Here is a 72,089-nt window from a genome sequence, read left to right as displayed (position 1 = left end):
TATTAGCTTTCAAAGAAATTGATTTTTTAAATCATCTCCATAAATGTTTTTCCTAGGCTCTTTGTGTTTTGTTTTTATAATTCTGTTGCTTCAACTTTCTTACTCTTTTGATTTCTTCATCTAGCTTCTTGGATTAAATGCTAGCTGATTGTAGTAAATATATTTAAGACTATTCAGAACTTCTAAGTATTGCTTTAGCTATACCTCACAAATTTATTTTTCATATTTTAGTTTGTTGATAAAGCCATTACAGTTTATGATTTTCCTTGTGAAGTCTTTTTTAACCTAGTCATTATTTAAGCATTTGGGTTTTTTTTTTTTCAGATTTTCTAACCTGTAGGATTTTAATTACTAGTTGTAATAGTTCATTTCTAATTAAACTGCACTGTAATCAGATAATATGGTTTGAATAACTATGACTCTTTGTGACTGAGAGTGTACAGTTGATTTTATAAATATTTAAAATGTTGCATGCATGCTTTAGGAGAATGTCTATTCTCTGTTGTATCCTCTTTTGAGTGCAGGGATATGTAAACTCACAATTATGTCATACGTGTTACTCAAATTCTCTATATATTCTCCGAATGTGCAGTTTCTGAGAGAGGTGTTAAATTTTGCCACTATGCTTCTCTGAGCTTTTCACTTTTATTTTGTAATTCTGAGTTGTCGTAGTTGCTGGCTTTTGGTGTTTTATGGTTTAAGTCTATATTATTAGGCACATACAAATTTATAATTTCTATAGCCTTTTCATGAATTATATATTATAGCTTATTTGGTTTATTCACATTAATGCTTCAACTTCATATTCGACTTTGACAGATACTGTTGCACTAGCGTTTTTTTTTTTTTGTTTTTTTTTTTTTGGTTCATATATGCTTAGTCTATTTCTTTTTTTCCCTTTTTATATTTTCTGTTTTAGGTTGTGTGTGTAGCAGTGTCTCCTGTAAGCAGCATATAACTGATTTTTTTATATCCACACTGATAATTTATTTTTTTTTTATTTATGATAGTCACAGAGAGAGAGAGAGGCAGAGACACAGGCAGAGAGAGAAGCAGGCTCCATGCACCGGGAACCCGATGTGGGATTCGATCCCAGGTCTCCAGGACCGCGCCCTGGGCCAAAGGCAGGCGCCAAGCCACTTCGCCACCCAGGGATCCCCACACTGATAATTTCTGATGTTTATTAAAGCGATTTAATCTATTACATTTATTGTCATTATAGTGTATTTCGAGTTATACTGACAAACCGTATTTTGTGTTTCTTTTTCATTGAAGATTCCTCCTGGTTCTTTTTTTCTTCTTTCCTAAGTTTTGTTAGATTCATAAATCATATTTTTGTATCCTCTGTGTCAATTTTTATTTATATTAGAATTTCTCAGCTATTATGTCTTTGACCACTTTGTTCCAATATTCCTCTATTATCTTTTACAAGAATCCATTAAAATTTTCTGAAACAATGATTCTCAAAGAACACTCGATACGAACAACCTTTTCACTTTTTCTCTTTGTACTGCATCCTGGGTAAAATTCTCAGTTCTTTTTTCCAGTTTATTAATTCCTTAACCTTGGTCATTCTAGAGTTTATTCTTTTACTTTCCTATTTTTTCTTTTCTCCACACCTATATGTTTTCTGGGATTACTAATCAGATCTTTTTCCTATTCATACAATTTTATATTTTTTCAGTAAAGATCATTTCAGGGGCATGTGAGTAGCTCAGTCAGTTGAGTATACAATTCTTGATTTTGGCTCAGGTCATGAGATGGAGCCCCCACATGGGGCTCCTCACTGGGCGGGGAGTCTGCTTGAGATACCTTCTCTTCTTCTCTCCTTCCCTGCTCTCTCTTGCTCATGTGCTCTCTCTTAATTAAATGAAAATCTTTAAAAAGTTCATTTCATTCATTTTCCCCTCTGATTTTGGTACCAAGAAGTAGGTCTTACTGTGACAAATACCTAAAAATGCCAAAGCAGCTTTAGAACTGGGTAAGGGGGAAGGCTGTAGAAGTTTGGAGGGCCACACTGGGAAAAGCCCCATTGCTGTGAAGGAACTATTGGTAGAAATAATAGATGTTGAAGGCGATTCTGGTAAGAGTTCAGAAATAAAATCAAGAGCTTCAGGGATAGACTGTATCTTTTAGAGAATACATAACTAATCAGAAACAGATTGTTCAAAACATGGATGTTGAAGATCTTTCTGTGAGATCTCAGATGGAAATAAGGAACGTGTTATTGGAAACCATAAACAAGGAGAACCTTGTCATGAAATGGCAGAAACTTGGCTTAACGAGTGTTCTAGTATTTTGTGGAAGTTTGAACTTGGAAGCAATAAAATCAGAGATTTATCTGAGTAGATTGCTCAGGAAAGTTTTAAAGGAGCTTGTTTCTTCCTGACTGCTTATACTAAAATGCAAGAAGAGAGAAATGAGTTGATGAAGGTATTAAGCAAAAAGAAGTCAGGACTCAAAGATGTGGAAAATTCTCAAGTTTCCTAATTTCTCAGTTTGTCATTTCTGCTCTAGCACTTGTGCTCATGCTCTTGCTATCCCTAGACAGTTCCCTTCTTGTCCTCTTCCCATCCATGTCCGACCTATAGAGTCAGCTTCCCAACAAAGTCTGTCTTGATTTGTTCAGTCATGTTGGCATTTTCTCTTGTGAATTTCTGTAACCTTATAATCATTTTCCTGTGATTTTTGTGACATGTAGTCTTTAAGGCACGTTTCATTTTGTAATTTTACATTTTCTGAAATTGAAATTTCAATTTTACTCTCTTGTCTGTGTGTATATCTATATCTTTTTCAGCAATTCTCTGTTTACCCATCAAATGCTTTTTATGGATAACACATATGTAATCCACGGGTTCTAGAATATGAGGAAATAGAAAATGTGACTGCTGAATGGTTCTCAGGTGGTTCTACATGGCACGTACAAGAGCAGGGCTAGAGCAGTGGGAAATTTAAGCAAACCAGTGGAGCCTTGCTCTGGTCACTCCACAGCCTTGAACAAGCAGCTCAACTCTTTTTTTATACTTTTTGCTTTATTACTTCATTTTTGGATCTGAGCAAAAAGTTTTGTGAACCCAAAAATATTGGTATAAATGTGTAGTATGTTTTAGCTTTGTCTCTCTTAGGAGAACACAGGCTTCTGCTCCCAAAGAGACTGGCACAGTTATGTCTAGATAATTGGGTCAGCTTATTCTTGATTGGTTTGTGTGCAAACATGCAGACTACATCCATAGTCATCACTCCTCTTAATCTTTCAAACATCTCTGTGCCAATCTCCTAAATGTTAGTTCCCTTCTAACATTTTCTTTAAAAAATGGTGCCTCAGGCCTCCCAGAATGAACACAAATTTTATAGCATTAATGGTTCTTTGCAGACAGCAACTTTTAGATTTCTTTCCAAAGCACATTAATGGGTGTTAAGAAAATCTGTAAATGGCTATAATTTAAGAAGAAAGTATTATCCTTAAGAGAAGATTAGAATTTGGAGGGAAAAACAACCACAATTTTTATCTAGAAACTTTTTATCTTCTCCCTCTGCCCCTTCTCCTGCATGCTCTCAATCAATCAATCAATCAATCATTCAATAAAATCTTTATTTCAAAAGAGGAAATGGGCTCACACAATTGTGGAGTCTGGCAAGTCTCAAATCTATAGGGCAAGCTTGCAGGCTAGAAATTCAGGTAAGAATTGATGTTATAGTCTTGAGCCCAAATTGCACAGGCAAATGAGACATTCAGGCAAGGTTTCTATGGCACAGTCTTGAGGCTGAATTCCTTCTTCTATTGGAAACTGGTCTTTGCTCTTAAGGCCTTCAACTGTTTGGATGATGCCCCCCACCGACACACACACACTACGGAATGTAATCTGCTTTACTCAAAGCCTACTAATTTAAATCTTATTCACATCTAATATATTCACAGTAACGTCTACACTAGTTCTTGACCAAACTATTGGGCACCATAGCATAACCACAATAACACATAAAATTAACCATCACGGTGTGTCATTGTCTATTAGGCTCTGTTTTCTACCTCTTTTCCTCACTCAGCTCTACTTCATTTCACCTTACTCCACCAAATAAAATGCAATATGATTTCAGCTTTGTAAGGGTCTCCAATCTGCTACAGACCTAAAACCTCTGAACTAATCAGGAGTTCAAAGAGCTCTCTAGATGACACAGCCACAAAGACCAAATTCCCAACAGCTTTGTGTATCAGAGGTTTTCCTGCATGGTAGGTTTGGTGGAAGAGACAATGAGTGAAAAAAGCAAATGTCTATGAGGCAGGCTGATCTCAAAATGTTAATACACATTTGCCACTGAATTCACATCATGGATGGTGTATCATTTGTGTCATTATTGCTCGAAGTAAATTTTCTTGAAGTCTTTAAACCTGTACCCTGATACATATGTCAAGACTGATGGAGAGTCGCTAGGTAAGGGTGGATCTGAGCTGCTCTTTCATTCTGTATTTGGAATCTCAGCAGTCATCTCCTGGATTTTTTTTAGAGCAGAACTGATACAGCATCAGGGGCATTTCAAACTCTCGAAATGACATTTGAAAGCATTCAAATGAATGCAAGTAGCTGCATAAAGTAAGCACTAAAACGTGAGATTAACTATTGCTATGCTTCATGAGCCCTTTCACGTTTTTCTTCTAGCACCGTGGTAATAATAAAACTTAATCGTAGCAGCCTTGGCAGTTTAAAAACAGCACATATGTATTTCCACATTTGATTCTTCCTCCAAATAGCACCATGGACAAATATTGTTCGACAGATATGAAACTGGGGGCTCAGAATTCAGATTTCACTTGCGGAAAACAAATAGCAAATACTGGGTCAGAAGTAGATCACAGCTTTATCCACTATATCATCTCGTCTGTTAAACATTCTCAATTGCTGTTCTGGGAAATAAAAATCATTATGTTTCCAAAGTAAATTATGAACCAACAGCTCCGAACGACTTGTGTTAGAGGTAACAGTTCTTACACAAGAAAAAAAAAAGCAACTATTTGTGGCATTACCATGAAAGTCTCTTACTGTGAACTGTCAGAGAAAAAAATTAAATTTACAAGACTCTCATTGATTTAAAATGTAACATAAAAAAACTAGAAGAAAAAAGAAATGGTGTTTTGTGTTATGATAATGAAGTAATTTTCTTTTGTGTCTGGTAATTGCATTGGAAAACATTTTTAAAAAATAAGTACAACTCACACTTAACTACATCTTTGAAGAAGTAGAGGAAGGAGGATATTCATTCAGAGGATCAGCTTGACCTTTGCTTCTTTCACAGAGATCAAAAGACTTACTCTTATTTGGGAGGGAAAAGCAGAATTCCATTAGGACTGAGATGAAGGATGCTGGGAGCAGAGTAGCTGCCTTCTCAGTGCTTCCTAATTGGGTATCCTATCTCCAGAAGATACTCTTAATGGATTCTTCAAAATCTTAATTCCAGTAATTAAGCCATTTAGACATTGGAAGGATGTTAAACAGAGTCCAGTAAGAGCAACAGGATTCAAAGTCACTGCAAATGACTAGAGTGGCAAAGAGATAAATGGATTGGAAAACAGGAAACTTTTTTCCTGGCCCTCTAAAGTTAATCTGCAGTGCCTCAAATGAGTTCATTTATCATTCATGGGCCAGATAATAGGTCTCAGAAATCTCAGAACTGGTTCTCTCTATATAAATCCATCCTTTGTTTTAGAAACAAATCCTAATTTTTCCCATTCTGTCCTCATCAGCATGCTGACTTCCAAGCCCAGCCCAACTCAGAATTTGTGGACTTCAGTGTAGTTAGGGGCCCGAATAATATGACAAAATGTTCTTAGTTTTACTAAAATCAAACTCATCACACATATTACAGTAAGTTCTGAAGTTGGTTATGTTGTTTTTTTTTCTTTAAGCACAACCACAACAAAAGTGATAAAGCCCCAACTGTATTTTCTTTCCAATGACAATGAACAATGAAATGTTCTCTGTTTCTGAGAGGATCATATGTTCTATAGAAAGTAATTTAATAAAAAAAGAACATCATTTAAGAAGGCACATCTTAGAGCAGTACAGACATTTAAAATTTGGGCCACGTATTTATGTTTTAAACTGCAGTTCTTACTCATTCTCTATCTTTTGCCATTTGCTTATCTCATTGGACAAGCATATTCTCAATAGCCGGTATCTCTTTCTCCATATATGGAACACTAATCACATACAGTTGAAAATCAGGAGGAAAATTAGCATTCTGTAAACACCAGTCACTTTCTTTCATGGTGCTTCACTTTATTTACTATAGAGATTTTATCGATATTGCCTGGAGTGACTTGCTCTTTTGTTGAGTTTATGGTTGATTTGTATCTCAACAGACTGTAAGTTCCATGAAAGCAGAGCCATTTTCTGTCACGTGTTCTTCTAGAGCCTGAGCCCCAAAGAGGTGTGCTTGGCACATAGTTTTGTTTTGTTTTTGTTGTTTTAGAGAGAGAGAGAAAGCTTATGCATGGGGGTGGGGCGGGGGGGGGCAGAGAGAGGGAGAAAGAAAATCCACGCTCAGCATGGAGCCAATATGGGGCTCCATCTCATGACCCTGAGATTATGACCTGAGCCAAAATCAAGAGTAGGACACTTAACCAATTGACACTTAGCCCACCTGGCTGCCCCAAGGTATTCATGTATTTTAATAAACTCCAGGCACAGGACTAGACACATTGTGGACATTACCTCATTTAATTCTCAGAGTGATCTTGAAATGTAAATATATTAGCCCTTTTTCACAATGAGGAACCAAGGCTTAAAGGAATTAAGTAACTTCTGAAAAATCAAACAATTAGGAATTTAGGTGTGCTGTGTGTTCTGTTTGGGGACCATGTTACAAGAAATGTTCCCAAAGTAGGCCATGGCTATAAACAAGATGATTATGGGGACTAAACAAAGTGGCCTTAAGTAACAACAGCATCAGACCATAAAAAAATTATTCCCTTTAAAACTTCTTTGTAATTAACTTTATTACATCAAGGACAAAGTCTCAAACTGGTGCCAGTTTGTATGTATTGCTCCCGCAGTAATTGCTACTCTCTTCTTCTCTCTCTCTGTCTCCTTATTTCACTTAAGGGCAGGGAAGAATATAAACCCAGACTTTGTTTGCAGTGTAGAAATCTTCTACAACTTACTTAAGGCAATTAGTTCTGGTTTCTGATTTGCACTAGTAACAGAGTTCCATCATCAATAAAATTTTAGATAAAAGCCTTAAATTTACTTAAGGAAAGTATTAATTAGATAAGAGTACAGGTGGGCAGCCCTGGTGGCTCAGTGGTTTAGCGCCGGCTTTGGCCCAGGTTGTGGTCCTGAAGACACAGGATCAAGTCCCACATTGGGCTCCCTGCATGGAGCCTGCTTCTCCCTCTGCCTGTGTCTCTGCCTCTCTCTCTCTCATAAATAAATAAATAAATAAATAAATCTTTAAAATTCAAACAGGGATTTTGTAATTTCTCCAGAGAGGCAACTTTCACATACCCTCTGTTGAATCGGTCTGGAATGTTCTTCTCATTTGCCACTCTCTTCTTTAGCTGGCTAGGAATTAACATTTAATACAATGCTTGCCCTAATCTTTTTATAGCCACTAACTGCGGCTCCCTGGAAGCTTCCACATTTTGTTTCTGATAAACCACATGTTAGACATTTGCCCAAACAAAACATAAAGAAAGTGTTTGAACTCAGCCTGTGCTATTTTTGCATACTTTTACTTTATAGACAAGTGCTACAATAAAGACAACGTGTAAGTTTAGGGAGATAGAGCATGTAAGACCCCCAGACTTATTGGCCTGTGTACAGAACAAAATGTTTAATCCTTCAGAATATCTATCTGGAGGAAGAATCATTCCTGAAATGTTATAGTTTCAGTTGTGTGCTGAGTGTGAAGCAGGCCCCTAGTGGCTGTAGCCATCTGGCTTTTGGAGAATCAACTGGACCTGAGAAACCGCAGAACTCTTTTCTTTAACTTGTTTTTTTTTTAATTTTTTTATTATTATTTATTTACGATCGTCACAGAGAGAGAGAGAGAGAGAGAGAGAGAGAGGCAGAGACAGGCAGAGGGAGAAGCAGGCTCCATGCACCCGGAGCCCGACGTGGGATTCGATCCCGGGTCTCCAGAATCGCGCCCTGAGCCAAAGACAGGCGCCAAACCGCTGCGCCACCCAGGGTTCCCCTTTAACTTGGTTTTTAGTGGTAAAAGCCTGAGGCTGGATTGTTCAAATCTCCTTAGATTCTCAACATTCCAGAGTCCCCTTATTGTAAATTCCCTCTTGGGACTTAAGCAATCATAAGTGGGTGTCTGTTACATATATACGAAAGAATCCAACTTTAAAACTGAAATTTTAAAACTTTTAAGGACATTAAACTGGTCACTAATATATTAGGCATCTGTATGTCTTAGTACATTTTTTTTCACTATAAAAAACTCATCTACTCGTTTCAAGAGCTAACAGGTAGGGTTAACTGCCTCTAAAAAGTATCAGTAAAGAAAAACACTCTTATTCAGTGAATTTATCAGTGTAATGGGACATATAAAACATGCACATACATAGCATTTCAGATTTCATTTTACCTTCACCAAAATTATGTTCTCATTAAAATGACCTAAATCTTTTGAATTAAAAGAACAGGAGTTTCTTAAAATATTCAATATTCTTCTGATATTAGTAATATATATATATATAATATATATAATAATTAGTAATATATATTAGTAATATATTACTATTAGTAATAGATAACATATAAAATATATATTAATAATATATATATATATATATATATATATATATATATATATATATATATATATAATGTTAACTCTAGGATTTTCAGCAGTAACATATTAGCCAGATTTTCAGGAATTTGTACTGGGAAGTCACAATAGCTGTTTTACTTCTTTTTGTAATGTATATCTTGAGAAATTTAGTACCTCTATACTTCCTGAAATTCTTCTCTATTACAATTATCCTTCCAACATACCACACACTTTCCTATGGCTTCATGTTTTTTTGATGCTATCTCTCCCCTCAAGTAAGTTTGCAAGGAAAACTTCTATTTATCTTGCAGAACCTGATTTAAATACCACCACCTCTGACAAGCATTCCCTATTTACTTTCTATCTCTACCTCTTGGAGTAGAAGCAATTTTTTACTTTCCGTTTATCTTTCATCATATCACTCTGTAAAACCATCTAGTATTTTTATGATCTGCTCTATTAGTAATTTCAGGTCTGTCATCCAAAGTTATCTAGAAGTCCCTTTATGGCAAAAAACAGGTCTTCTTCATAATTGTGTCTTTCTAGCACACTAGACAATTTCTGATTGTTTAGTACACGTTTGTTGTTGTAAACAAAGAAATTTCAGCTCAGAAAAATGTGATGAAAATTTCAGGTGATCCTAGAGTAATGGTTTTGAGAATTATTAAAAGGTTCTTAAGTACAATATTAAGGCTTTTTGTGGTTTAGATGTATTTTTTTTCCATTTATGATTCTATTAAAGTTTTAAAAGTGTTTCAAAGTAGTTTTATCAATTTCTATTCCAAGCAACAGTGTATGAGAGTTCCAGTTGTTCCATATCTTACCAACACTGAGGGTTTTCAGATTATATTTATATATTTATATACACACACACACATTGCTTTTTAAACTATTTTGTTTTCTTTTTTTTCTTATCTTACAAACAGTAACAGTAGGAAATACTACTAGAAATAATCTTTTTCATGTGTGTATTCTATTTCATTATTAGCTCAGTACTATCACAAAAGCTACGAGAGAAGAATTAAGAAATCAGACAAGTTTCAACGTTATTGGTTGTTACATTCTGGTAAAAAATGTTATTAATCTAAATATATTTCTGAGACCATATACTTTATAGAAAAGTACTCATATATCACACACAACATGTTACTACCCTAAAGGAAAACTGATATAATCCTTATATAACATTTGTATATCATATCCAAATTAGGGTTTTACTTTCTTCCATTCTGATGTTGTCGGTTACTGATATAATTAACCATAGTAGTTCATCCTCAACAGGTAATACTGATTTCCTTTCCTGATTGCCCAAAAGCTCGGACATGAGGCAGAGGCCAAACACTGTTTTTTATAATAAGGTAGGGCAGTTTCACAGCCCCATGAAAAGGACTGTACCAGGAACTCTAATAATGCCTCAAGAAATGGACTCAAAATATAGCACAAAAGCAGCAGCTTTTATTTTTTAAGATTTAATTTATTTATTCATGAGAGACACACATAGAGAGGCAGAGACATAGGCAGAAGAAGAAGCAGGCTCCCTGTGGGGAACCCCATGTGGGGCCCGGTCCAGGACTCTGGGATCACTCCCTGAGTCAAATGCAGATGCTCAACCACTGAACCACCCAGGCATCCCATGGAGCAGCAGTTTGAAACACACCGAGGACAAACATTATATGTTCTCATTCATTTGAGGAATATAAATAATAGTGAAAGGGAATAGAAGGGAAGGGAGAAGAAATGAGTAGGAAATATCAAAAAGGGAGACAGAACATGGAAGACTCCTAACTCTGGGAAATGAACTAGCGGTGGTGGAACGGCAGGAGGGTGGAGGGTGGGGGTAAATGGGTGGCAGGCACTGAGGGGGGCATTGACGGGATGAGCACTGGGTGTTATTATGTATGTTGGCAAATTGAACACCAATAAAAAATATATTTATTATTATAAAAAAAAAGAAAAAAATGAAACACACGGAGGAGATTGATTTCCTGATATCGCAACTTGTGCTGGGGGTGTAGGGATCTTCAGGAGCCTTCTCCAAGAACAAAAGAAATGATGGATGCAACGGCACTCCCCTACCCCTCAGCCTGTATATCTGGACAACTGCAGGATTCAGCATGAGTACTCTCCATTTAGCTTGCTAACACTCCATGCCTTACCCCAGTATTCTCCTGTGGACCTGTCCACTTCAACAAACCCTCAGCAGGAGTCAATCCAAAGCTGTGTCACAAGAGTGGCAGTGTGCAGGCAGCCCTAACAGGGACCAGCACCACTTCATAATGACTCCTGCCCTGGGGAGAGGGAAAGAAACCACACATACCAGTTTGACTGCAGCCGCAGCAGTGGGCTAGGGCCAGACATCTGTTCTGACTATAGGCTCCACCAACCAACCAAAGCTTCACAGGGCACAATGTAGGGAGCCTGCCCTGTAGTTCAGTGAGACTGAAGCTCTGGAAAACTGCTGGTCTGAGTAAACTCAAGCCCAAGGTGGGCCCCAGACTGACCTCTTAACAACACAGAGACCAAGCCCTAGCCACAACAGGCAAAGAGAACCATTGCAGACTACTGGACTAAAGACAAACACGAGTGAGCCTCAATAGTAGGGCACAGACAACCCACATAGGAGACACTTGAGAAGCATCAAGTTCTGGGGAACAGGGGACATTGCATTGCAAGGCACAACAGGACCTCTTTTTCAAAAGGTCACTATCGTTAAGGGCAGGATATGTAGCTGACATTCCAAGAACACAGAATCAGACACAGAGAATTAGACAAAATAAGGAGATAGAGGAATATGTCCCAAATAAAAGAACAGTACAGTATCAAAACAAGAGAGCTAAATGAAATGCAGATAATATGCCTGATAGAGAATTTAAAGAAATAGTCATAGAGATACTCACTAAATTTGAGTAAAGAGTGGAAAACCTCAATGGGACACTCAACAAGGAGATAGAGAACATAAAAAAGAACCAGTCAGAGATGAAGAACTCAGTAACTGAAATTAAAAACACACTGGATAGAAGAGAGGAAGCAGAACTCAAGGAGGCAGAAGAATGAGGTCAGTGACCTGGAAGGCAGAGCTACAGTAAGCAATCGAGCTGAATAAGTAGGAGAAAAAAATAATAATAATAAATGAAAATAGATTTAGGGAACTCAACAACAACATCAAGCATAGTAACATTTGCATACTAGGAATCCCAGAAGAAAGAGAAGAGGGGGTTGAAAATGTATTTGAAGATATAGTAGCTGAACGCTTCCCAAATCTGAAGAAGGAAACAGAAATCCAGATTTAAGAGGTACAGAGAGCCCCCAACAAAATCAACCCATGGAGGTCCACACCAGACACACAGCAATTAAAAACAGCAAAAAGTAGTGGGAAAAAGAATTTTAAAAGCAGCAAGAGAAAAGAAAATAGTCACAAACAAGGGAAACCCCATAACACTATAAGCTGATTTTATTTATTTTTTGTAATATGTTCTTATTCTTTATTGCAATAAAGATAAACCATGTATTCAAACAAAAATGTAGTAAAAGGCCTATCCAAAATGAAATTCTCCTATAGTTAAAATTCTTTTTTTATAATAAATTTATTTTTTATTGGTGTTCAATTTGCCAACATACAGAAAAACACCCAGTGCTCATCCCGTCAAGTGCCCCCCTCAGTGCCCGTCACCCATTCACCCCCACCCCCCGCCCTCCTCCCCTTCCACCACCCCTACTTCGTTTCCCAGAGTTAGGAGTCTTTATGCTCTGTCTCCCTTTCTGATATATCCCCCACATTTCTTCTCCCTTCCCTTATATTCCCTTTCACTATTATTTATATTCCCCAAATGAATGAGACCATATAATGTTTGTCCTTCTCCAATTGACTTACTGCACTCAGCATAATACCCTCCAGTTCCATCCACGTTGAAGCAAATGGTGGGTATTTGTCATTTCTAATGGCTGACTAATATGCCATTGTATACATAAACCACATCTTTATCCATTCATCTTTCGATGGACACCTAGGCTCCTTCCACAGTTTGGCTATTGTGGACATTGCTGCTATAAACATCAGTGTGAAGGTGTCCTGGCGTTTCATTATAAGCTGATTTTAGCAAAAATTTTGTGGGCCAGAAGGGAGTGACATGATATATATAAAGTGCTGAAAAAAACATCTGCAACCACGAATATTCTAACCAACAAGGCTATCATTCAGAATAAAAGGAGAGAATTAGTTTCCCAAACCAAAGTTAAGGGAATTCATCACACCTAAACTAACTTTACAAGGAATGTTAGAGGGGAGGCTTTGAGTGAAAAAGAAAGACCATAAGCAGGAGTAAGAAGAATAAGAAGCAAAAAGCAGTGAGTCTACAAAAACTAGTCAAGGGATTCATGAATTAAAAAGATGTAAAGTATGTCACCATACACATAAAATGTTTTGGAGAGAGTAAAAATTAAGTGCTTTTAGAATGGATTCAAACTTAAGGGGACCATCAACTTAAAATAGGCTGCTTTATGCATAAGATGTTATGCGTAAACCTGATGGTAACCACAAATCAAAAACTGGCAACACATATGCAAAAAAGAAAGAGAAATGAATCCAAGTAATCCACTAAAGAAATCAGCAAACTGTGAGAAATAAGAGGTATGTTCTCTAATGTCCCTACTTTGTTGAAGGTTTTTATCATGAGTGTATGTTGTACTCTGTCGAACACATTACATCTACTGAAATTAGTGTTATTATTATTTTTTAAAGATTTTTATTTATTTATTCATGAGAGACACAGAGAGAAAGAGAGAGGCAGAGAGATAGGCAGCGGGAGAAGCGGGCTCCATGTAGGGAGCCCAACATGGGACTTGATCCCGGGTCTTCAGGACCACGCCCTAGACTGAAGGCGGCGCTGAACCGCTGAGCACCTGGGCTGCCCTATTATTATTTTTTAAAGATTATTTATTTATTTATTCATGAGAGACACACGCACACAGATAGAGGCAGAGGCACAGGCAGAGGAAGATGCGGGCTCTATGCAAGGAGCCTGACATGGGACTTGACCCCAGGTCTCCAGGATCATGCCCTGGGCTGAAGGCAGCGCTAAACTGCTGAGCCACCCAGGCTGCCCTCTACTGAAATTTTTACATGGGTTTCATCCTTTCTTTTATTGATGTGATGTATGATATTGATTGATATGTGAATATTAAACCACCAGCCTCCCTGGAATAATATCTTACTTGATTATGGTGAATGATTTTTTAATGTACTGTTGGATTCTGTTTGCTAATATTTTGTTAAGGATTTTTGCATCTATATTCATCAGAAACAATGAATTGCCTGTAGTTCTCTTTCTTTTTCTTTCTCTTTCTTTCTTTTCTTTCTTTCTTTCTTTCTTTCTTTCTTTCTTTCTTTCTTTCTTCTTTCTTTCTTTCTTTCTTTTTTTCTTTTTGGTAGTGTCTTCATCTGGTTTTGGTAGTAGGGTAATACTGGCCTCATAAAATGAACTTGGAAGCTTTTCTTCCTCTCTTTTTTGGAACAGTTTGAGAAGAACAGGTATTAACTCTTTAAATGTTTGATAGAATTTGCCTGTGAAGCCATCTGGCCCTGGGCTTTGATTCAAATGCAGACCTTTTCCCAAAGTCCTTGCTCTTAACCTGTATCATATACCTAGACAAGAAGATGCTGTGGATAGCAGATATAAATGTTGTGAGACAGAAGAATATTCAAGCTTCACCCTTCGCATTCATATCTTCATCCAAGTCCATTATACTTAAATGAAAAGGCCCCATTTCAGATTTGTGAGGATCTTCTGGGGCTTCTTTTACCTATCAGTAAAATTTTCCTACAATGGTGGAGGTTTTTTTTTTGTTTTTGTTTTTTTTATTCAAAAGAAGTTAGAAATGGAAATGATAGAGAATAGTTTTCCCTCTCTGTCTAGACAAATGCATTTCTCTTAACAGCTCTCTTGAATCTTGGTGAAGATAGAGACTCTAGAGCGAGTAAAACTGCTACTCTTCCCAACACCTGCTCTCACTGTATGAGGACTAGGGATAATCAGAGAAGTAGATCTTAATGTGCATCATATGCTTCACTAGACTGGCATTGTTCCAGACAAATAAATTACTTGACTACAGAAGGTGCAGTTATAATGGAATTTCAACTAAGCAATAACAACGATAATGGCAAAAAATAACAATATTAATAACTATGGATTTGTGGGCTTTCTAAATTGTTCAGAAATGTGAGGTCCACAACTGATGTGTCTGCTGTCCAATGCTTGATTTGTGGTATAGATCAAAAACTTTTCCTTGGGTGGCTCAGTTGGTTAAGCATCTGCCTTTGGCTCAGGTCATGATCCCAAGACCGTGGGATGGAGCCCATCAGGCTCTCTGCTCAGTGGGGAACCTATTTCTCAGTCTCCCTGCTTACCACTCCACCAATTTGTGCGCTGTCTCTGTGTCAAATAAGTAAATAAAATCTTTTAAAAACATTTTCCTGGGGGATCCCTGGGTGGTTTTTTTTTTGTACAAAATTTTCAGTTTTATTATAAAAATGCCCACACAACAAAGATTGTCATAAGTCATTTCTTGGCTCTACTTGCATTCAGCACTTGCTCTTGAGCAGCTTTCTTTGCTTTTCCCATCTCGACAAGTTCCTTATATCGCTTCATGCAGTCCTTCTTTGTCCTGCCAGGCACTGCTTCTGCTATTTTTTCCCACCTTTCAGGTGTATTTACTGGGTACGTTTTTAAATCCTGTTCCAAAAGCTTCTGTTCTTCTGTTGTCCAAGGGGTGAAATCTGTGCATGGGCCTTCAAATCGTTCTGAAGGTGTTGCATTGTTGGCTTGAGGCACCACTCCATGCTCTTTTTTAAATTTATCAAAAGCCCTTTTGTTTATGTCATCTTTTTGAAGAGGGTCAAGTTTTTGAAGACTCTTTGCTTTGCCAATAACATCTTTGGCAGTTCTCTTGACTCCAGAAGAAGAGTGTATAGTCTTATCATTAGCGATAACTTCCCATCTTGAATTTGTTCCAGCAAGGAAGAGGTTCACAGCTTTAATTAGTAATTGCAAATCATCTTCTGACCAGTTTTTACTGCCATTTCCACTTCCACCAGTTCATTTCTCTGCATTCTTGGATGCTTGTCGCATTCGAGCCTCACCTTCCTCTTTCTCTTTTCTAATCTGCTCATTTATTTCTTCTGTTTTTTCCAGAGCAGCCTTTCTTACTTCCTTTGTAGATGATGTGAGTGTTTCATTCAAACACTGTAAACTTAGGCACTTAGCGCCTGCCTTCTGCCCAGGGCATGATCCTGGAGACCTGGGATGGAGTCCCATGTCGGGCTCCCTGCATGGAGCCTGCTTCTCCCTCTGCCTGTGTCTCTGCTTCTCTCTCTCTCTCTCTCTCTCTCTCTCTCTCTCTCTCTCTCTATCTCTCATGAATAAATAAATAAATCTTAAAAAAAACTTTTCCTCGAAAAATCATGTGAAATTTACATACAGGGAAATTCACAGAACACAATTTTTTTATTGTCCATTTGGTCAGGGACTAATTGCCATATTAAAATCACCCTCTGTCAGCTATTTTTTTTTCTAATGTATATTGATTGGTTTCTTATTTAATCAGACTTACACATTTTATTTCCATTGAATATGGAATTCTAATTCCTTACTATTTAACCTTAACTCAAATCTTACCCTCTCTTTTAATAAATTAGGACATACCAATCTTGTAAAATATTATTTCTAATTATCGGTTAGTACATTCCACTCTCTTCTTTCATCTGACAGGTGAGACACACAATCACTCAATCTTCATGCAAAGATATATGACGATGTAATACAGTTTTACAGAATACTGTGTATGTTATTTCTATTACATAATTCATTTTAGTGTTTCCATCCATCAAAATATAGCGTTCATCTGAAACTTCTCTAATAATTCTTTTGCCTCTTATGTACAGAGATAGATAAATGAAGTGACTGTCTTACAACATGTAATAGGTTGACTTATTTGTTTGTATGTGGGGATTTATACAGTGATTTGTCTCCAAAGAGGAAGTGAAATAATTTTTTTAAATGGAAAACATAAACATTTTAATGTGAAGACTACAGGGAAGGCTTTAATGAAGGAGAAGGCTGACATATTTTCCTGATAATGACAACACAGACATTGTTAAATTTCTTTGCGAGGACAATGAGAAAAAAGTTAGGAGGGTGCTTTTATAAAGTCATTGTTATTATTACTCAAGTCAATGAGCTGTTAAGTACAAGCTTAATTATGACCTATGTTCATCATCTTGATACTTAATAACGCACCAGATGCACTTTCCCTGCTTTGTCAATTGCCTGATCTGGGATCCCTGGGTGCCCAGCGGTTTAGCGCCTGCCTTTGGCCCAGGGATCCTGGAGACCCGGGATCGAATCCCACGTCGGGCTCCAGGTGCATGGAGCCTGCTTCTCCCTCTGCCTGTGTCTCTGCCTCTCTCTCTCTCCCTCTCTCTCTCTCTCTCTGTGACTATCATGAATAAAAAAAAAATTGGCTGATCTATCAGTTGACTGAGCATTCCCTGCCAAATGTGACTGTCTTCCATCTCCAGAGGAGATAGCTGGTTTACCCACATCTAGACTTCATCGTTTTCTTCCCAAAATATTTGTTCCCTGAGACAGGTTCCATCGGAAATTAGGTCGGAAATTAGGTCGGAAATTTGTTGTTTACTCACCACATCTTAGGTCAGAAGAAACAAATGAAACAATATCTCATCTTGATAAATGATTGAGATACGGTCATATGACATACTAATTTTAAAAGTGTGTTAATCCCACCTAAATATAGATGACGAATTAATTTAAACGTGGGCTAACCGGCCTGCTCTGCACTGCATCCAGGTGATGCCTTTGCTCTCAAGTTAACCTGATTGCGCAGAGGTGCCCTTGTTCCCTGACTTCATCCCCAAACCATCAGGATTATTTCAGTTTACCTTCTCCTTTTCCCAGAACATCCTGTTTGGAGTCATGCAAAGGGAGTGTTTGCTGCAAAGAAGCCTAATTCATAGTTAACATTGTCCTTATCATGGACATACTACGTAGGGGAATGCCTCTGCTGGAGGTCACCCACCAGGACCCACAAACCTGTGGCCCACACCCAGGCTGGCTGGGCTCCAGACAGGTTGATTTGGCTCCTTCCAGACCCAAGCCCAGGGCGCTGGGCGGTCGTGGTTCACCCAGGGTGGGGGCAAAGTGCCCAGGGTAGCAGCACTTCTTATTTTTGGTGGAAACTGCCCCTCGCTCTGGCTTTCAGGACCTGGGGGTGTGCGCACTCATCGCGACAGTCCCTGTCTTAAGTGAGGCACTCCGCGCCCCCCCCACCCCCAATCACCTCTGCGCGCCCCCCTGCAGCCCTTGCAGCGCCCAGCGCACCCCAATGGCGGCCACTGAGCTTCCTGCAAGCTCCCAGTTGCCTCCGTCGCCGCCTGGGAATCTGGGGCCCCAGGGGACTGCGAGCCCTGGTGTCCGTGGGACACAGGGAGGACGCAGCCGCTGTGCCTGCCCCACCCGCCACCCCTGGGAGCGGGGAGGCCCGGAGAGGCGGGGCGCGGCCAGCAGCTGGCCTGGGGCAGGAGCAGCGCCGCCCACAGCCCAGGCCTGGAGCCCAGCGGAGGGGGAGCGGCGGGGGCAGAGCTCTCCTCCGCGGGGGAGGGCCCCCAGCGGGGGGCACAGCAGCACCAGGCAGCTGCCCGGAGGCCGCGGGGTCCTGGAGCGGGGGTGGGGGGGGCAGCTGCAGCGGGAACAGGCCTCCGTGGAAGCGTGGCTGGTGATCACCGGGACTTCACCTTCTCTTACTTTGTTAGGAAAGCCACCAGGTAAGGAGGGGACCCCCGGAGGACGCGCCAGGCGCTGAGTGGCCTGGGGCTCAGCTCGCCCCCTTCCTGAACCTCCCCCCTTCCTTCACCCTTAAAGGAGCTCTGTTCCCAGGCCCTTTGCTTTCCAAGGAGGGCTTTGGTCCCGCTGGGCCATAGAGATCTCTACTCCATGGCAGGTACAGCCCAGACGCCAGGCGTGGGGTTCGATGCAACTTTCTCACAAAGTTAGATGCAACAGTGCACAGGCTGGACCCCCTCCCTCGCCCCGCCCCCCACCCCCTGCCCTGGCATCCCCAGGGCAAGATTGTTCAGACACCCCGCTCAGAGGCCTCCCCCCGCTCTAGCCTCCGGGGCCCCCTAAATCTTAGCGCCCCTCAAACCATGTTGGAGCCCTTCCCTGCAGCTCCTCCGGGAGCACCATTTCCAGCCTGGTCGCAGCGGCTCCGCTCCACCCCAGGCCCCTCGCCGGCCCTCAGGGGGGGCGGGGAAGCCGGCGGGGGAGAGCGCGGGGAGCCCTAAGGCAGCACCATGCCGGAGTCCTCCCGGAGTGAGTGGGGTCGCCTCCGCCCCCGCAGTCCCTCCCGGGCTCCGCGCTTCCTTCCACTCTCTGGCTGCGCCCAGGGCGGCGCTGGGGAGGGCGGCGGCGGCGGAGGGCAGGTGCCCTTTGGGGACCAAACAAGGTACTTCCCGAGCATCCCCCCTCCCACTTCCCTTGGGGGCGCGGGGCTGGGTGCGGGGTAGGGGCGTCGGGGTCAGCCGGGGGCGGGGGTGCTCCCCTGGAAGCGGACTGATAGGGTTCTCTGCCTTCATTCTCTTCGTGTAGTCCTACTTAGGGACCTCAGAAGCGGCTCTTGTTTTTCTGTTTGTTTGTTTTTTCACAAAAGGCTGTTTCTCCTAAAGCTTTGGTGTCCCTGTCATCCCTGTTGGGGTTTGGGGACAGAGCCGACCTCTTCGGGCAACTCTGATCTCCAGGGTTTCGTTACTCCCCGTCCTTGTAAAGTCTTTAAAAAAAGACTTTTTTAAAAGCTATGGTTATTAAAACGTATGTGTGTATATATTCTTATATACTATCTGTAAGAGTTCATGTTGAGTAAAAGTCAGAAAAGGAAAGTGTAAAATATTTAAAGAGTAGCACAGACCATTAATTGTAAGAGTTAAAAAGCACCAAAAGCTGTCAGTTTAAAGAATATAATCTAAGAGCTTGTGTGTAGTCAGGGGTTCTCGTTTGGGCTGATACTTGGTGGCATTAACTGGGTATTTAAGAGATTACTCAGTTGTTGATTATAAAAATTCCAAATTTCTAAACCCAGCGTGATTCATATGGTTGTGGTAAAAACTTATTGCAGACATTTTCACTTTAGAGCTAGGATTGTTTTTTTAACTAGAAGCTCACATTACTTTGCTTTTTTCCGTTTTGTTACACGCTGTAAGTGTAAAATGAGTCTGTGATTCAGAACCCCATGAAACAGATCGTTCTGTAGAAACATTTAACATTTTTTAAATTTAAAATAAATTTGGATTCACTTAGATTGGGCATCCGTGCCTGTAAACAGGCATGTTGATGGAATATTTCTACCTTATTTGATTTAATTGTTGTCATTTGACATTCATGCGTGCTTTTTTATCCTATCCCCAGACTGAATGATCTGTCCTCACAAGTAGTCCCTGAACAGGATGAAGGTTGCTGGCATTCCTAAATTCTTATTTATATACCTGTGAAGGGGATCCCTGGGTGGCTCAGAGTTCAGTGCCTGCCTTCTGCCCAGGGCATGATCCTGGAGACCTAGAATGGAGTCCCACGTCAGGCTCCCTGCATGGAGCCTGCTTCTCCCTCTGCCTGTGTCTCTGCACACCCCCCCACCCCGGTCATGAGTAAATAAATAAAATTTAAAAAATACCTGTGAAAATTGGTTGACCTTGAAAGGAGTTCTGCTGCTATATTACATTGATTGTTATAACTTATCTTCAAACACAGAGCTAAGCACCTAGTTTAAAGAAAGCTACAAGCTTGGGGCATAGATGCTTTTTAGGAATCGCAGCCTCAAAGAAAAAAAAAAGGAATCGCAGCCTCTTTATGTGAATTTGAGTGTCAATTGAAGAATTCATAACATAATCTATAGGCAGAAAAATTATTTTGAGACTTGCAAACTACAACGTATGGAAAATCCCACCCTCACTGTTCTACCTGCCTGTGTACATACCCTGTGAACTAAGGGCTCTAATCTTCATGCATTTGCAAATGAAGGCTTCTGGTGCCAGTGCCACTTTAACAGCTCTTCTTCTTGCCATCATACTAAAATAATGTTACCTTTCATTATTTACTAAACTTCTCTGCCAAGGAGGGTGATGTTTTACATCATTTAGTATTGTAGGAGTAGCATGGTTGACTTTTTATTGCTTTGTTTTGTACGAGGCAAAGAGAATATTCAGAATATTTGGCATTTAATGGAAATAGGAATTACTAAGTGAGGACAAGTTTTTATGACCGCTTGGATCAAAGTCCAGAAACAGAAGTCTTACACTTCCGTGTAGCTTTCAGCGATAGACTTTTTATTTGACACTGCAAAACTGTGCTGAATTAGTTCACATTCCTGGTCCTGTGTCTAGGATTTTTTTCACTTCTTTTCTTTTCTTCTCTCTTTCTTTGTTTCTGTCATAATTTTCTCATCTCTAAAAGCTGTAATATTCTTATTTGCAAAATAGTTCTATTAAAATCAGATGAAATAAATTTAACACCAATAAAAGATAAATGTATTATAAAAAATTCAAGTGAAATAAAATCAGATGATAGATATCAAATAAATATTGCCATCCACTTTTTCAAAAGATACTGTTTCTGTGAATATATAGGAATATAATTCCAATTATCAGATAAATGATTTGTGAGGCATATGTTATTAAGTTGTCACTAGTGTTGAAGATAATAAAACTCTATGGTTATTGACTCAGTCTGACTTCGGTCTTATTTATAATAATTTTATGGTGGTAATTCTGATGCGGTGATGACCTTTTCTTTTTGTATGGTTTTTATTTTTTTTATTAAGATTTGTGCCTTTTATTTTTTTTTTAATTAATTTTTATTGGTGTTCAATTTACCAACATACAGAAAAACACCCAGTGCTCATCCCGTCAAGTGTCCACCTCAGTGCCCGTCACCCATTCCCCTCCAACACCCGCCCTCCTCCCCCCTTCCACCACCCCTAGTTCGTTTCCCCGAGTTAGGAGTCTTTATGTTCTGTCTCCCTTCCTGATATTTCCCAACATTTCTTCTCCCTTCCTTTATATTCCCTTTCACTATTATTTATATTCCCCAAATGAATGAGAACATACACTGCTTGTCCTTCTCTTGTATGGTTTATAAACAGCGTTCATATAGCCAGCTTTAAGCTGCTCTTTAGTACTCACCTCAAGATGTGCAGTTTTTAGTATTTTGAATATGTTGTGCAACAAAATTTTCTTTTTAGTAATTCCACCTAAATATTTAAAATATCCGAAACTGGCTTTTAAGTTTCAAAGGTAGAATTTGTACCTTCATCCTTATCTGAATACAGAGAAGGTTTCCTAAGGTTTGAAACACAAAATAACTTAGGACTTTGCTTGAACGTCCTACTGCATTTTAAGAATCCTCAAGAAAGATTTCTTCTGTAGTTGAAAAGGCTACACAGAACTGTTTGGTGTTTATTAGTTTATCCCCCAAACATTTTTCAACCTAATATTTTATTAAACCTGTAACTGTTATGTCGAATTAGATGTGTTCTTTGTTCTCAGAGCTGATTGTAGGATGACAGCCTCTTCCTAGGAGGAAAGTCTTCCATAAGGACCACTGGGCAATTAAACAAATCACTGAGTTGATTGATCGTGGAGGGTTCAAAACGACTAATTTCTGAATTTAGGATGCAGTCTAGTTACTGACTTTGCAGGACTTCCTATGAAATTAGTTTAGCTGGATAGATGCGGATTCAGTTGACCAGTGTTTACAGCTGATTGATGTGGTCGCGGTGATATCTGTTATATCAGGCTCTGAGTAAAAAGCGCCTGTGAGCTACATACCTAGGAATAAAAAATGAAGGAAGGCTTTCCAATATAGGAGTCATTCATTTGATATTTAGCTCTGTAATCTTATTTACCGACTTGGTATTCCCACTTAACTTGAACTATATATATTTTTTTACGATGTAAGTGCTTTATTCATTTTCTCTAACTGGTAGAAATTTACGCTTACTGCCAAGCAAATGTTTAAGGCAGGTAAAGCCAAGTACTCACTTGGCTTAAGTTTTGACACTGCAAAACTGTGCTGAATTAGTTAAGAACTTGAGTTCTTAAGAGTCATTTTGCTAAGTATTCTAAAAACCTTTTAAGAAGCTCTTAAGGATATCTATTTATTTCTCTGGTTTGTAGTTTGTACTGAACATGCTATTTAATGTGTTATGTGCCATTGGTAGCTTCTGTTTTCCTCGAGACTTTTCCTCTGATTCTGAATTGTAAAGTCAACCTTTTGGAAATTACCTTTTCTGAATAATTTTATTAAAACTAAACTTGGGACTGAAAAGATCCTCTTCTAGTATCATATCTCTAGTGATAACTATAAAAAATAGCCATCCTTATTTCTGCTCTCTGTACATATACCGAGGTATAAGAAAAGATCCGGATCTCTTAAGCTGATGAAATAATTAAAACACGCACACACACACACACACACACACACACACACACACAGAATTTTTGCACTTTAGAGTTAGAGAGGATCATGAAATCTGGTGTTTCTCAGACTTAAGTAGTGTTCCCCTGCTAAAGACAGTCTTATTCATCTCTAGCATATTAGAAAGCATTTGGTCATAAGTAACATAAACCCTACTTGGATGCATATAAAATTGACTTACATGATTAAGTGCCTGGAGATTGGTTTGGTTATGAAATTGAGCTGATCAAATACCCGTCAAGATTCTGTTTGTCTGTATGTCTGTTTAATCTGTTTGTCCTTCCTTCAGTCCATCCATTCACCTCTTCTTCCTTCTTTCTTTCCTTCTGTCCATCTACCCTTCCATTTTTTGGTCTTATGCTGTGTTGGCTTTATTCTGTACGTTTTCTTTATAGGCTGGAAGCCTTTTTGGTGCAACTTTCGGTGGCTCTTAATATTCTGAAACTAGAGAAATACCTTGTTATTTGTGTCAGTCCTCTCAAAATTACTCTGGCCCTGCTTGGGTCATGTGCCAGCTCTGGACCAATCACTGTGTCCAGAAGAATAGGTTTATCCAAGAGGTGGATAAGCCACAATCTGAAATGCCTTTGGGGGAGAGGGAATTTCCTAAAAGAAAGCGATGTAGACACAGCAAGAAGTTCCAGATACCTACCATCTAGTGCCGGGCTTCCTTTTATTTAATGTTAGTTAAACGTGGAATTCTTAAGAGCTGGTATAATGCTGCCATAATTACAGCATTTTTCCAATTGTAATACCAAAATAAATTTGTGAGTTAATTACGAACTAAAATGGTACAACCCCAGCCAGATACAAGTTGACAGCATTTATTAAATCACCTTTTTAGAGTGAATCTGGCCCTGCCTGCCCAGTAAAGGGTCTGCTGAGGTCAGCTCACCTTTACTACAGTTGCCTTAATGATGATTGACTTCTTCCCCTGGGTCTGCTCAGTCAGGAAGCTTTTATTCCAATAGCACAGCATACCAACTTTGGGTTTTCCTTGGTCTGAAAGCATATTTGCATATCAAGGTGGTCTCTTTTCAAGATTTCCCTTTGTTCTGCGACCACTAAACTGCAGTGTGATTGTGAACACAAATATATACCTGACTGCCAAAATTGCAGGACAGTGCTTGATTCCAAGGTGGTCATCCCAGTATTTTAAAGTATACTTCTTTCACCTTCTTTCTCTCCTCCTCCTCCTCCTCCTCCTCCTCCTCCTCCTCCTTCTTCTTCTTCTTCTTCTTCTTATTATTATTATTATTATCATCAGTGTGGAAACACAAAATTTAAGACACTTTCATAGAAAAATTACAGATCTCCACAACACACTTGTTTGGGGTCCCTCCAATTGGAGGTGCCCCCAAGTGCCAAACCAGCACAGTCTTTCCCATATCTCAGCTGCAAAACAAATCAGTTTACATATTTACAGCATAGACGTCAGTGACTATGTTTTCTTTCAGAGATAAGTAGGATTTCCTTTAAGGAATATTTTTCACACATGTGTTTGTGAGTGCACGGAAATTTACAGAACACATCTCTTTCAACTCTCAGTCAAGTGTGAATGTAAAACCACATGAAGCAGTTAAGCATTTAATTTGTATTGGGTCCCAGTTAGCTTCTCAGATGTTTACATAGCTGGAGAAAACTTGGAAATACTAGATAACTTCAGGCAGAGCGTTCATGTCCTTTCCATGCCAGATCCAAGAGAACTAATCACTGTAATATCGGAGTAGAGGTTATTTGAGGATATCACTTGGAGGTGCTCCGAATCTCCCCAGCTTCATATAATAGCCTATTATAGTGTAGTCATCTTTTCTTTATCTAAAGCAGTACTCCTCAAAGGGGATGCTGTGGGGGTACCTAGGTGGTCTAGTTGGTTAAGTGTCCAGCTCTTGATTTTGGCTCTGGTCATGACCTGAGGGTTGTGAGATCAAGCCCCACCTTGGACTCCATCCTGGGCATGGACCCTGCTTAAGATTCTCTCTCTCTCCCTCTCACTTTTTTCCCTCCCCAGCTTCTCTCTCTCCCCCTCTCAAAAAGAAAAGGTGAGGGATGCTATTGGAGTTCGATGGTGGCTTTTTTATGTTGTTTTGAGACACTGTACAACACATTGCAGGATATTTAACATCCCAAGGCCCCAGACACTAATTGCCAGAGTGCCCCCATCATACTGACCCACATTTCCAAATGCCCCCAAGGACATACTATTACGTACATACTACTTGGTTAGAAGCCATTGTTCCAAACTCTTTCATATTGATTTCTACTGATGAATACTGTGTAAGGGCCCCAGATAGGACAAATCTTAGCTTCAAACCCTGGAGCTATCTCTTTCAAAGAGTATGACCTTAGGTGCTTCATTTGCCTCCTCTGTAAAATGGGGATAGCATTTACTTTGTAGGGTTCTTACGAAATTTAAAGGAAATAATGTATATTTTCTTCTCTCTCCTAGAATGAATTTCAGTAGTTTACTCTTTTATCTTTATCTTGAGAATCATCAGCACCTTAAATATAATCACAGACAGTCATTGCTTTATTCTGGCAAGTGGGAATTAGAACAAATGAATGGTGATTTTATAGATTTTAAGAGTCCTTATTTTTCACATGAATGTTAATTAATGATTTGAACAGAACCATTTGTGAATTCTGTGAGGTACTGGAAAAGGAAGTGGAAGGGGAGCTCAGACCTCCCAGTGCTGTCCCCAGCATTGGAATTGGCCCAAATTAATAACCCTCAGCTTTAAAGTGAGAGAGGGTAGGGAATCAAAGCAGAGACATTCATTAGTGAGCTTAAAAATCTCTTTCAGGTCTCCTAACTCAGGGAAAAGAACTAGGGGTGGTGGAAGGGAAGGTGGGCGGGGGGTGAAGGTGACTGGGTGACAGACACTCAGGAGGGCACTTGAAAGGATGAGCCCTGGGTGTTATTCTATATGTTGGCAAATTGAACACCAATAAAAAAAAAAATATGAATAAAAAACTCTCTGCTCTAAGCATTCTTTTTTTAGGCTTATTTGAGAGAGCAAGAGAGAGAGCATGCACACAAACAAAAGAATACAAGCAGGGGGAGCTGCAGAAGGAGGAGGGAGAAGCTGACTCTCCCCTGAGCAGGGAGCCTGATGCCCATGGTTCCTTGCTCTATCCCAGGACCCTGAGATCATGACTTGAGCCAGAGGCAGATGCTTAACCGACTAAGCCACCAGGTGCCCCAGCACTAAGCATTCTTGATTCTCACAAGGAGAGCAGAGTGTCAGATTCTCAGATTCAATAGTTTTCTTCTTTAACTACTTTCCAAATATATGAGTAGTGGATGCAGGTCAAATCATTCAAACAGTGTAACTCAAACTGTAAAATTAGGATTGAAGGGCAGGAAAAATATCTAATGTTATATTTATTTTTGTGAGTTATTTTTGTGGTTTTCCTACAGATCATTTTAGCAGATTTCCTTATAGGTGTTTAACCATCCCTTTCCAGACAAATAATTAGTATAATTTTTGTAATTCTGGTTTTAAAGTGATTAATTCACATGACTTATGGAAAAAAGCACTGGACAGAAAGAAAAAGGGATGACACTTTAATAGTAATCTTCAAAACTTGGGAATATGTTGTGTTTTGTGGATTACTCAGGTCCTGCAACTTTTTAATCTACTTGTCTGAAGCATCCTGCAAATCTCCCCAAATATTACTGCTCAAAAACCTGGTGCATAGCCCTCCTGGAGGCCCAAGCTTCAGCATACTTAGAGAATTTCCTCAATTGAGCCCCTTCGGTAGGAGCTATAACAGACCAACTTTAGTTTCCAAATCTGTATCAGAGTGTTAAAGTATTATGTTATCTAGTACTAAAAACCATTCTGCGATTTAGAATTATGATTATTGTGAAATATTGCAATTGTTTTCATTATAGTTATTTATTTTCTCACATTTGTTGTGAGTTTTATCTTTGATATTTTGAAAAAAGGTGCCCCAAATCTATAACTTATTTCTGCAAAAAAAATTAAGTTTTTGATAGTAATGGGAAAACAAGATATGTTCTTATATTTATTTTTCTCAACTAAATATTCAGCTCTTTATTTTTATAAATTATTCAGAAAATTACATCATATATAGTGTAGTTATTATAGTCTAGGGAGTCTTAATGGTTTTTCAGTACTAAATTGAGAGAAAACAAGCATTGAAAAGACCATTTTATTCCTTTAAGTGTTTCTGTACAGATATTAGTGCTTTTAAAACAGGAGCCTAAGAAGCAGCAGTGGCTAACATCTAGTTGTTCTGTACAAGCCTCTTGAATAATTTTTATTTTTACAAGAAATCAATTTTGAAGGTATACCCCATTTAATAATGTTTGATTAACTGAAAAGTAATATCTATCATGTATTAAAGACTGTATTAGGCATAAGGCTTGTCTGAGACTCTATGCTGTCACATTATATGTCTCATTTCCTTAAATTTTTAAAAAATATTTATTTATTTATTTATTCTACTTTACATTTTGTGGCTTTTTTATTTTCATGAATCTATTTTTTATTGGTGTTTAATTTGCCAACATATAGAATAACACCCACTGCTCACCCCGTCAAGAGCCCACCTCAGTGCCTGTCACTCAGTCACCCCTACCCCCCGCCCACTACCCCTTCCACCACCCCTAGTTCGTTTCCCAGAGTTAGGAGTCTCTCATGTTCTGTCTCCCTTTCAGATATTTCCCAATTATTTTTCTCCTTTTCCCTTTATTCCCTTTCACTATTTTTTATATTCCCCAAATGAATGAGACCATATAATGTTTGTCCTTCTCTGATTGACTAATCTCACTCAGCATAATACCCTCCAGTTCCATCCACGTCGAAGCAAATGGTGGGTATTTGTCGTTTCTAATGGCTGAGTAACATTCCATTGTATACATAGACCACATCTTCTTTATCCATTCATCTTTCAATGGACACTGAGGCTCCATCCACAGTTTGGCTATTGTGGACATTGCTGCTAGAAACATCAGGGTGCAGGTGTCCCGGCGTTTCATTGCATCTGTATCTTTGGGGTAAATCCCCAGCAGTGCAATTGCTGGGTCTAGGGCAGATATATTTTTAACTCTGAGGAACCTCCACACAGTTTTCCAGAGTGGCTGCACCCTGGAATCCCCTATCTGCAGTTCATATTCCCACTAACAGTGCAGGTGGGTTCCCCTTTCTCCGCATCCTCTCCAACATTTGTGGCTTCCTGCTGCGTTAATTTCCCCATTCTCACTGGTGTGAGGTGGTATCTCATTGTGGTTTTGATTTGTATTTCCATGATGGCAAGTGATGCAGAGCATTTTCTCATGTGTGTGTTGGCCATGTCTATGTCTTCTTCTGTGAGATTTCTGTTCATGTCTTTTGCCCATTTCCTGATTGGATTGTTTGTTTCTTTGCTGTTGGGTTTAATAGTTCTTTATAGATCTTGGAAACTAGCCCTTTATCTGAGACGTCATTTGCAAATACCTTCTCCCATTCTGTAGGTTGTCTTTTACTTTTGTTGACTGTATCCTTTGCTGTGCAAAAGCTTCTTATCTTGATCAAGTCCCAATAGTTCATTTTTGCTTGTGTTTCTCTTGCAAAAGAAAAGAAAAGAAAAGAAAAGAGAAGAGAAGAGAAGAGAAGAAAGAGAAAGAGAATAAAATAAAAGAAAGAGAAAAAAAGAAAAGAAAAAAACGGGTGGGGGGTCAGAAACAAATCAAAAAACAAAAAAAACAAGGGGGAGTACCCTCTGATTCTGTGTACTGTAAATCCCTCGACCCCCCCTGGAACTTTCCAGTGCTGCTTGGTGAATAATTTGTTTTTCCCCTGTCCCCCTAGCTGGTCTCCTGGGGGAAGGGCCTGCTGTGCTGATTTTCAGGTGTTAGCACTTGGGGGAACTGCTCAGTCCCCTGCCTGCTGCAAGGCTCAGTGAAAGATGTTTAAACTGTTTATCAGGTGAGGCCACTGTGAGGCTCAGTGGGGGTTGTTTACCCCTTGAGGCCCCAGGAGGAGCAACCAGAGTAGTGGCAGCCAGCTCTCCAGCCCTACAGTCAGCTCCTGCAGTAACTCGGGAGCTCTCAGTCTGCAGGGGCCTGGAGACTCTGGGGCGGGGGCACTCATCTGCTCAGCTTGTGGCAGGAGCCTCCTTGTTGTCCTTGGCCCTCGCGGCTTCTACCTGTCAGCGAAGGAGGCCAGATACTGGGCTGTGTCCCCGGCGCCCTGGGCTCCCAGGCCTGTGCTGTTGGAATCCTGCTCCTGCCACGCAACCCCCTTCACGCGGAGCCGCAGCTGGAGCCCCTCCGAGCTACTCCCCGGTCTAGCCAAGTGCACTGCAGCCCTTTAGGCAGCTCGGCTCTGGGGTGTGGCGTGCTGTCCCCGGGGCGCAGGTGTCTGTTAGTGCCTCTGGGAGCCTGAGGGCATCCCCACCCTCCTGGGTCCTGCTCCAACTTCCTGTGAGCCCCTTTCCATCTGGGAAGATTGGTGAAGCTCCTGCTTCTCCGGGACGGGGCTTTTCTGTCCTGGGGACACCGTCCCCAGCCTTAGCCGGCTCGACATGGGGCCCCTTCCCCTTGGATGCTTTTTGTTTCTTTATTTCTTTTTCCCCATCCTCCTACCTTGATAGATGCATGAAGTCTTCTCACTGTAGCGTTCCAGCTGTTCTCTCTTTAAATCTCAGGCCAAATTGGTAGATTTTGAGGATTATTTGAAGGTTATCTTGGTAATTTGGTGGGGAGAGGTGACTTGGGAACCCTACTCTTCCACCATCTTGCCCAGAATACTTTTCTGACATTCTTCAGCTACACATATTTAGGGCACTAATTACTTGTAATGAAAAACTGACTTAATTTTTCACATCAACCCTTTTAAGTTATTTAACTTCCTGTGTACTGTATTCTGAATGCTGTTCAGTTAAACAGACTGCGATCTGTAAAAATATGTGTTTTCTATCTGCTTTTCAATCTGGAGATAGGGGATTCCATGGGTCGGGGTTATTGGATAATACCCCTGGAGAAGATATAAACAGGTAGGCCTCGGTGACATGTGTATACGTGTGTATAAGCCCAAAACAGCAAGAATTTTTAACAGAATCCTGTGAAAAATCACTAGGGGTGGTGAAAGGGGAGGAGCGAGGGGGTGGGGGTGATTGGGTGACGGGCACTGAGGGGGGCACTTGACGGGATGAGCACTGGGTGTTATTTTGTATGTTGGCAAATTCAACACCAATAAAAAATAAATTTATTATTAAAAAAAAAAGAATCCTGTGAGAAATCAATAGAAAAAGCCCTGTGCCCTTTGCTGAAAAACTGTAAATCTCTACTGTCCTAGTGACGATCTTTGTTGATTTCTAAAAATGTGTCTCTCTTGGGTTTAAATCTGAGAACGGTGTGCTGTCAGAATTGATTACATGAGCAGACTTTTTTTTTCTTTGTGCTTCTAAGGATATCCTGAGATCTGTTTAATTGGACACTGAAGGCAGAGCATCTGGCCTAACTTCAGTTAAAAACAAAGGAAAAAATGCCTGTAATTTAATATAAACATATGGTGCCATCTGATTCTCCAAAGATATCCCTACCTTAAATATTAGTGCTTAAAACTAGCTTCTTTTTCTTTTCTTTTCCTTCCCCACCTTAGCTACATTTTTTTTTTATGTAACTGGCTTAGGAGGTCTGTGCAAATCAAACAGGGTTTGGGATCGAGATGGTTTTTACTGCAAGATGAGAATATTCACTCATTACAGGCCCCCAGACATGTGGGAGATGATCTTCAGTAGGACAGTAACCAATACACTTCATCTTCATGAAAATTCAAATAAAAGATGATGCTATTTGGAAGACAAGTTTTGACAGGAAAAAATTATATTTTGGCTGCAAAGGTTAGTTAGATGCAGGAAAATGATACTAAGAGGAATATCTTCCTTATTCCTTAGACTTTAAAAATGTTCAATTTATTACCTCAGGGTTTGGTATCAAATTAAAAATAGATAAATGGAGACTTTAATAGTAGCCATCTGTCTGGAGAGTTTTTATTTGGTTTGTCTGGAGAGAGGAAGGATGGCTTAGATTATCTTTGAATGTCTCTTAGATATTTCAAGAGGGGAATGCTGTGGGTAGGGTGGGAAGATACAAATCACATGAGCAGATGATCTTACAGCTTCAGGGAAGTGTTAAGACTGGGAAGGGGAACAAGGCACTTCAGAGTTGGAGGGAACAGGTAGCCTGCAGAGAGGAACTCAGAAGTCATTTGGTTCAGGGTGTTTTGAATAAAATAAATAGTGGTTCTGTTAATGAACAAAAAGAAGTATCTCAGCTATGAATATGTAAGCAACTCTACAGTACACTGCTGTCTATGATCTTGTTGCTATGAGAATATAAGTAATCCTGAATCGATATGTAAAATGGATGTATTGAAAGGGACAGGTTTCATCAGAAGTTTAATATAAAATTAAATGGTGCTTGTCTCCTAAGCTGTGATGTGGTGTGAGATGGTTACAGACAACCAGAGTGAATACATCTAATGGACCGGAAATAAGTCACTAATACTGAATACCTGGACCTGGTTGGAGGCAAAGGGCCTGGGAAAAAGCTGAAATATACAAAGAGCCAACGATGCCCCTGGCCGAGTGTCCTTACTCTAATAAGTCACAGAGAAATCTTTGTTACATTTCACATCTTTGAAGAAAGAATTCCAAATGTCAGACACATCTGATGTATATTGTACTTCCTACTGGGCAGCCAATGTATGACTCAGAGGTAGTTTCTGTGAGTAGTGCTGTCCTCTCCAACGGAGATATGTCCCTGACAGAGCCATTGGGGTTTCCCTACATAAAAAAAAAAAAAGTTGGATTGTGTGGATTCCAACAGTAATGGTGTTCTGGAAGAGAGTGTCTGTTTGTGTAAATGGAGGTCTCAGTCCTTGGATTCCCCAGAAGATTTATGTGGGGATCTGCACTCCAATAAAGATAGCCAGAAAGAATGTAGTAAATGCAAAGCGGTTCGTTAAAGCAAAAAAAGTGCACTTTCAAGGTGGGAGAATAGGCAGGTTCTGAGAGGTGGAACCGGCCCCTAGGTTGTTCTGGAATTGGGTATTACTGGGCCTCTCTGGGCTGGGAGGAGCTGTGATCTGCAGTGAGGTGGTCTCTTAATGGAGGCTGCCTCCAGTCATTTGGGAAACTCCTCCCACAAGTTGGGAGTAAGAGTTTGACCCTCTGAGGTTTGGCAGCCTTCTCCGTGGGGGGGGGGATAGAGAGTTGTAGCCATTATGCAAATACATTATAATGAGTCTAGGGGTTACCTTGGGGTAGGGGTGGAAGGGGAGAGAGCATGTTCTACACCTGAGGCATTTGATCTGCCCACCCCAAGGTCTTAGAAACTACAAAGGAGGCCATTGTCTTCCCAGGATTTTTTTTTAAATTTTTATTTATTGATGATAGTCACAGAGATAGAGAGAGAGGCAGAGACATAGGCAGAGGGAGAAGCAGGCTCCATGCACCGGGAGCCTGATGTGGGATTCGATCCCGGGTCTCCAGGATCGCGCCCTGGGCCAAAGGCAGGCGCCAAACCGCTGCGCCACCCAGGCATGCCTCTTCCCAGGATTTTAATGTGTAGCTTATTTATCACCAGCCTTGCCTCTGCTCCTCTCCCCATCATTTCCCTTTAAAGACTGGGGACCGTGCCTTAGGGTGTTCCTTCCACTGCTTCAGTCTCCCTTCTGCAAAACAGTCGCAGATTTTAAAATCTGATTCTAAGAAAATTTTTGTTTCAAGAATCTAATGGCATTGCTGCTCATTCTGCTTCATTTAGCTCTTTGTCAAGGTAAACAGTTTTGTTACTGTAGCTACAGAGGAACCGGGAAAGGAGACTTCATACCCAATTATCTAACGTGACTTATTTAATGATTTATTCACTGTCCTTAAAGAACAGTGAGTTGATGTCCTCTTTGAGGAGGGGCATGGAGAGTTCTTTCTATGTATCCCAGCAGTCTTTCTGGACACTTTTGACGTTACCCAATGGGCAGTGAGGGGTAAGCAGCAACATAGCACAGTTTTCAAGTGCCTCCCAAAGGAGATCTCAGTATGAGCTTTCCTAGTGAGAAGTTACAAATTCCCATGGCTTCTCACCTAAACATATGAGATATAAATAGTAGGTGTTTATAGTCCTGAGTTCTTCTTTTAGCAGTTACAATATCAAAAATTAAATTTCTGCTTCTCATGGAGGTCTCGCATTTTGTCAGCAAGATTTTTAAATGATTATTGAGGATCCTTTGGCATTTAAGAAAACAGGAATTGTTTGAGACACATGGCAGTGAATGGTATAAAGACAGAACAGGAAAACTGCATTTTTTCTGGACAATATATGCTAAAATCTTGACATATCAGTGTTTGGAGCTCATGTAGCAGATGTTTTGATGTAACAGTCTTTTGGAGGTAACTTGACCTCTGCAGATGGCTTCCTAGTCTGTACATCAGTATGTGGCTGGACCTGTGCAGTTTGTTTGATGTCCCTGCCCCTCATTTTCTTGGTTGCTTCTGTGCCACTCCCGGGGCCTTTCTAATTGCCTTCTATGTGCTGTTCTCTCTGGGTAGGAGCACTCTGTCTCCAGCCCTCCACTGGCCACTGGCCAGTCCCTACCTTCTTTAGAGCTCCTCTCAGGTCAGAGAGGCTGTATCATCTCTTCTGAGATTGCTCAGCTCCCCTCACTCTGCCTCCTTCTGCTCTGCTTGAGTTGTCTTCACAGCTCTTACCTTTCCCTGAAGTGATATCCTATGCTTGTTTGTTCTTAAGTGCTGCAACGATGTCCAGTTCCAGCTGTCTTGTTCACTGAAAGATTCATAGTGCCTTAAGTTGTACCTGGCACATGGTAGGGACTCAGTGAATTATGTCCAGTGAATGCATGATTGTCCAAATGGATCATTGGGAAATTCAGACATTATTAGGCTCGTGGTGCTTTATTTTATTAAATGAAGTTTTGGAGATGTAGAATTTGTTTATCCCCACCCCAAGTCTGCAAAGGTGAATTTATATTCTTATATTTGTGTTACTTGGTATTAGAGATCTGAAGTGCTGATCACTCACTCCTTTCCTCCTCCCCTGGATTCCACTGGAATTTAAACACACAGTGAGTTGGATGGAGATTGATTTTTCCATTATTAAACTGAGCACCGCCTGATAACCTACAGCGTGGGGGCCTTGGAGAAGCTTGATTTGAAGCAACTTGGTTTCCAGAATGTAAAATGAGCTACCCACTCCTTTGGCAGTTACCTCTCTCCCTCCAACTGAATGTTGAGTGGGTCTGACCAGGAAGCCTTATGGCATGAAACAAAAGACAGAGGGCGCACTGACCTCAACAAGCCATGAGCAGGCCATGAAAAGACAAAATGGAACCTATTTTATTTATCTACTATTTAGAAATGTGAAAATGTGGCTCAGTGGATGTCAGATTCTACTGGTTTCATTGGCAAGTTCTCCTCATATGGAAAAGATTCAGGAAACAGGTGGAGAGTGAAATTGAAAGGATTGCTCCAGCTCTGCCCCCCTCAAGTGGGAACCAAGCAGTATCCCCTTTTCAGTGTGAAAAGGGGGACAGGTTGCAATTATGGTTGTCCCCTGGGTGGTTGCAGTTGCAACACGTCTATTAAAATATACCAACTAACAAATAATTTGAACCAGAAAAGAGCTATCAACTCTGAGAGTTGCTGCAATTGTGAGTCGTCTAGACATCTGCCAAATAAAATAGTAAGTTCTATTTGTACGTATGTTTAAGGGGGAGAATGGATGTTAATCCAGCATCTATTCAACATCTGTCAATAAGAAATGTGTATCCTTATGAGAAAATATCATATCCTACTCTTGATATGTTTAGTATGACTAATACTAACTTCATGTCCAAACTCAGCAGCTTTTTATGTTTCAGGTTCGTGGGAGTAAGGGAGAAGTACTATACATTTTGGATGCTACCAACCCTCGACACTCCAACTGGCTTCGCTTTGTTCATGAGGCACCATCTCAGGAGCAGAAAAACTTGGCTGCCATTCAAGGAAGCTTATTTGCTTCTTATTTGTACTATGTACTGTGAGAGGAATGAACCAATTTATAACTGCACTCCCTGTTTTAAATTTATTCCCAATGACCTGCTTCAAATAACAGTAACTAACTCATAAAGCAGAGAAATCTCATGTATTCAGCATATGCAGAAAAGGGTTAAATCTAGTTGTAAATTGACACCAGATCATTCTCTTTATGAGAATTCTTGAGGGAATGAATTACATGCTCTGATAATGTCCTTGGCAGATCTTGTTTTCAAGTACTTTTGATTCATTCAGTGAACATTTATTGATAGTTTCTTTACTTGATGGTTTATTTGGCTCATAGTGCAATATTCTGTGTTATTACTTGGGAAAGGCTTCATGGAGAAATTTTATTTGGGTATATCCTCATGACTAGATTTTGAGCTTCTCGAGGATAGTGTATTAGCCAGTGTTTCCCAGAGAAATAGAACTGATAGGATCTAGATATCTGTCTTTCTGTCTATCTATTTATATATATCTCTATCTATCGAAAGATTCATTCCAGGGAATTGGCTCACGTGGTTATGGAGGCTGGCCAAGTCCAGAATATGCAGAACAAGTGTCCCACTTTGAATCTAGAGGCCACAGGCTGACGTAGAAGAACCAGTGTCCCACTTTACACACCGTTAGGCTGGAAGAGCAGATATTCTAGTTTGAAGATCATCAAGCAGGAGAATCCTCTTATGTGGAGGAGGATCACCCTGTTGTTCTGTTCAGGTCTTCAACTGATAGGATGAGGCTCACCCACACTGGAGGACAATTTGCATTAGTCAAGTCCATCTATTTAAATGTTAATCGCATGCCAGAACACCCTCACAGAAACACCCAGAATGATGTTTGAACAACTATCTGGTGATCCTGTGGCCCAGTCAAGTTAATACATAAAATTAACCATCCTCAGTAGGAACCGTATTTTATTGAATTCCATATCCCTGTATCCTTGCCTAGTGCTGCACATTACATTGGGCTCTGACAGAAACTGTGAGTTGAACATAGCTGATTCCTCAGCAGAAATTCCGCCAAGATGAGAAAAAGTTAAGCAATAAGTTTTTAGAGGAGTCCTCTAATTAAAACTCCTTTATCAGATGGTTAACAGAATGAAGAAACATTGCAATTCACTGGGAAATTGGTTGATTGCATGTGAAAGCACAGCTCCTGGTACCTAAGCTGCAAAAAAAAAGCAAAGCTATGGTTGGCAGAAGTAAGAGAGAAGGGAAAGAATAAGGAAACTAATATTTCTTTAAGAATTTACCATGTGCGGGCAGGCCCAGTGGCTTAGCGGTTTAGCACTGCTTTCTGCCCAGGGCGTGATCCTGGGGACCCGGGATCAAGTCCCATGTCAAACTCCCTGCATGGAGCCTGCTTCTCCGTCTGCCTCTCTCACTCTCTCTCTCTCTCTCTAATAAATAAATTAATAATCTTTAAAAACAAAGAATTTACCATGTTTATTGTTCTAGAAGCTTCATTGTACATCATGTCATTTACTCTGATCCGAAAGACTGTAAATTTAATAATTTGCTGAGAGTTATGCTGATTTCACTCCATTCTGAGTGTAAAGTCCACAGTCAGAAGAGGGAAAATGCACAGAATTAGTTTTTAAAGTAACCAGAAAGGATAGTCATCTAGAATATTCCATTTCCTGATGTTATTAGCTAACCATATTTTCTCCATACAGATAAGCATTGGATAACCAATGTAATTACTGTCTTTTTTTGTCTGGATAAATGAGAGATGCCTCTTACAAAAGGCTAGATTGGGCTGGAAAATAGAATCTTTTTGGCAGCTGGAGATATTCAAGCCACTTTTTAGGTTATTCAGGATATACGTTGATCCAACCACAAATTTCAACTGATATTTTTAAATGTGCATACATTAATTTTTTCCAAGCATTTTGTATTTTTTATGGCTTCCTGATGCAGTCCTCTTCCAGCACCTCCAGCATGACCTCACAATTTTAATTTACAAACTCAGTTCAAGTGTCTCCTTGTGAATGTTACTGATATCAAAAAGCCTACATGTAGACTCATGGAATTTACTTTAGGCAAATCCACTGTTTTGTGTTCTTTCTTTATTCTGTGTTTTAGAGAATGTTATTCTGTTTAATCTACATTTTTTCCTTATGCTTAAATAGTAACTCTAACCTTTGCTCAGCTGCCTTTTGTTTGTGACCTTTCTTCCTATTGGTGGTTATGTCTGTATCATTGATAACACTCTACGTTTGCCCAGACTCCCAAAGGATTGCCTGCTCAGCTTTGAGTTCCCTTTAACTGTATATTTTGCTTGCAATGATCCCTTTAGGTAATGGAATACTATGTCGGTAAGTGTTTATCTCCACCTTTTACCCACATCACTCCTCTAGGCCCTACTTATGTATTTCTTTATAAGGGAACCACCTGCACGTCTCTCTTGTTTAGTAGCCGGTGTTGCAAAGACTCACACAGTTCTCCCGGTCATTCGGTCATTCAGTGTCGTACCTGTCTTCTGCTATGTCAGGTGCGCTTCCTTCCTTGAAATAGAGTAGGAATCTACAGAAGATGACTGTTGGCAACTTTGATACTCTCAGAAATTATTGTTCGATTTAAGAGGAGGTGAAGTGGGGGTGCGACTGGAAGAGGATTCATAAACTAGAAGATCTGTGAAGTTTCATATTCAAATTAATTACAATCTGTTCAGAGGCCAGTGTGAGAGCCTTTTGGTGCACAAGTGATGACAGTGTCTTTAATTCCTTTTAACATTATCTTGGCTTTTCCTTAGAGTGGGATCGAGTGCACTCTGTGTTCCTTGCCACAGAGCACAGTATGGATCTTTGTTCGCTCCCTTGGCGGAACGTCTGTTTTCCTTGAATGCTAGCTGGAGCAGCAGACTGTTCAGGGTTCAGAATCACATCTGAGCTGGGAGCAGAGGACCCAGCTATAATGGGTCACAAGGCTGACAGTGATGTCAGCCTTCTGATTCGGTGGAATAATCTCCTGAGGGTTGCATTCCAGAAACATCGAGCTGGTAGGAGAAGACCATAATGTTTCCTGCTTAACATTATGAATCACTTACATTCCAAATTGTATCTGAAATTTGGGGTATTCAGGAAATTTCTTGTTTGAGCTGTATGTCCCAGGATTGGAGTAAATGAGAAACATTTGTGGCTATGTGGCTTGCTTGGTGGAAAACATCAATAGTTGGTCCAATTTTTTTGGACAAGGGATTAAGAATTTGAAGTCTGTTTTGGCAGAGAATTGGAACTCCTTTTTGGAGACTTAGTTCACTGGTAGTTTTGCAATTTATTTGATTTTGGAAGATTTGCTTTGGAAATGATGATTTAAATATATGAATTATTGAAGGATCTCATAAGCAAAAAATTCTTCCCACATGCACACATTTCAGAACAATTCATTGAACTGTATGTTCAGACTTCTGAAAAGTATTTCCAACTGAACCAGAAAATTCTAAGTGTGAAAGATGTGGCTTAAAATGAACCAAAAGAATTCTTAGGCTCCATAAAAAATGGGTGATTCTTATTACTAAGTATTAATTTCTTTACACCAAAGGAAAAATGTAATATTGGAAGAAATATTTGACCTACTCAGATTTTACAGGCTTTTAAAAATTTCTGATCTTTTCATAGAAAATTATTTATGTACAGAATTACATCATTTAAAGTCAAGACTTTGAATTCTTGGAATATTTTAGATATAGTGCTACATCTCATGTTCTTAAAGACATAGTTCCAGGCATCCCTTCCTGGGACTTTTTTGCAGCATAATATCAACATAAATGAAAAGGTGGCTTGGTGTTATAAGAAAAAGGAGCATATAGAAAACCTGGGTTTTTGGAACACCTCATGAGGGATGTCAGGTTGTAGGGATGGACTGAATATGTTGAGAGAGCACTAGGTATTGAGCCAAACTTGTGATGTCAACAAAGCTTTGTCCCAATTCTGATGTCAGTTTCGTTTTCCCATTAGCAGGAGAGCTATTTTATTACATATTATTTTCTCTCCTTTCTCTGCCTTGTGCAAGGATGGGTAGTCTTAGGCAGTTTATCTTGGAGTCTTCTGGTGACACATGATATTTCAAAATGGTCAAGCCAAGAGATCAAATGTGGATTCCTGTGAGAGAAGCAACTTGATTGCTTCTAAAGCACAGACAAGACTTTCTCCATTGTCATGAAGACATTGAGATCCATGGGCTTATTAAATGTTGTTGATGCAGCATTCAGATCACAGGGGCACCAACCTAGCAACCAAAAAAAAAAAAATCAACTGGATTTTTCATTTATACCAAAAATTATAAAGACTTTTCTCTAATTCAGTTTCTTTTCTGTTTTTTAAATCAGATTTATATAAAAGTTTTTTTAATAATTTTTCTAGACTCTGTTACAGAATATTAGGGAGCAGCTATCTAATGATTTCTTTAGTAATACCATAATAATATCAGTTAAATATCTTGGAGATCTTTTAATGGATTATTTTATAGTAAAGTACATATTTGTCTTTCCTTAGTTAAAAGTTTAAAATAAGTACAATTAGAAGCAGTAGGTCCTATGAAATTTTAAGTACTAGCCCTACTGTGGCTACATATTACTATAGGAAGTTAAATTATTATATTACTTATAAATATATTATTTTAATTCAATTGGAGATTATCCGCAAGTCAAACGACTATTTTTAGAAATATCCTTAAGCTGTATAGATTGATAACTTTGAAATACATCATTTAATCCTTAATAATGATGATGGTGACGGCAGCTAGCACAGAATAGGTACTATGTGCCTATAAGTGGTCATGTGTATTAGAACCTTAATATGTACCATGAATATGTGAGGAAGGCACTAGAATTGTCCCCTCCTCTGTCAGGTGAGGTTGCTGATACAGAATCTAAGTAACTTGCCTGAGCCACACAGCCATTGAGTAGCTGGATAGGAACTGAGTCCAGGTAATTTGTCTTCCCTGTCCACCGTGTAAACCTCTGTGCTCTAATACCTTAGAGTTAATTTGCAAAAGAGTAAACACAGATTTTAAAAGCCTTCCATGCTTCTGAATTTACTATTTAGATAGTTTTGAAACTACTGAACATTTGCAAACAGTTTCATTTAAGAATATACATAGTTTAGAGTTATTTAGAACTCATGTTCCTTGATATTTTTAAGTTCTCAAAACATCCTGAATTCATTCAAAGGCATTGCACCTTCTTTTCTTTTATACAAAAGTCATGCGTAGGCAATATGTGTTTTAGCCTCTTTTTCCCTTTGGTGAGGGAAATTAGCTTTGTTGGAGGATGAGGAAAAGTTAGAGTCAGTGGACAAAACAAACACTTGATATAGAAGTAGAAAGAATGCAGAACTGAGCCCAGTTTGGATTCTGTTAAGAAAGGCAATTTAAAGGCCTAATTTCTGGCCCTGACCCTTGTTGGCTGAACACTTCACTTGATGCATTCATTCAACTGATAGCCCTCGAGCATCTGCTGTGGGCCAGGGCCTGTACAAAACTGAGCCCAGTTTGGATTCTGTTAAGAAAGGCAATAAATGCCTAATTTCTGACCCTTGTTGGCTGAACACTACACTTGATGCATTCATTCAACTGATAGCCCTCGAGCATCTGCTGTGGGCCAGGGCCTGTACAGAACACTGGACATGTTATAGTTCAAAAGATAATCTAGTCACTGTTTCCATAGTGGTAAAAATAATCTTGGAACTCTTGTTTCTGTTGTGAATTAATGATGATAATACCTACCTCATTGGATTTTGTGAAGATTAAGTTAAATAAGATAACATAAGCAAAACACCTGGCCCCTATGTGTGCCATATAAGTTAGCAAGTATTTTTATCACCACTCTGCCATGTGTATAGTTTTTGTCTCTGTAGTTTTGTTTCTATATAAAACAGAGCAAAGTCTGTTTTATTTCTCTAACATCTCAAGGTAGCTGGTATAAATCCCAAGCATGCCAAAGACGTTTAAGTAAATAATCACCACTCAAGGAACAACGTGCTATGTGGATGACAGTCCTAACGGGCCTACTCCCAATGAAGACAGCAGCAGCCTAGTGCCCTGTTCCTGGGCTCCTCAGTTGGATGCACAGGGAAGCATGTGTTCGCTTAGGCCACTTGAATATTGTTTACCGGGGCCATCGTACTGGCTATGGCTGGGTGGCCTGTCTTCTCTTTGGAAAGGTTGCTAGGACTTTATAAATGTAAGAAATGTCCTGTAGGGAAGATATCTTGTTGTGCTGTGCAGAGACCTTTATTAGATATGGTGGTTTGGCAGCTTCAGAGATAGGTTTAAGATCATTATTATTATGCTAAACCGCTTTCAGCTTTTTAAGAGAAGCAGGTTTTGTGCCAGCTGATTGTTTCTTAGTCAACCTTGTGCCTGCAGTCAGCTACCTTTCCGAATGGGGAATGCTGGATGTTAGTAGGTAGGGTCTTTAGAAATCATTTAAGTGAGCCTACACCTTCATAATTTGTAGGGCAGTAAAGCCTACCGCTGAGGCATCAACCAAGGAGAAGCTAGAGTGTTTGTTTCCTAACTGCGCTGCGGCCTTTGTTAACAGGATTGGTGATACTGAAAGTATGAAATAGAATTTAAAAAAGGAATTCTGTGAAATTCTTCTTTGGGAGGAAAAGTGCTGAGTCTTCGATTTTATATTTAAAGTTATTATTATTACTAATTTAAAATTAAATTCTATTTAATTTCTAATTTAACATTTTAAGTGAATTTGAAGCAGAATTGTTTAAGATTTTCCCAATACCTCTAGAATAGAAATCTAGAGTAATATATCCATGGGCCCACTTAGAGAAATGATTTACTTATATATGTGTTTTTGTCACTGAACTGAGTTCCTCAAGAACTGAACTGAGGAACACAGAACAGCTATGTTTATTTTCTCACTGCCCACCCTGGCAGTCGGGGCTCAGTGAATGCTGGGTGATCTGGCCTCCTCTGTTCCCTTTCGTTTCTCTCCTGATGCAGTACACCTCGTCCAGTGTGCCTTTTCAATTCGGAAGAAAGCTTATGTCTCTTTCCTTGGAAGTCACAGAAAGCAAATTCTTCCACTTGAACTCTGGTCTGCTGTTCATGTGCATGGAAGTATTTGGTCTGGCAAAGTGTTACATTTTTACCCTGGGATTGCTGAGTATGTACTGGTATGTGTGTACACATTTTGGTCTACTGTGTAAGTAGCTTATCTCTGAGCCACATAACTGTGTGGCCAACAGCATCTTGTTGTTAGGTCATAGATCTTTTTATGGTTATTACCACAGATAATCAGAGCCTTCGATTAAGATACCCCATTGACTAAGAACCTGGCAGTCCTGTCTGGACTACTCAGAAACCTGGATATAGAGCAGTGAAATGACTAAGGTTCATGGGAAGATGGTATTTGCTGCAGGGTTCTTTCAAATTATGCTTAACAAATGTAATAATGAAAGATTAGTATTCTAAAATTAATCCACATTGCATTAAATACACAGGTTTAAGAAGAGATATGGTAAAAACTAAAAAGGAGAAAGTTTACAATCTTTTGTTGCTAAAAACTATGATGAAAAGAAGAGGCATTCGAGTTAGATTCAGTAAGGCAAATAACATGAATACATCACTTATCACAAGAGGAAATTAAAAGAATATAACACTTTTAAGTGTTAAATCTAATATCTAGACAACTAAAATTAAACATACATATTGCTTGTTTCCAGACAGGATTTCTTTGTGTAGGAAGATAAAGAAGAAAATGCCTTTTTTTTTTTAATTGGGGATATATTTTATGATGAGTATTAGATTATTTTTTAATGATTGGTATAAAAATAGTCAATAAGCTGCAAAGTGAAGTTAATTTAATGCACATAACATAAAACACTTGAATTAGCTAGATTTAGTTCTTTATGAAGGAAAGTTGTGTTTCTAGGGAGATTTTTATTCAAGAAAAATCTATTCCATCTAGTAACATGAGTGGATACTCATAAAAGATTCAGCCACTACTTAGCCATACAAAATAAAATGTGAAGTTCTACATTGCATCATTGAATTAATAAAATATTCAAAAGAAGGTTTAAAATTTGTCTTGTAATATAAATTTTTATGATTTATATTTATAGTTTATATAATTCAGTGAATGTAACCTGCACAATAAAGATGTATTCAGCTAAGTATATTAAATTATGAGAATTTGAGAAACAAGCTCACAGAACCTTAAGAAAAATGTTTCTTAGAACCTTAGGAAAAATGTTTCCTAGAACTTTAGTCATCCTTCATTGTGCCTTAGCCCTCTTTGGAAATCTCACATGATCCAAAAAAGACTGCTCAGGAAGGGAGACAGAACATGAAGACTCCTAACTCTGGGAAATGAACTAGGGGTGGTGGAAGGGGATGTGGGCGGGGGGGGGGGCGGTGACTGGGTGCTGGGCACTGAGGGGGGCACTTGATGGGATGAGCACTGGGTGTTATTCTGTATGTTGGCAAATTCAACACCAATAAAAAATAAATTTATTATTAAAAAAATCAAAAATAAAAGAAATCCTGTGCCTAAAAAAAAAAAAAAAAAGACTGCTTGGAGAAAAGAAAAAGGAAGATAAGTTACTGAGTTGTAGGCCACTGTTTGTGGTGCTTTATTGCATCAAGAGGGTACAGAGTTGAATAGAAGAGGAGTTCTAACTCCTAACTCTGGGAAACGAACTAGGGGTGGTGGAAGGGGAGGTGGGCGTGGGGTGGGGGTGACTGAGTGGCAGGCACTGAGGTGAGCACTTGACAGGATGAGTCTGGGTGTTATTCTGTATGTTTACAAATTGAACACCAATAAAAAATAAATTTAAAAAAAGGAGAGGAGTTCTAAAATGTGGCCTTCCCTTTTTTGGAGTTTGTTTTTTTTTTCTTTTTTTTAAACTTTATTTTATTTTAATTTATTTATGATAGTCACAGAGAGAGAGAGAGAGAGAGAGAGAGAGGCAGAGGGAGAAGCAGGCTCCATGCACTGGGAGCCCGACGTGGGATTCGATCCTGGGTCTCCAGGATCGCGCCCTGGGCCAAAGGCAGGCGCTAAACCGCTGCGCCACCCAGGGATCCCGGAAGTTTGTTTAACAAGAATCTAAAAAGTAATTAAATATATTATTATCATGGCTGACTTATGTCAAAACTATACACACTATTATTCTTAATTAAATGCATAATCAACTGACTGATGTGTCTATTATTTCTTAGGTTGGTATTTACTTTTTTATTTTTTTTAATTTTTAGATGAAGAACAAAATTTTATTCTAAAATAGTTCTCAGTGACAATTAAATACCAAAACCTGGTCATTATAATAAAAGGAAAAAAGAGTTAAAGGAATTTGCTTTAAATTTTTCTCCTTAAAAATACAAAATTCTCACGAATATATTGTCAACTCTCATTTACCTGAATGGGAGTGATTCATGTTTTGGATTATCTAAAGTCCTGGATTGGATTCTCATGCATCTTCAAGTGAATACATTTCTCAGCGGGAACAGAAGCGAGTATTTGCCGCAGTGAACAGGACTAGGTAATGAGTTTATGCCCGTGAAATGTGCACTAGGGGAGCAGTGGTTGGCCTGGGAAGTGAGCGATGCAGCTTCCACACGGAGAAGACAGGCCTCAGGCCACCGGAAAGGTATTCAGGGACATGAAGTGGTTCCCTATCCTCAGAGTGCTCAGAATCCGGCTGCCTACGGGGTTCTTTTTTTTTTTAATTTTTATTTATTTATGATAGTCACAGAGAGATAGAGAGAGAGGCAGAGACACAGGCAGAGGGAGAAGCAGGCTCCATGCACCGGGAGCCCGACGTGGGATTCGATCCCGGGTCTCCAGGATCGCGCCCTGGGCCAAAGGCAGGCGCCAAACCGATGCGCCACCCAGGGATCCCCTGCCTCTGGGGTTCTAATGGACCTCAAGCCGGGAAGCACAAAGAACACAAGAGATGAAAAAGGTAAAATTGAAAACACCCCCCACCCGCATCGTCATTTTACAAAGAAATGGAAACGGTGGGGGTTCCTACCAGGCAAGTATGTGGTCTGTTACCAACTCTGCCCACCCAGGCTTTCTTGGATTCCTTCTACAATACACATCTCAGGCCTGCGGCATTACCTGGTCCTCAGCAGACTAGGCCTTAATGCACAGTGCGTAGACGTGATGCTTTTACATAGAAATTCCTAGCATCCTCTGAAACACAAAAGCTGATCACAAGTCACATTTAAATCCTTTGCAGTGCAGACGAGGGACATTAGGACATATTAGTGCATTTCTGGATTAGCAGAAATTTACTAAGATAGCAACACTCTGTCGGATGGTCATATAGTCAGATTAAGTACCATTTTTTCACCAAACATGAACGAGTTTTGGCTGCTTGTAACAGGAACTACATTGACTGGCCCTGGGGTCCCTACAACATGGGGCTTTCTCTAATACCATAATACAGCCATGTGCCCGCCCCCAGGAGACCAGTGGCCTGAAGAATAATAAAAGCTTATCTTTAAAAGCCTTAAAAATGTACTCCAAAGCTTTTGTAGTATAAAAATGCTATGTCCCCAATCTGAGTAAAATCAACAGTGCACAAAAATGCAGCATTTGGTATGTAGGTGGGAGCCTGAGGGGTTGTGTAGGTAGTGCTGCCCTACGGCCCCTGGATGGACTGGCACAGCCTTAGCTTGTGGGGTGGGTTTGGAAATCACAGGAGGAACTTAGGTTAGGGAAGTTTACAGGACGTTCAGTGATTCTAGGAGCAGAAAGCTTTACACCTCTTAAAAATATTCACTAAACAGAAAATAACTGTTCCATATGAAATAGAGCGATTTCTGGTAGTGACACTAGTCTCACATCAGCAATAACCTAACCAAATCTTTAAAACACTGTTCAGTGTTCCAATTTAGTGAAATACACAGAGGAAAAAAATACTTAGATTACCTCTCATTGAAAGTTCAGGCTCTCCCTAGCAGGGCAAAGCCCAGATATCATTGCTAGTTTGACTGGGCCCTGGGGGCAGTGCACCCGGCACAACGCTTTAAAGTTATGCTTGCGAGCTGGTGAACTCCTATAATTTTTGCTGTGTGGTGTTTCTGCCAGCATCCTGAGGGCCTTATTTGTATGCGGGGAGGGCACAGCACCCATGGGGGACCATGTCTGCCGATCACTCCCCTGCTGTGACCAGTGCCATACAAGGAAAGGGCAGGCCTTGTCTTACTGTGTATTTCTTAAAAGTGACTATAACCATTGCATTAACTCTATGTTCCAAATACTCCTTTAGAAAACCCAAACCAAACCCGTTTTCCCTTTAGGAACCAGGAGGACGCTCCACATGTTTATATAGCACATTGTATATTATGTGCATGGCCGAATCACCGAAATGATCTGACAGGGCTGTATCCGTCTTCTTCCACTGGTCCTGGACCTCCTTAGATGATGGCATCATGTTCACCAATGGTTCGTGATCGAACGCCTCTTCTGGAATAATACCTTCTGCCTCCGATGTAAGGAACCGACGGGACACCCAGTGTCAGCACAATACCGCCCAGAGAGCTGCCAGTATCCACTCTGGATCCTGGATTTCCTTTAGAGCTAATAGCTGGTGTGATTGTGACTGATAAGAAAAGGCCGCGGCTGAACTGTCGTGGGGATGGTCTCCGAGGCCAGTGTCCCCTGGGTTGTGTTCTGGGACCCTGAGCTGCTGGAGATCCTGTTGGCCCAGCCCCCAGCTGCTGGGATTCTGGCTGTAGCCACGCGTCTTGGAGATGGAGATGGAGGTTGGTCAGCGGGTTCCCGGAGCTGCTGGTGGCCTGGCTCCTAGAGCTGGAGGTCACAGAGGTGACATTCCCTGTTGGTGGTTTCCTGAGGCATCGAATTCTCTGCATGCAGAGATCCGTGCAGGCGCGCGCTGTCCACAGGCGCCTGGAGCAGCGCCAGCAGGAGCAGCAGCGCCCAGGCCGCGTCCCAGGCCCCTTGTTCAGGGGCAGGACACACAGCCTCAGGGTCCCGCCCCAGCTCAGCTGCCTCCTTCAGGCGGGATTGAATGGGCGATTGATTTAATTCATCTCAGTGGGCAGAGATGACAGCGACATTTCCTTGTGTCTTTCCCTTTGGTGAACTAAGTCCTGTGATGTATGGCTGTGCACAGTTAGGGGTGGGTTACATGTCTGTCTGTCTATCGGTTTGCTTTCCTTCTTTCTTTCTCCTTCCTTCCTTCCTTCCTTCCTTCCTTCCTTCCTCACTCCCTCCCTCCCTCCCTCCCTCCCTTTCTCCCTCCCTCCCTCCCTCCCATTCTTTTTGTTTTTCAGAAAGGAAAAGCAAAGAAAAAGGAGCATGGTCATTCTTGCTGACAGTTTCCCTGACTCTTCCTCTAGCAACAGCATGGAACCAAGCAGGCTTTGGAGAGCTTTCCCTCCGCGACTTAGTTCCATGGGCCCATTTGTCGACTTTGGAATGTAGTGTGCTTGTAAACAGCTTTCCTGATCTTTCTTCATTTTTTTCTCTATTAAATTTAAATGCACATTATTGGGTATTTATATGCTATATTAAACTTTTATAAATATATTTTGCTTTGTTTCAATTCATGGTAGGACCAATGCCATATTGTACACAAAAGTGACATTTAATAATCCCTTGAAATACTTTGTACCTTGCCACACGTAAGATTTTTAATTCTGATGACACCATCTGAATCCCATAGGAAACCCTATGGTAATTTTAACCCTAGAATGTCAGTAAACAACTGGAAAGATAATGTAAATAACACTGACACATCAGCTCCTGACAGCACACACTCACACTCACTCATCGGTGCACTCGTTCTGTTTTCGTCCTCCCGGCATAGAGAAGTGTCTGTCCCCTCCTCTTTCTGAAGAACAAGCCTGTGAACCCCCTCTGATGAACACTTAGGACATAGAGCATCCCCTCTCTTCATTTGATATTCACCCTCTGACACTGATGATCATTGTCATTGATATTAAATATTCAGACTTTTTCTTTTCAAAATTGTTCCCTCTTGATTCTACATCCCCTTTCGTCAGGGATCCCCTCTTTGCTTGGATATTCTAGGTCTCCAGTTTTCTCACCTCCAATGTGCTCCTCTGCCCGCACTGAGATGGCTTCTGCCCTGAGCTTTCTAGTGACTCTCTCAGGCCACCATGCACTTTGTGTCACTAAAGCACTGCAGGCTTTTTGGAGCTCCTTCTGCTGATCTGCCCAGTGGCATTAGGGGTTGTTGACAGATGACAGATACCTCCCTCTTAAAGCACTCTCTTCCTTGACTTCACTGAAACCATCTCCTAGCCACTCATTTTTTTGTTCTATTTTTTTGCAGCTTATACGCTTTTTACCCAGCTATTAAATGTCTGAGTGCCTTCCACTTGCTCTACATTTGCATTTTCTCTTTTTCCTTTGCTAGATTCCTCTGTTCAGTCATCACAGGGCCAAGAAACCATCCTTGAACTCCAGATGAGATTAGCTCTCTCCATTATATACTCCAGTAGCACCATGTTCATCATTGTCCTTGCATTCATCAGGTTATTTTCCATTTCTTTGGTGGTTGATTAATGGCTTATCCCTACCTAGTCTGTAAGCTCTTTGAGGTTGGGTACTGTGCCTGCTTTATTTATTTCACTGTGTTATACTTAGTCCTAGCATTACTCTTGCACATACGGGCTCATTTTTTTTTCTCAAAAGAATTGTTTATCTATATAAGAAGTATTTCTTTCTTCATTAAAATAAAAAGAAGTAAAATTAAAAATGGTTGATATTGAATGACTATTGCTCTGAACTTATCTGAAGGCTATTTAATGTTACATTTTGGTCAAGGTTAACATGTTTTCATTGACTAGAAGGTGTATCAAGAGTCCTTTAGTTTTTTATCAGATAGATTCTATTGTAGCAATATAACAGACATCTGAAATTTCAAGTTTGATTGTATTAGTCTGGGCTCTCCGGAAAAGCAGAATCAATAGGATGTGTGTGTGTGTGTGTGTGTGTGTGTGTGTGTGTGTGTGTGTATATATATATATATCTCAGTGTAAGAATTGGCTAAGGTGGTTATGGAGGCTGACAAGTTCTGAGATCCGCAGGGTAAGCCAGCAAGCTGGAGACCAAAGGGAGCTGGTGCTGTACTAGTTTGAGTCTGAAGGCCTAAGAACCAGGAGAACTGAGGGTATAGCTCAGGTCAAAGACTCTCAAGCTCGAGACACAACCAGTGTTTCAACTTAGGTCCAAAGGCAGAAGAAAGCTAATGTCCCAGTTTGGAGGCAGTCAGGCAGGAGGAATTCTCAGGGGAGGGTTAGTCTTTTGTTCTGTTTGGGCCTTGAGCTGATTGGATGAGGCCCACCCATGTTGTGGCTAGCAAGTTCCTATAGTCAGTCAATGAATTCACATCTTAATCTCATTTGAATATATTCTCATGGATACACTCAGAATAATGTTTGACCAGATATCTGACACCCTATGATTCAGTCAGGTTGATACATAAAATATACCATCATATTGATCAAATGAACAAAATTTATTATAGATTTCTACTTTTTAGTCTTTTTTTTTTCTATTTCATTAGGGTGAGGTGGTTGCCTTATAATTTTCTTCAAATGCTGCAATTGACAAGGCATATTTAGATTTTTTTAAAAGATTTTTTTTATTTATTAGAAACAGCAAGAGAGAGAGAACATGAAGGCAGGTAAAGGCCGAGGGAGAAGCAAGCTCCCTACTGAGCAAAGAACCTGATGCAGGGCTGGATCCCCGGACTCCAGGATCACGAGCTGAGCCAAAGGCAGGGCATGTTGAATCTGTGCCTGACTTTTCAGTCACTCCACACATCGAAGCTGCTCTTTCAGTCTCCTTTTCTACAACTTGTCTGCAATACCCAGTGTTCTCGCTAGGTTTGTTGCTTACCATAATCTAAGCTACGCTTGGTAATACTGTGACTTTGCTGACATTGTTTGCCCTATTTTAATAAACCCACTCCCTCTCAATCTTGTCTTGTCCCAAACTTTCCTAGTTTTCAAGGTTCAGAGTGAATCTCAAACACTGTTGTGAAACTGCCTCTGAGACTTCCATAGCTGCTGCTCTCCATGCAATTGTCTTGGCCCCTTTTACTTTTTATGGTAATTTAACCAGTTCCTATTCTGTTTCCACCAAAAGCATGTCAAGTCCTACAGAGCAGAAACCGGTATTGACTTTCTTGTGAGTGGTGGGGGGTGGGGGGGTCCTGCAGGATGGTGCACATGATGTGCTACAATAAATGCATTGAATGAACACTCGGTTTCTCTCATAGGTTTTTGAATTGACTTTTGGTATGTGAGTGGAGTGTGCTTGGCCTGATTCTGGTTCTCTTTCCAGGAAGCACATCTGCTTATCTACTCTGTCCTCTTATTTCCAGTCGGTTAAAATACTCTCAATTATTGGTTAACTTTTGATTTCTTAAGAATTTGTTGGGAATGCGAACTTGATTCCTCAATCCTTTTTCTAGCAAGTTCCACTTTCCTGAATGACATTCTTGCCTTTATCATCTTATTAATTTACAGGAAAATGCCAGTTATTTTTCTTAGTTTTTAGTCCATTGGGTTCTTTGTGTCTGGCCCTCAGTGAGCAAGGTTTTGAGTCAGGTACTGAGATTTCTACATAGATGAATATGATGTATTGCGTGCCCTCTGGGAGCAAGGAATCTTTGGGGAAGGGAGGAGGCAAGGGGAAGGAGAAATCTGTGTTTAGTGAAGTCTCCTGCCATTGAGAATAATATATATTTGGGGAATGATAATTTATATGTAATTTGAGGATATAACCCCTTCCCCCATGGAGTTTGCAGCCCAGTTGGGGGATGCATCTAAATAAATACAGATCAGGGTGGGAAATACTTTGATAGGGATAGCAAAGTTGGTTAGGGAGGCATGTGTGGGGAATCTGTTGCTCAAACTTGGTTATATAATAATTTGGTTGAAATTCTCTTTTCTGATGTGATATGGACCGGTACGTGGTCAGGTAATAGAAAAAGTTTGTGCTAGCAGGGAAAATAGAACTGATATTTCAACCATTTAATTTTAGTTTAAGTTTTGTAAGTATACATTGATTCTTTTTTAAAATAATAAATTTATTTTTTATTGGTGTTCAATTTACCAACATACAGAATAACACCCAGTGCTCATGCCGTCAAGTGCCCCCCTCAGTGCCCGTCACCCATTCACCCCCACCTCCCACCCTCCTCCCCTTCCATCACCCCTAGTTCATTTCCCAGAGTTAGGAGTCTTTATGTTCTGTCTCCCTTTCTGATATTTCCCACACATTACTTCTCCCTTCCCTTATATTCCCTTTCACTATTATTTATATTCCCTAAATGAATGAGAACACATTGATTCTTTAATTTTTAAAACTATGGGCAGCCTGGGTGGCTCAGCAGTTTAGTCCCACCTTTAGCCCAGGGCGTGATAGTGGAGACCCGGGATCCAGTCCCACGTCGGGCTCCCTGCATGGAGCCTACATCTCCCTCTGCCTGTGTCTCTGTCTCTGTCTCTATCTCATGAATAAATAAAAAAAATCTTTTTAAAAAAAATAAAATTTATGACCAAAGCCTTCTTGATTCTGAGCATAGGTTTTCTCACTAGAATTTGCAAACATATATATTTTTTATAAACACTCCTTATAGTATTCAGTTTTGCTATTTTTAAAGTAATATGAGTAAAGCCTCCTTCTTGTAAAGCAAGTGGAGTATAAACTCCTTCCAGACTTATGATTTTCCTCCATCTTTTATAATTGCTTTCGTTCTGTAACTTTTTTTGTTTTTTTCCTCTTTTCTTTTCCTTCTGTAACTTGACAGTTCTTTTTACAGATTTACCTTTCAGTGTTTTTTAAAAATATACAGCTGATTTTCTTAGAAACAAATGAATTTTTTTCTTACTCGTATATCTTTGGTTTATGTAATATTTGGTTAAGTTATCGATTAAAATATCTTGTACAAGTGTCATAAACATATGTGGGAACACACACAAGGGACTCTCGCGACACAAGCATGCTAGTCAAGGGCTGAGGACAGAGGTGTGCCCGTAAAGCAGAGAGCAGGCTGCCAACTGAGAAGACTTTGCTTTGGACGTCATTCAGCTGACTTGATGCAGTGTCAGGTAAATCTGGGAATGAGTTAAGTGGAGGTCAGTTAAAAAACTTCTGATGTAAAATAGAGCAAAAATGCTCTGGGAACACAATATGCTCTCTAATTGCTTGTCTATAAAATAGCCACTCTGTTCTCTGTGACATAATCTTATTCTAAAGTTTCTTGGCCTGTCGAGATTGGTAATTTATCTAAGTAAAATAGTTGAGGTATACCTTTTTTTTTCCTGTGAAGAGTACCTGTTTCCTAGGATCAGATCACATGTTTTCTGTGTAACAGATTTTTCTTTTTATTCTTCTTGTCTTTTCTGTTGACTTTTTTTCCATGTCAGATTTTTTTTTTGTAAGATACTTTAAAGATTACTGTCTTTGCCTGAGCCCCTCAGAGAAACATAGCATATATGTTAGTGATTTGTGGTTGTTGTTTTTTATTTATGGACTTAGTTTTTTTGTCTAATATAGTATCCCATTCCTAGGATTCCTATTAAATTGTTTCCTTGCTGTGTGGCTGATTATTAGCTGTGATTAGAAACCATCAGAGACCATTTTAGTGTCACCTGGATGGCTCAGTTGGTGAAGCATTTGACTCCTGATTTCACCTCGGGTCATGATCTCATGGATTGTGGGATCCAGCCCTGAGTAGGATTCCACACTCAGCAGGGAATCTGCTTCTCTCCTTCTTGCTCTCCCTCTTCCCCTCCATTGTTTTCTCTCTCACAAATAAATAAATAAATCTTTTTTAAAAGAAAAGAAAAGAAACATTTACATTTGTTTGAAACTTCACTTTTTAATAGGACCCGATGAGTGTGCCGTAAATATGAAATTAACTTATTTTGCACAGTTCACTCTTTTGAATACACCTGTCATTTTTCTGCTTCACATAAATTTCCTTGATTAAAAGATGCTTCATTTTTACCAAGGGAATAATTTAAAAAGTATTATTTTGCTTAAGTCATTGTATCAGTCAACTTTTGCCAAGAAGACTGCTCAAACAAATAACCTTAAAGTCTTAGCGGTTTCTAGCAACAAAGATTTAGCTCTTGTCCATGCAAGTGTGGGGTACAGGAGGCTGTGACTCTTTCCAGCATTTGGTTCCACTTGATGTGTAAGGGAACAACACTTACAAGAGACATGCATTTTTCTGGCAGAAGGGAAAGAACAGTCCCCCAAACATGACGACTCTTAAAGCATTCTCTTGGACATGATTCACTTTGCTTCCAGTCACATTTCATGTGTCAGTACAAGTCATTTGGTCAAGCCTGATACAGTACACACCTCATACACACACACCACTCTGGGCTAGATCACAACTTGGTACAGTGCCCCCTCCTGGGATGGGAGTAAATAAATAGGAATGCAATGCTCTGTTACAGTCAGGTCTTTTTTTAGGTTTTAATAATAAATTTATTTTTTATTGGTGTTCAATTTGCCAACATACAGAAAACACCCAGTGTTCATTTTAAAGATTTTTTGTTTTGTTAGAGGAGTATTAAGGATATATTTTGTGAATTTTACTGTGGAAATAATTTTTTCCTGATATTTTTCAGCTTTATATTTTGAACTCTGTTGAACTGATGTTAATATACAGGTTGAGATTGAATTAGGATCTTTGTAAGGAAGAATTAAGTGAAAGGATATTACATATGGAATTCTTACTTCCTACTTCATTATATTTTATTTTCTCCACCTTTATCACTTGTCTCCTACTTCTATTGATAATTGAGCGGGAGTTCAAACTTTTTTCGTCCATACTGGTATAGTTTCAGTTTGTAACTTTAGGAATTTTGAAGACTATTTCCTATTGTATTGATTAGTCATTAGTCAATTTGGCTGGATAATCTGACGCTATCTACTACCATTTCAATACACTAAATTATGCCTTTGCCAATTTCATAGTCATTTTTTTTTTTTTTAACAGCATCCACATGTGGACAACAGTCTCCCAGCAAGTAAAGAGAAACCAAGTTAAGTCACAGACAGGTGCAGCTGAAATACCAAATCACGCATGGCCTTTTCTAGAGTTATATTTACTTGTGCACAGTGGGGACTATATTTCCTTACAAAACAAGAGATAGTTACATTTGCTGTTTTGAAATAGCAGAACTGAACCTCAAATGCATGAGAACATGAAATCTTAGTGGGGTATGGTACTTGAAAAGGGACAGTGGGCAAGTTGTCAGAGAAATTGGAGATTTGTGAGTGATGCTGGATGTTGGAAGGAGATAGGAAGTTTGAAAAGTAGATACATCTAGATATCCAGGAGTAAATGTTTTGTGATAGTGATGGAATCAGAAAGAATTAGACTGGAAGGCATTGTGAGTTTATTTGGTCCTAGCTATTGCCACAATACAGAAGCAGTTCCATTGGTAAAAGCTTATCAAATGGTGGCTTACATTATCCTGTGTAATTTCAGAGAAGTCCCCTCCCCCAATCTTCCAAGATTGTGTATTCCAGTTTTTCACTGTCATATCCCACTTAAGTGTGTTTCTTAATTCCATACCAACTGTCCTTTTCAAAGGGTGAGGTCTGAGAGGGGCAGCAATGATCACATCATCCTGTATATGCATTTCTCTTTAACGTCATTAAAGCTCTTGGGAAAGATGTTATTTCACCTGTGATTGAATCTAGTTCTGAAAGGGATGAGATTACAAAGTCTACCTACACCATTTTACAGATTAAGTGAAAGAGTTTCAAAGATGATGAGACTCGCCCAAGGTGAAAGGGCCCAAATGGGAAAGCCAAAGCCAGAAGAACAATCTTGTCTCCTAATTAAGTGTTCTTACTTTGTATATGACATATAAGTGGCTATTTCATGAGTATATTAATATCAGATGTACATAACAGAATATAAGTTTTCTTCCTGCACATAACATTGAGGTAGCATAGTTAATAATAGGTGTCTGGCCAAAGAAAGGAAATTGTTTTGTGAGTCATTGAAAAGTAAGCATAAGAAATAAAAGAAATATATGAGGACAAATTCCATTTAGCTGTCAAACGCATTGGGTTGTTTTAGCCTCCTTTAAGAAATGTTTTATCCAGGAAAATTGAAAGCTATATATAGATTAACTCATTCTATTTCACTCCTGAGTTCACTACGCCTGTTCTTCTCATGGTTCTAGTTACAGGCTGGCTCTAGGATTTGCTAAGTGTGAGCTTTACAATTGTTTATCATCACTTAGTCTCAACTCTCCCATTGGTAAAATGTGCACAGCTTGGAGGTGTTCTTCTGGGAGATGGACCCAGATTTTTTTGAAATTTTTTTAATAAATTAATTTTTATTGGTGTTCAATTTACCAACATACAGAAAAACACCCAGTGCTCATCCCGTCAAGTGTCCCCCTCAGTACCCGTCACCCATATCCCCCCACCCCCCGCCCTCCTCCCCTTCCACCACCCCTAGTTCGTTTCCCAGGGTTAGGAGTCTTTATGTTCTATCTCCCTTCCTGATATTTTTTGAATTTTTTAATCCAGAATTACTCTTTTAGGTAGGTGCTATTGATCCTATTTTGTAGATAAGGTAATAAATGAAGTTAAGATAACCTTTCCTGAGGATACATTGCTAATAAGTTGTATACCAGAATCCCAAGTCAGGTCTATCTGATTCCAAGGCAGAGTCTCTCCACCCAGTGTACTTGGAAATGCACTTGACTTTTTCATCCATCTCTCAGAAGGTGAAAACCTGATAAAGTACGTGATATTTTTAGACAATTGCCAAGTGCTTTATCGATGTGAGGTATTGTTGTTTCTTTTATGTGTTCTTAGCCACTTATTGGAAAATAGCAGTACGATCCAAGGCATAAATAAGTTTTCTATTTTCTGCTTTATGGATGAGGAAATTGAGGCCCATGGGATAAGGAAGGATATCTACATAGGCAGAAAGTAGGAGAGTAGTGTCAGTTCCTAGTCTAGTTCTAAAGCCCATCGTCCAGTCTTTCTCCTTATTCCTCTCTAGACCTGAGTTTTTATTCTGGCATAGGGGCTGATTCCATCACTATGTACTGATTCCTGTGTTGGAACTTCCCAATCAGCTAAGACACTCTAGCGAGGTAAGAGTAGGTTACTAGTATGGAAAGAGGTAATGACATCGATGATAGTATTTTTTAAAGACTATATGCATACAGGTAATCTTTCAAACTTCATGATAGTTGGATATAACACTATATGGCGACCCTTCCATACTTTATGAATTCAGAAACGGTCATTGTGGTGCATTAGGATTTTGGCAGAGCACCCGCCTCAAGAGAATACTCTGTAGCAGCTCTACCATAAGGCACTATCTCCAGTTTTCCTGTTGAATCATTCCAGCCAGGTTACTTACTACATTTTTCTGGGCTTGTTTAATCTTCATTTCCTAAGTTTGTTTAAAAAACCCTAACAACTAGGACATTCAGAGAAGCTCTTGTATGTGCAAATTTGCCTGTAAATCTGAATTCTCTATGAGATGTTACTACCAAAATGATGAATCTAATAAAACTGTAAGCCACCATGATTTTTGTGTGTCATTCAGAGAAACAGATCAACATTCTCCTGTACTTTACTTACTTGAATAGATTATCAGTCCAAAGGAAGAGCTTTGCAAGTAGTTTGTTTCTAAAATGATTTATTTTTTGGTTGGGAATTATAAATGACTCTGTGTAGATTTGTTGAAGAATAGTAGTTAACTTTAAAAATGGCTGAATCTGGGTTATCCGGGTGGCTCATTTGGTTAAGCTTCTGCCTTCGACTCAGGTCAAGATCCCAAGGTCCTGGCATCAAACAACACATGAGTTCTCTGCTCAACAGGGAATCTGCTTCTCCTTCTCCCTCTGCTGACCCCCAGCTCATGCTTGTTCTATCTTGTTCTTTCTATCTCAAATAAATAAATAAAATGTTGTTTTAAAAATGAGTTGATTAATATTCTTTGGCACATGAGTGAAGGAACACGTGAAAATATGTTGAAATATACAGAGAAGATATTGATTCAAAGCAAAAATCTGTAGTTAGTGTTTTATTTTGAACATTAAGAAGAATTATTATTATTTTTCAATAGGAAATTTTCCTTTCAATTTTTTTTAAAGATTTTACTTACTTATTCATGAGAGACACCCAGAGACATAGGCAGAGGGAGAAACCGGCTCCATGCAGGGAGCCCAATGCAGGAGTCAATCCCAGGACTCCAGGATCATGCCCTAAGCTAAAGACAGACACTCAACCACTGCTGAGCCACCCAGGCATCCCAAGAATTATCATTAAATAGAGTAACATCTGTGAATGCTTGAGGGAAAACCGTAGTACCCTGGACTCATCCTTAAACCTTTTACTCTCATACTGCATGCACATTCTGTCAGGAAATAGCATCTGCTTTCTCTTCAGATCATACTGATTACTTCTCCCCATCTCCACTATTCCCCTGTCATAATATTCCCAAGTCATCACTATCTGTGACCTGGCTTATTGTAATAGCCTATTACCAAAGTCAAATAAAGGAAAATATCAGTAAACTTTTATTTATTTATTTATTATTTACTTATTTATTTTAGTAAACTTTTATTAATAAGTGTTTTTCTTCTATAGACACAAGCATCTTAATATGCTTTTTTTTTTTTTTACTATTCATTATTTGTCAAATGTTGAGCAACTGTAATGAGTACAGCTAATGCTGTGGGCAACACATGGTAATTCTTGTTTGTTGCCTTGAGGAAATTATATTTGGGAAGATGATATCAACACATATTAGAATTTCACTGATCATATGAATTAAGTGACAAAAAATACTGAAATGGATTATAAGTGACCCATAAAATTAAGACACTTTATATAGAAAAACTCCTGGAACCTACATGCATTTAGTAGATTAGAGATGGAGAAGGATAAAAATGACCTGTGCCTCAGATGATGATGATGAAGCGTTGTAAGAGAGGCCAGGTGGCATCTTTGCAGTTGTACTAAGGCAGGAATGAGTCCAGTGTTTTTGAGAGGAAGTATACCAATTGGACTGAAAAATAGGAGGCAGGTTCGTTTGAAGGATATTTGAAGATGAGAGGACAAACTGAGTTCAGATTATGGGAGTCTATTGGATATGCTGTTGAAGCCATATTTGGGTTATGGCTGGTTCTGTCTATTGAGAGTCTTGAGGTGAGACTAGAGATTGGGGGATGGACCCAATAAATATTATTGGTAGGAAATTGTAAGTAAAGAATGTGGATTTGGAGAACATGATGGGTATAATTAGGGTGACCAAAAGCTATGTTTTGCTCAGAACTCTTCTTAGTTTTAGCTCTGAAAGCCCCATGATCTGGGAAACTCTTCAGTTGCAGACAAAGCAGATGGCTGGTCACTTGAGATATAGTTCAGACAAGTGGTTGGGATCAGAGTGATCCCAGAGTGATGCATTAGTATGTTAACAAGCGAACAGTGCGTGGCAGCAGAAATCCAAAGCAATTCAGAGCTCTGGGAGGCAGTCAGTGGAATTGAATTATATTTTGGCTGAGATCAACTTGGCCAAATGAAATTTAGTAAAAAGCAGCATTGTCAGAGCAACTTTATTTGACAGTTGGGTTGAAATAAATTTGAAAATAAAATGAATATTTTAACCACAGGCTTTCAAGCTTTACATCATGATAATAATTAATAAAAATAATAATAATAAAAATAAAAATAATAATAATAGCGACTACCATTCACAAATGCTCATCATGTGCCAAGCACCTTATTCCTTAAAATCAGTCTATGAGATAAGCACTGTTATTTTCTCCATCTTGCAAATGAAGAAACTGGTGGTTTGAGCGATGAAGCTGTTTGCAGTTACACAGCCAATTAATCATAGAAAGAGACATTGAACCCTAGCCCGCCCAACGCCTGTGCTGTTTAGTCACTAAGTGGTACCACTGCTTGGCATCAAGTTTATTTATTTATCAAGGTCTGTTTATTACTTATTATTTTTTTACTGCAAAAATAACACGTTAATTCTAGAAAAATTATAACATATGGACTAGCAGAAGAACATGGTAAAATATGTACAACTCCTTCTACTTAGAAATAGGCTCTGCTATTTGCAAATGACATATCAGATAAAGGACTAGTATCTAAGATCTATGAATAACTTATTAAACTCAACACCCAAGAAACAAAAAATCCAATCATGAAATGGGTAGAAGACATGAACAGAAATTTCACCAAAGAAGACATACACATGGCCAAAAAGCACATGAGAAAATGCTACCCATCATTTGCCATCAGGGAAATACAAATCAAAAGCACAATGAGATACCACCTCACACCAGTGAGAATGGTGAAAATTAACAAGGCAGGAAAAAACAAATGTTGGAGCGGATGTGGAAAAAGGGGAATCCTCTCTTTTTTAAAAATTTTATTTCTTTGTTCATGGGAGACACAGAAAGAGGCAGAGATGTAAGCAGAGGGAGAAATAGGCTCCATGCAGGGAGCCTGATATGGGACTCATCCCAGGACGTCAGGATCATGCCCTGAGCCAAAAGCAGACGCTCAACCACTGACCCACCCAGACATCCCCGAAAGGGGAATCCTCTTACACTGTTGGTGGGAATGCAAGCTGGTACAGCCACTCTGGAAAACAGTGTGGAGGTTCCTCAAAAAGTTAAAAATAGAGCTACCCTATGACCCAGCAATTGCACTACTGGGTATTTATCCCAAAAATACAGATGCAGTGAAATGCTGGGACACCTGCACCCCAATGTTGATAGCAGGAATATCCACAGTAGCCAAACTGTGGAAGGAGCCATGGTGTCCTTCGACAGATGAATGGATAAAGAAGATGTATATATATATAGGGAATATTGCTCCGCCATCAGAAAGGACAAATACCCACCATTTGCTTCGATGTGGATAACACTGGAGGGTATTATGCTGAGTGAAGTAAGTCAATCGGAGGAGGAAAACCATTATATGGTTTCACTCATAGGAGGAATATCAGAAATGATGAAAGGGATTATAAGGGAAAGGATGGGACCTGACTGGGAAAATTTAGAGAGGGAGACAAACCATGAGAGACTCCTAACTCTGGGAAATGAACAAAGGGTTGTGGAAGGGGAGGCGGGGAGGAGGCTGGGGTAACTGGGTGATGGGCACTGAGGAGGGCACGTGATGGGATGAGCACTGGGTGTTATACTGTATGTCGGCAAATCGAACTTCAATAAAAACAAATAAACAAGGTCTGCTAACCTGTTTGATATCTTTTTCTTTTGGGAGCACACTGATATATGTGTCTATATTTATTGAGATATATATGTATGTATATAGCACAATGATACATATGTAGCACAATGATATACATGACATACATACATATTTTTTCCTCTAAAATTACATTTAAAGCTGTCGGAGGGGGCAGGAGATTCCAGTTACACACCCGCCAGGCCACCAGCCCCCCACTCTTCTTGGCCATTTTGGGAAAATAAGGCTCAGAGTCGTCTGAGGTCAGAAGAAAGGGGTGCCAGCCTCGCCCACAGCAGAGAAGAGAGGACAGAAGGATCTGAGATCCCTCTGAGGGCCAGGCCTGGGCCAATGGGTAGGGGCACCAGTTTTGCTGGGTTTCCAGTTTGAAGGGCAAGGGGCTCACCACCAGGCCACAGCCCGCCTGGAGAAGAGAGTTATTAGGGGATGGGTCGCTGGGCAGCGGGCTAGTACTCTCAGAGCTGGCTGGCTCGATGGCCTCAGTGCAGGCCTTCAGGACCCCTGCATGGTCCCCCTTCAGGTAGCGCCGCTAACCTTGATGGCTACGTTGTTGTAGTCACAGAATTTGAAGAAGAAGTCCACGGGGGTGTCGCTGCCGGTGGTGACCGACGAGTCACTTGCCTGTGGAGTCTTTGATGTTGTAGGCACCATCATTGAACTCCAGCTGGAAGACATCGTAGCTGGATCGGTTGGCATCCGGGGTGCCCGTGACGGCGCACCTGCCTTTGGCCCAGGGTGCAAGCCATGCTCTCCACGGAACACGAAGATGGGACGGTTGATGAGCTTCATGAAGAAAAGCTCCGAGTCCCCTGCTGTCTCCACCAAGGCAGCCAGCTGCCGTTCTTCCTGGCTGTCACACACTTGCACGGACACGCGCAGTGTGATCCGCCCATCACACCACTCGATGTCAAAATAGCAGCTGGCGTTCTTGGTGGAGGCGGTGGGTTGCACGCCCACCGTGGCTGTCAGCGTCCAGTACGTCCCCGTGTGAGAGCCTCTACCCCCGACTTCCCATGAACTGGGCCATCGCCCCCCGCCCCCCGCCCCATGCACTTTCCCTGTGTCTGGGGAAGGCCGCGGGAAGGAGGCGGTGCAACCAGTGTGCGCCTGCTGCTTGCTCCTGTGCACCAAGCAGGCTCACCCTCCGCACATCCCGCTCTGGCCTGGGGCCCTGTTCTCTCTCCCTTCATCCTGGCCTGACTGGAATCAGAAAATGACCAAATCAGTATCTTTTTTTTTTATATGAAGCATTATTGCTGGAAGCACCCAGGCAAGCCTCGTGGTAGCCGTGAATGATTTTCAAGGGGTCCTGTGGGGGAATCTTGAAGCAGCATCTCTAGGAGTCGGTGCTCTCCTTGTCTGCTAGTTGGGGGGAGGGGGCAGGATGCTCCCCTGAATCCAGAACCTGCCCCTACCTCCCCAGGAGGCTCTCGCTGGCCCCCTCCTTCCTGTGTGCCTAGGCCTCTCTCCCCATCTGGTGGTGCTGAGCTCCCTCGCCACCTCAGCCAGAACCCCCAGTGTGATGGGTGCTCCCTGTCCGACCGGACTCCTCGGTTCTCGGGGTGGGATGAAGCTGGGCGTCGCCCTCCACCTAGAGCCCCATCGGGAAACCGCAGGCCCCTGGCTCCCAGCCCGGCCCCTGCCAGCCCCCGCTACCAGTTCATCTCTGCCATGCATCTCACTCTGGGTGTCTTGGTCTTTTATTTTTTGTGTGATTTGTATAACTAAATGCCCCTGATAGTAGCTTCAGACTGGAAAAGCAAAATAAAATAATGCAAGTGTATGCCCCCCCCAAAAAATTATATTTGATACTTTTTAAAACCATTTTTTAGGCATTTAATTTATTGCAACTTCTCTTGTTGGACATTTAGACTACTGCAGCTTTTTGTTTTTTTTTTTAAGATTTATTTATTTACTCAGAGAGAGAGAGAGAGAGAGAGAGAGAGAGAGAGAGAGGCAGAGACACAGGCAGAGGGAGAAGCAGGCTCCATGCAGGAAGCCTGATGTGGGACTGGATCCCGGGTCTCCAGGATCACACCCCAGGCTGCAGGAGGCGCCAAACCACTGTGCCACTGGGGCTGCCCCACTGCAGCTTTTTGATATTCCAAACTGCTTACAGTAAAAAGTAATTAGCTGAAAATGATATATAAATAAAGCAAAATGAATTAAGACTAAAAAACAGGGGATCCCTGGGTGGCTCAGCAGTTTAGCGCACCTGCCTTTGGCCCAGGGTGCAATCCTGAAATCCTGGGATCGAGTCCCACGTCAGGCTCCCTGCATGGAACCTGCTTCTCCCTCTGCCTGTGTCTCTGCCTCTCAATGTCTATCGTGAATAAATAAATCAAATCTTTTAAAATAGACTAAAAAACAAAAAATTCAGAATGATGGATGATATAATGCAAGAGATGGATAACATAAAACCATTTGTTCTATGTTGTATTCTGATTACCAACACAATGAAAACCACTGGTTGAAGAATATTTGCTTTTCGGGTGCCTGGGCGGCTCATTCCATAAAGCATGGGACTCTTGGTATTGGCTCAAGTCATGATCTCAGGGTCTTGAGATTGGCACCCCCTCCTGTGGTGCTGCTAGCTCAGTGGGGAGGCTGCTTGAAGATGCTCTCTCCCTCTGCCCTCTACTTCTGACTCCCACTCATGCTCGCTGTCTCTCTCTCCCTCTAAAATAAATAACTTTTTAATAAAAGAATATTTGCTTTTTGAAAGATCATGTTGAACAGCCTTCTTTCAGCTAAGGCATTTTTATTTTTTTTCTTAAAGATTTTATATATTTATTCGTGAGAGACACAGAGAGAGAGGCAGAGACACAGGCAGAGGGAGAAGCAGGCTCCTTGCAGGGAGCCGGATGTGGAACTTGATCCTGGAACTCCGGGATCACGCCCTGAGCCAAAGGCAAATGCTCAACCACTGACCACCCAGGCGTCCCAGCTAAGGCCTTTTTTAAGAAGGTGTTATTTATTTGAGAGAGAGAGATTAAGCAGGGGGAGGAGCAGAACGGGGGAGGGGGTCAGGCTGACTCTGCTGAGCACAGAGCTTGACAGGAGAACCTAATCTCATGACCCTGCGATTGTAACCTGAGTGCAAACCAAGAGTCTGATGTTCAACTGACTGAGCCACCTTGGGTGCCCCCAGCTCAAGCATTTTCAACAAAATCACCTGGAGCCCATAACAGGAACCATAAGCAGGACCCCAGACTCCAGGCAGAGTTTAGGAGGGGGTCAGGATGAGAATACGAAAGTAGTCCCCAAAGCTGGAATACCAGGGCAGAGCCAGGCTAATGGCAATGGGGAGTTGCTGAGTTCCCAGGATGTTGGGTCAATACCCTTTATTTTTTTTAAGATTTATTTATTTATTTATTTATTTATTTATTTATTTATTTATTTATAGACACAGAGAGAGAAAGAGAGCAAGACAGAGAGAGAAAGAGAGAGAGGCAGAGACACAGGCAGAGGGAGAAGCAGGCTCCATGCCAGGAGCCTGAAGCGGAACTCGATCCTGGGACTCTAGGATCGTGCCCTGGGCCAAAGGCAGGTGCCAGACCACGGAGCCACCCAGGGATCCCTGGGTCAACACCCTTTAAATCCTTGCCAAAGGGCACAGAATTAGGCCTGGAGGTGAGTCTACAGGTGAGGAATATTGCCCCAAGGGCTCAAAAGAGCTCCAGGGATTAGGAATCTGGCAGGTTCTGACAATGGGAAATTTTGAAGGAGAACAATATAATGAAGAGTTATGTGATTAAATTAGAGAAGTTTAGGGATATTTCTGAAAACTATTGTGGTAGTGAATGAAGGGGGGGATTTGGGGCAGTTGTAGGAATTATATTTAGAAAGGTACCTAGAGATTTCTATTAAATAAATAGATTGGAGAAATACCTGTAATGACATTTCTCTTCTTACCATATCTTGGCAAACAGACAAAACATGTGGTTGGTCCTTGGTGGCTATAATGCTCTTATTACTCTAAGTTGAGATTTTAACGGGTACGTTAAAATTTTCTTTTGTTATGGAGCCCCTAAATAGGCATGCTGTGTCTGTCTTATGATTGCAGTTTAAGTTAATGTTACCATGTTTTAAAATTAAAACTTATTATCTTTTCTTGCTGCTATGAAGGCCATCATGAAACTAATGATTAATATTCTGGAAAGACATTTCAATTAAATTTCTTGGGTATTGATCAGGTAAGTATTAAGATTTATGATTGTCGGGGATCCCTGGGTGGCGCAGTGGTTTGGCGCTTGCCTTTGGCCCAGGGCGCGATCCTGGAGACCCGGGATCGAATCCCACATCAGGCTCCCGGTGCATGGAGCCTGCTTCTCCCCCTACCTGTGTCTCTGCCTCTCTCTCTCTCTCTGTGTGTCTATCATAAATAAATTAAAAAAAAATTAAAAAAAAAAAAGATTTATGATTGTCTTCTGAAATTTTCATTAGGTGAATCCTTTGTTGCTTTGGGTAACTCTTAGTAAGTGGTTTCCAAACCCTGGAAATTACCACTTTGAGTTAATTTAGAAAGAGTCTTCTCTTTTGCCGAGTGTGTTGTTTTTTGTTTATTTTTGTTGCATAAAAAAGTAACATTTGTATAGAAGTTAATTATGTTCTTAATTACAAATAACTTTATAGTTTCTGGAGGTTTGGAATTAAAACACTTCCAAGGATGCTTTAACTGTTACAGGAACATCCTTTAATTAACTGTAGCTGATGGTTAGATTTGCTTCAGTGCTTTGAACTTTTGCATCAACCCTTTCTTGCCCAGAAATGATGACTATTATCATCATGTCTGTCTCTTCCTGGAATTTTCTAATATATATTGTTTTAAAAATTACAACGATTCTGTTCATTGTAAAAACCAAAACAAAAAACCCTAAAACTGTATTGAATATAGGCTACTTTTTCTCCCCACCTCCAAATGATAACTGTTAACAGTCTGATTCATATTTTTACAACTTTTCACAAGGATTCTGCTTGTGTACACACACACACACACACACACACACACTATAAGTTCCTCTTCCTCCCCTCTCCCTTCTCCCACTCACGTAACCTCTTCCCCCTCCTCTGTCTCCTCCTTCACAGGAGTGTGGAGTGTGGTGATAATGCCAAGGGAGAGAAGGCTTTGTTCTGTGTTCTCTCCCTTATTGAATCTCACTCCTTAGTGGAGCTTACTGTCCTGGTCCTTTCCTCCCCTTGCTACCAAGGGGCACCACCAAGATTAAAAAATTCAGGCCATGCTTTGCTTCTCTTTATCCTCAGCAGTCAACTCCCAGAACAAATCCTCAACTACGTAAAAGACAGCAGTTCTGGGTGTTTCTCCTGGGGACAGCAAGCTATGCAGCCCCAGTTCTGCCCTCCCTGGTGATTGGCCAAAGGCCCAGAGGGGTTTTGTGTGCCAGTTCATTCCAAGTGTGAAGTTTCTCTGGGGTTTCCTTGGGAAGCAGGTTCTTCTTTGTAACATTTTTCTTGTGTCTGTTATGAGTTGAGATTTCTTCTGCAGTGGTTATCTATCATTTCAACCCTGATTTCTAATCTTCGAGACATTTCTAAAAATTTTTCATGTGTTGCTAATGGAACTTATTTTCTGCTCTCCTGTCATTTAAGTGGAATTTAGGTACACATGATGATTCAGTAAATTCTTTGAACCTCTCAGGTGCCTCTTCTTTTTTTCTCATTCTGGACCAGGGTTTTGGAAATTCTTTTAAGGTTTGTTTGTAGTTCCCTGTCTTATAACACGAAAGTTCTAGCTTAATTTTAATATTCTAGTTTAAATTTAATATTAATCATAATTAGATCACCGATAGCATATTGTTCTCTAGATGCAGAAATGACACCATTACTTAATAAACTTCTTTTTGCTGCATTTACAGGCCTCCACAAGATGTTACTGCATTGGGCAAATTGATGATGTGGAATTCACTTTTAGAAAGTTAGATAATTAGCCTTTCCTTTGATATATATATATGACTGTCTCTATTTGTAATATATATTTTATGTAAATTTTATGTATATGTATTTTATTTGCCAGGTAACTGAATATTGTCAGATTCCTTTTTCAGTATCTAGATCAGTTGGAAATGTAAAAAAAATAAAACAAAAAAACATCAATAGTAACTTTGAATTGGCACGTGGTACTCAATGTATCTTAAAATGATTTTTTCTTAATCACTATTAGAAACAAATGAATAGGGCACCCTGTGTGGCTCAGCAGTTTAGCATCTGCCTTTGGCCAGGGCCTGATCGTGGAGACCCAAGATCGAGTCCCACTTTGGGATCCCTGCATGGAAAGCCATAAACTACCAGAACTGGACAGGAAGAAATAGCAAATCTGTACAGGCCAATAACCGGGAGGAAATTGATGCAGTCATCAAAACATCCCAAGAAACAAGAGTCCAGGGCCAGATGGCTTCCCTGGGAAATTCTATCAAACGTTTAAAAAAGAAACCATACCTATTCTACTAAAGCTGTTTGGAAAGATAGAAAGAGATGGAGTACTTCCAAATTCGTTCTATGAGGCCAGCATCACCTTAATTCCAAAATCAGAAAAAGACCCCAAACAAAAAGGAGAATTATAGACCAATATCCCTGATGAACATGGATGCAAAAATTCTCAACAAGATACTAACCAATAGGATAGAACAGTACATTAAGAGGATTATTCACCATGATCAAGTAGGATTTATTCCCGGGATGCAAGGGTGGTTCAACACTCATAAAACAATCAATGTGATTCATCATATCAGCAAGTGAAAAAACAAGAACCATACGATCCTCTCAATAGACTCAGAGAAAGCATTTCACAAAATAGAGCACCCATTCCTGATCAAATCTCTTCAGAGTGTCGGGATAGAGGGAACATTCCTCAACATCTTAAAAGACATCTACGAAAAGCCCACAGCAAATATCATTCTCAATGGGGAAGCACTGGGAGCCTTTCCCCTAAGATCAGGAACAAGACAGGGATGTCCACTCTCACCACTGCTATTCAACATAGTACTGGATGTCCTCGCCTCAGCAATCAGACAAGAAATAGACATTAACGGCATTCAAATTGGCAAAAATGAAGTCAAACTCTCCCTCCTCACCGATGACATGATACTCTACATAGAAAACCCCAAAGCCTCCACCCCAAGATTGCTTGCACTCATACAACAATTTGGCAGTGTGGCAGGATACAAAATCAGTGCCCAGAAGTCAGTGGCATTTCTATACACTAACAATGAGACTGAAGAAAGAGAAATTAAGGAGTCAAACCCATTTACAATTGCACCCAAAAGCATAAGATATCTAGGAAGAAACCTAACCAAAGAGGTAAAGGATCTATACCCTAAAAACTATAGAACACTTCTGAAAGAAATTGAGGAAGACACAAAGAGATGGAAAACTATTCCATGCTCATGGATTGGCAGAATTAGTATTGTGAAAATATCAATGCTATGCAGGGCAATTTACACGTTTAATGCAATCCCTATCAAAATACCACAGACTTTCTTCAGAGAGTTAGAACAAATTATTTTAAGATTTGTGTGGAGTCAGAAAAGCCGAATAGCCAGGGGAATTTTAATCAAAATCCTAGAGGAGAACACAGGCAACACCCTTTTTGAAGTCGGCCACAGTAACTTCTTGCAAGATACATCCACAAAGGCAAAAGAAACAAAAGCAAAAATGAACTATTGGGACTTCATCAAGATAAGGAGCTTTTGCACAGCAAAGGATACAGTCAACAAAACTAAAAGACAACCTACAGAATGGGAGAAGGTATTTGCAAATGACGTATCAGATAAAGGGCTAGTTTCCAAGATCTATAAAGAACTTATTAAACTCAACACCGTAGAAACAAACAATCCAATCATGAAATGGGTAAAAGACATGAAGAGAAATCTCACAGAGGAAGACATGGACATGGCCAACATGCACATGAGACAATGCTCTGCATCACTTGCCATCAGGGAAATACAAATCAAAACCACAATGAGATCCCACCTCACACCAGTGAGAATGGGGAAAATTAACAAGGCAGGAAACCACAAATGTTGGAGAGGATGCAGAGAAAGGGGAACCCTCTTACACTGTTGGTGGGAATGTGAACGGTGCAGCCACTCTGGAAAACTCTGTGGAGGTCCCTCAAAGAGTTAAAAATTGATCTGCCCTACGACCCAGCAATTGCACTGCTGGGGATTTACCCCAAAGATGCAGATGCAGTGAAACGCCGGGACACCTGCACCCCGATGTTTCTAGCAGCAATGTCCACAATAGCCAAACTGTGGATGGAGCCTCGGTGTCCATTGAAAAACGAATGGATAAAGAAGATGTGGTCTATGTATACAAAGGAATATTAGCCATTATAAATGACAAATACCCACCATTTGCTTCAACATGGATGGAACTGGAGGGTATTATGCTGAGTGAAATAAGTCAATCAGAGAAGGACAAAAATTATATGTCCTCATTCTTTTGGGGAATATAAATAATAGTGAAAGAGAGTAGAAGGCAAAGGAGAAGAAATGGGTAGGAAATATCAGAAAGGGAGATAGAACATAAAGACTCCTAACTCTGGGAAATGAACTAGGGGTGGTGGAAGGGGAGGAGGGCCGGGGGTGGGGGTGAATGGGTGATGGGCACTGAGGGGGGCACTTGAGGTGATGAGCACTGGGTGTTATGCTGTATGTTGGCAAATTGAACACCCATAAAAAATATTTTTATTATTAAAAAAAGCTATTTAAAATCAGTATGTCTTACAGTCAATAAAAATATGATTTACAGAATATGATTGAATTAGCATACTGCATTATAAATATGTCATCAGGAAATTTTAGATCCCCATATAGTTTCAAATAGTAAAATTTAATCTGTATTTTAAAAATGTTTTAAGTACAGACAGGAATGTTACTAATAAACAGGTTATAGATGTCATTGATACGTACAGTCACTAAGGCAAATACACTGTTGCCATGCACAATTTTGAGATTCTGGTACTAATGACAGACAAAAAGCAACCAACCTCAAATGGAGTCTATATTGTAAATGTATGTCATTTGAATGATCCTAAGACCCAGAGTATTTTGCAAATGCTATGAATCAATTACATGCACACACACGCACACAGACTTGCACAGGATCTCATGTTGAGAGATAGAGCCATGTACCTTCATGGTTTGTGGCAACAGACTTGCTTTTTCTCCAATACATTGAAAATTAAAGTTTTTTAAAAAAATAAATAAAAACAAAGGAATCAAACCAAACACAAGATCATTCTAAACCATGGCATGAATATCAGAAGTAGTTTAGATAATAGTTCTATGACACTAACTCCTCTGATAATGACAGGCCATCCTGTTTTAAACATTTTGCCTATGGTTCATGCACTTCTTTACACTATATGACTATCCCAGGTTGTAACAAGTAGACATTATTCAGGCTTAGGTAAAAAATGATATGTGCATTCAAATGAAAAAATAAAAAATAACAAAAAAGAGCCCACAAAGTTCTATTAATCTCAAAAACTAAGAAAGATCATCTGCAATTTGTATTCCTAGAATATTTAGTACAGTTGTTAGCATAAAGTTTCTTCTTAGAAAATTTTACTGAAGCGCAGGTGTTGTAATATTTGAAATTTATTTTTCCATCTAGCTCTCGCCAAGAAAACTTGTAGGAAATGAAAAACATAAATAATGGCACCAATAAAGAATGACTCACTCTATCAACTATCCTCTTAAAGACTCATCATATTGTGAATTTATTTACAAGTTTATATTTGGTACCCAGAGTAACAATGTTATATATAATCTTTTCTTTTTCTTACAAACCATTTTTAGTCCACCAGTATGAAGGAAAGGGATTTATAGGTTTGTTTTGCTTAATTCATCATTTTCAATTCTGTAAAATTTTACTCAACTCCTGAAACAAGAGTTCATAGCAGAGCTATGTATTTATCTTTCAGTTATCACAAACAAGAAACCCCTCTTGGGTATATCTCTAGGTATGATATTTCTATACAGTTTTTTATGATTTATTTATTTTAGAGAGAGAATGAGCAGGAGACAGAGAATCTCAAGCAGACTATACACTTAGTACAGAGCCCAATGTGAGGCTTGATCTCAAGACCCTGAGATCACGACTTGAGCCTAAAGCAAGACTTGGATGTTTAACCAGCTGTGCCAGCCAGGCGACACCTCTACACAGTCTTTAAAGATGTGTCTTAACATACTAAAATCTGGGCACCTAGGTGGCTCAGGGGTTCAGCATCTGCCTTTGGCTCAGGGCATGACACCAGGGTCCTGGGATCGAGTCCCACATTGGGCACCCTACATGGAGCCTGCTTCTCCCTCTGCCTGTGTCTCTGCCTGTCTGTCTGGGTCTCTCATGAATAAATAAATAAGATCTTTCTTAAAAATATGAAAATCTTTAAGATTATAAATGTACAGCATATGAATACTATGATTATTAAAGTTATTTTTAATCTTTGAAAAATTTCTAGAACTCGAAATATGCCTTTCAGGCATTTTCACATTTAGGGACTATGTCATTTTCCTGTGACGGGCTGTATTGTTGGTTTGCAACCTTGAGGGCTCCCCAGGTGAAATCTGAATGTGGCCCCCACACACAGGGGGCTTGGAGAGCCCAGAGAAAGCAGCAGAGGATTCCAGATTGGCAGGTGGCTGTTTTAATAAACAAGGGAATATGAGGCTTATCCTAAGTGGCCCCAAGACAAGGAGATTCCCACACCCACCCACACACTGGACCTTAACAGTTTAGGGGCTCCTGGGTGGCTCAGTCCATGAAGCATTAGACTCTTGATTTCATGTCAGGTCATGATCTCAGGGTTGTGAGATCGAGCCCCACATCAGGCTCTGTGCATATTAAAAAAAAAGTTTATACAGAGGACTTAACTTGGTTTAGTTATTTGCTCTCAACAACATCTTCATTGTCTCAAGAACACCTCACTCTCATCAGACTGCATCCCCAAAAGGGCTGCCGACATGTGAATAGTAGTTTGCAGGCACAATTCCAGGACAGGGGAGGGTGTAAGCAGCTTCTTCTCAAGATCTTTGACCTAACATCTGCAAAGATCCTTTCTTCCAAATAAGGTGACGGACGTGTCCTGTTTCCAGAAATTTGACGTGGGTATGCCTTCAGGGGGAACACCATTTGACACTCCACAGAAACTACACATTATTATTACATAAAAACTGTGCTCCTGTCTCAGGTAAGAGAAATATTGGCCCCTGAAAGATGCCCACATTGTAACCCTTGGAACATATCATATCGCCATGCAAACAGGCTTCTGCAGAAGTGATTGGGTTAAGGATTCTGAGATGGGAAGATTGTCCCGGATTTTCCAGGAAACCCAATATGACCAGAAGAACCAGTGTAAGAGGGAAGCAGGAAGGTCAGAGTGAAGGAGGATGTGGCTACACGGCTGAGGACAGGGCGGCAGGTGCACACACCAAGGATGGAAGGCAGCCTCCG

General features: G+C 40.2%; 1 long non-coding RNA gene across 2 annotated transcripts; it reads left to right on the top strand.

The window, feature by feature from the left end:
• Positions 1-18,499: 18,499 nt before the first annotated feature.
• LOC140598557 (uncharacterized) lies at positions 18,500-55,030 on the top strand. Of its 2 annotated transcripts, XR_012001000.1 has the most exons (4): positions 18,500-18,613; positions 46,628-47,469; positions 47,624-47,781; positions 54,343-55,030. It is a non-coding gene; the product is annotated as an uncharacterized lncRNA (long non-coding RNA). The 2 variants fall into 2 exon arrangements; XR_012000999.1 differs by lacking the exon at positions 54,343-55,030 and having other exon boundaries at positions 18,501-18,613; positions 47,624-47,879.
• The last annotated feature ends 17,059 nt before the right edge of the window (positions 55,031-72,089 follow it).

This window comes from Vulpes vulpes, chromosome 4 (genome assembly GCF_048418805.1).
Source record: "Vulpes vulpes isolate BD-2025 chromosome 4, VulVul3, whole genome shotgun sequence".
In the NCBI taxonomy this organism is placed as follows: domain Eukaryota; kingdom Metazoa; phylum Chordata; class Mammalia; order Carnivora; family Canidae; genus Vulpes; species Vulpes vulpes.
The sequence above is the reverse complement of the archived record's forward strand: the minus strand, read 5'-3'. Positions and strand labels throughout refer to the sequence as shown.